General features: G+C 37.9%; 4 protein-coding genes and 2 long non-coding RNA genes across 8 annotated transcripts in view; 2 read left to right on the plus strand and 4 right to left on the minus strand.

Annotated features, from left to right (window-relative positions):
* Window positions 1-21,616: 21,616 nt before the first annotated feature.
* On the plus strand, window positions 21,617-25,105 carry LOC126626050 (uncharacterized). Its single transcript, XM_050295232.1, has 4 exons — window positions 21,617-21,771; window positions 22,023-22,726; window positions 24,224-24,720; window positions 24,799-25,105. Exons 2-3 carry the CDS (start codon window positions 22,380-22,382, stop codon window positions 24,690-24,692), a joined length of 816 nt encoding a protein of 271 aa, XP_050151189.1. The 5' UTR covers window positions 21,617-21,771; window positions 22,023-22,379; the 3' UTR covers window positions 24,693-24,720; window positions 24,799-25,105.
* A 402-nt stretch (window positions 25,106-25,507) lies between these two features.
* On the minus strand, window positions 25,508-32,119 carry LOC126626051 (MOB kinase activator-like 1B). Its single transcript, XM_050295233.1, has 7 exons — window positions 31,977-32,119; window positions 29,512-29,560; window positions 28,844-28,952; window positions 27,896-27,989; window positions 26,970-27,103; window positions 26,727-26,890; window positions 25,508-25,957 (listed from the first exon to the last, which is right to left on the minus strand). The coding sequence occupies exons 1-7, from the start codon at window positions 31,997-31,999 to the stop codon at window positions 25,883-25,885; spliced, it is 648 nt and encodes a 215-aa protein (XP_050151190.1). The 5' UTR covers window positions 32,000-32,119; the 3' UTR covers window positions 25,508-25,882.
* A 377-nt stretch (window positions 32,120-32,496) lies between these two features.
* Window positions 32,497-35,769, plus strand: LOC126625037 (uncharacterized). The gene is made up of 2 exons (XR_007624310.1): window positions 32,497-32,932; window positions 33,847-35,769. It is a non-coding gene; the product is annotated as an uncharacterized LOC126625037 (long non-coding RNA).
* LOC126625036 (uncharacterized) lies at window positions 33,672-34,466 on the minus strand. The gene is made up of 2 exons (XR_007624309.1): window positions 34,200-34,466; window positions 33,672-33,982 (listed from the first exon to the last, which is right to left on the minus strand). It is a non-coding gene; the product is annotated as an uncharacterized LOC126625036 (long non-coding RNA).
* A 16,949-nt stretch (window positions 35,770-52,718) lies between the features above and the next one.
* On the minus strand, window positions 52,719-59,417 carry LOC126624941 (protein BREVIS RADIX). Of its 3 annotated transcripts, none has more exons than XM_050293994.1 (7): window positions 59,056-59,417; window positions 58,810-58,930; window positions 57,456-57,601; window positions 54,393-54,784; window positions 54,080-54,209; window positions 53,519-53,919; window positions 52,719-53,263 (listed from the first exon to the last, which is right to left on the minus strand). In XM_050293994.1, exons 3-7 carry the CDS (start codon window positions 57,567-57,569, stop codon window positions 53,185-53,187), a joined length of 1,116 nt encoding a protein of 371 aa, XP_050149951.1. In that variant the 5' UTR covers window positions 57,570-57,601; window positions 58,810-58,930; window positions 59,056-59,417; the 3' UTR covers window positions 52,719-53,184. The 3 variants fall into 3 exon arrangements, with proteins under 3 accessions (XP_050149951.1, XP_050149952.1, XP_050149950.1); XM_050293995.1 differs by having other exon boundaries at window positions 53,519-53,916; window positions 58,810-58,934; XM_050293993.1 differs by having other exon boundaries at window positions 58,810-58,934.
* A 5,184-nt stretch (window positions 59,418-64,601) lies between these two features.
* The window catches only part of LOC126627476 (protein PAM68, chloroplastic), a 1,350-nt gene continuing 1,062 nt past the window's right edge, over window positions 64,602-64,889 (minus strand). The window contains exon 2 of the mRNA XM_050297038.1: window positions 64,602-64,889. This exon is cut by the window's right edge and continues 407 nt beyond it. Within this exon, the coding sequence (XP_050152995.1) occupies window positions 64,715-64,889 (175 nt within the window). The 3' untranslated portion in view covers window positions 64,602-64,714.

A 64,889-nucleotide genomic window follows, 5' to 3' on the forward strand; every position in this document is an offset into this window, starting at 1 on the left:
ACTATCCAATGTGATTCGTGTGCTTATATGATTACCTTGAATGTGATTTGGAACGACTTCCTAAATCTCATTCATACTCTGGCCAGAGATTCTTAATCATATTATAGAGTATTCTCCCCCAAACGGTTTGAAGGTTAGAGATCCCTTGTTGCGCATTCACTTGCCTTCATGGCTATGTGGCTTAACCCCGACGATGCCGTGGACACCCGCGGATGGGGTGACTTTGACATAATCAAAGATCAAGGACTTAACCACAAGACAACTATGATGCTTCAGGTCAAATGACTACTTTGCATTATCCCAACCATGAGTTCTCATGTGACATGAGTATGAGAACTCTTCGTTGATCGTGTTCAATGAACTCATTCTCTATTGAGCACCTACGTACTTGTCTTGATGTCACACACACTAATGACTCGAGACTAGTCACTCTCCCTGAGAGAAGACACAGCACGTACTGATCTTAACGGATTGTCAATGCCCAATTGGCAATCCTATGATCAGGAATGTTTAGGATGTGTCTACGACAGAATGGTCTCATGAATCTAACTTCTTTAGATCGCATTCTCCCAATCACATATTCCTTGGACTTATCGTTTAAGCGTATAACATTTATATGAGACAGCTCAAACAATAATCTTTGCCCTTCATATTAAACTAGATTAGTTTAACATGTGAAATGTCCGTAAAGTATCATCATATGATTGGTTTTAGGGCACATTTCCATCAATCTCCCACTTGCACTAGAGCCAATCAGCTTGGACATCAGTGATGATACCTCTTCTGTAGTCATTTCATAAATGGCTGAGTAGTAGGCCTAGACAATGGATATCTATATGTTATCCATAGAAGCAACCTTGAGAATAACGACGTCACCATTATACATGATTCTTAATCATGTGGTTCAGTCTCTCATTTGGGTTCGGATCGTGATGAGACCTTGATTCCCTGGCTTGAGCTATCGCCCCATTAGTGTCATAGTGTCAGTACACTAGAGACACTTTCTAGTTGGAACCGAATAGAAAGTTCATAAATGAACTTTCCCATCCAAACAACATTGTTGTAAACTTCTATATGGCAATATATTTTGCATTCATAATGGAACACACTAAAGTCATTACTTTAATGTTTCCATCCAAATATCTCGTTAGTCATAATAAAGAGATATCTGTTTATCTCTTCATTCATAATGAAGAAACATCCAATGATGGATTAGATTCATAATCTAATACATTTATGCTTCCATTACGTTACTCTAATTCTTCCTCGATCTTTGAGGAATTTATCCTTTAGTATTTCTTAAATACTTAAGGACTCACTTGACAGTTGCCATGGTTCTGATCCTGGGCTTGCACTGATATCGTCTTGTACCGTTCTAGGTACAACTCATATCAATGTTTTTCATACAATATGAAATACATAAATCACCTTTCTGCGTATGCATAAAGGATTCTATTTACGCATTATTTCTTTGGGAGTCAAAGAGTATGTTCTCTTTGAGAAGAGCAACTTCTTAGTCTCACTAGAGTTGTCCTTTTTGATTGAAGTTCATCATCATATGAGAAACTTCCTATCATCTTTTGTCTATATTTAGGGCTTGATATAATCCAATTATATCCTAAAATCTATCAATATAGATTTTCATCCCATGTATATAGACTATATCTCCCATATACATTCTATCTTCATATAATGTTTTAAAGTCATAACTTTAACGAAGAAGTATTCTTGTCATTTCCAAAATTAATATATCATATATGTGTTTATATATATATATATATATATATATATATATATATTTAAATTTAGGAATATGATTAACTCCCACTAATCTTTTGTAAACCTAATAAACAAAAAATTCATTCACATCTTTATGAGAAATCAAATGATTTGATCTTTCTCTCATAAGACGCTTATAGCTCCCACTAGCTTGCTAAGATCCATGATGGATGGATCTTTACAACTTACATGTCTTGTGATTCATAGTTTTAGACATATATATTATCAAGACTATCTTAATAATGGTTTCGAAAACCCATATAATGTCCAAACATTGAATCACCATTTAGTTGTAGCTAGCAATCTTCGAATTAATTGAAACCAAGACTACGTTAAAGATGGTTTCTTCCAAGTCAACCAATCTCTTTAATTGTAGTCACCTTAAGCTACCAATTAGCTATAAAGGTTTCATTATTTCGGGTCAAATGATACTTTACCATTTCCTTGAGTATATGTCGTATATACACTCAATGTAGTCATAAGGATTTTCATTCTTATTTCTTTTGAATTAAGAGGTGTAACTCTATGACATAGTCATAAAGTTCAAACCATTCAACTGAGACGGTTTATAAATCATTCTCGACTACCTTGGAGCTTGTGATATAGGAACTAGGTTGTTATATTTGTTGATCACTATCTTGTTTCTCAAAGAACCCATTCTTTGAGTTCTATATCTTGTTCATTTGCACTATCTTAGGCAAATCCTAGTGTAGGATTACAATGAACTACCCAACAAACAACATTTGTTAGTTGGTTTATAGAAGTGATATCCAAATGTTAATTTAAGGATACCCACAAGATAATTCTCAAACAAATATTGCTTATTAGCACACAACCCCAAATCTTAACATGATTAAGATTTGTCTTTCTTTCCAACTACATCTTATGGAGTCATGAAAATTTTGGAAGATCTTCTAATTGACAATCATATTGTCTTAGAAGCATATATCCTATATATGGGTAATTGATAACATCCAACGAACTAAATCTTATTCAAGTTCGTTCTTCTCCTAATGGAGAAATCCATTATCTTTTGATGCTTCTTTCCTTGATATTATTCAACGAAACTGTTCTAAAGTGTTATCTTTCCTTTGATCAAATCTAAGGAGGCAAATACTTTAGACGTCTTACTCATCAACTTACATTTCTTGAATTCTTTGAAACCTTTTGCAAAGTATTCGGACTTGTGTTTATTCAAAATAAACTATAGTCCAACCGAGAGTGATCTTCGGTGAATGTCATACAACATGAGTAGTATTATGTTGTGGACAAGTGCCACTAACATCTAAGTGAATTAACCTCAACAACTTTGTGATTCTTTCTTCTTTCCAAAAGAATAAAGATTCGAACATTTCGCCTCTATACAATTTTAATAAGAAGGTATTGGATCCGGATCTAACGATCCAAAGCATCCATCTATGACCAACTCGTAATTTATGTTTTAGAGGTATCACAACTCAGTTGGGATTAGTCACTACCTTGCAACCTTTTGGGTTTTAAGCATCATTATATTCTAAACAGTTAACACTACCATATCATCTATACTATAGAGACAATCAATTAGATTACTATAATCCAATCATTGACTAATAAAGAACAATGTTTTGTCAAACAAAACATTCATCCATCTCTACTATAGTGATGGAATTAAGTTCCTTAAAATTGGAATGTAAAGACAATCTTTGGGTTTTTCCAATTTCTTTGGTAGTTCATATGAAGAAGTAAGTACTATCTGCTTTCGCAGAGATCTTTATTTATTCACGTTCCGAATGTGAAGCACCTTTTTCTTCTCTCATATTTCTTCTACTTCTTATTAGTCACACTTTTACAATGATTGTAAAACATAGTTACTAATACGGAATCAAGCATTCAAGTAGAAGAACCAACTGTTTTGAACTATTCAAGAACAATTTACATCACCTTCGAAAGGTGTGTTCTTGACACTGGCAAGACTTTTCTTGCAAATACCCCTTCCAATGTCCATCCTTTCATAAAGAAAGTTTGTTCCCTTGGAGTTATTTCGCTTTCTTCATTTGACTTCTCCTTTGACTACAATAGTCATGGTCCCTAAACTCCCACTATCTCTCTTGAAACTTATTTCAATTGTGTTATACACATCAAACGATTTGGAGAGTGTGTGGTTATTGTTCACTATATAGTTTACAATAAACTTAGTGAACCATTTGGATAGGGACTTAAAGGTGAAGTCCTAGCCTAGTTTCCGTCTCGTTAAGTGGTTTATCACTTCAACACTCAACGATTCAAAATCATCATAAGTCCACGTTAATGGACTATTTTTGTCAAACAACCATTATGTTCTAAACATAATTACAAACTTTCAAGAGTTGTTCAAGGCAACTCTCATTTCTTCATACAACAATTTGTAAGTGAAGAATCATGGCACATAAAGTGTCCATGCCCTTGTGCTTACTTCTAAAGTTCCTTGTTCATGTAACAAAGAAACAAGCATTAATGTTTGCATTTAACTAAGAGTTGTTCAAAGCAACTCTTATTTCTTCATACAACAAATTGTAATTGAAGAATTTATGACATTAAAAGTGTTGTCCTCTTTATGATAGACTTTTTCTAACATATTCTTCTAATGATACATTATCAATAGGAAGATTGTGAGAATGAGACTACTTAGGTACATTTACAAGCCATTAAAGACAATCTATGGTTTTGTAGTACCAAATCTGGAAACTAAAGCTTTCGGCTTTTATTTGTCAAGTGTTGGATAGCGTTTGCAAATATATTGGTAAATAAATACATAACGAATCTAAATTGATTGATTTTAAGCCATTTGATTCGGGTCTTTAAATCAAATAGCACCACCCACTATTTTTAGCAAATTCCATATCCCTCATTGGAATTCGAGAGTTTTGGAGGAAACTCTTAGTAGGGTATGGGAGACTCACTATTACCAAGCCCACCTCACAATGATATGATGTTGGCTAGCATTAATAATAATGAGAGAGTACGCTTACTCATTTGCATCTCTTGCAAGTACCCATCTTATTTGGCCTCTAGAGAATGTAGCCTCACAATGATATGATGTTGGCTCCATTGCACTTAGTTAAGTCATTCCCACCATGCAAGTTCGGGTAGGGGTTCAAGAACAACCTCACAATGATATGATGTTGGCTATTCTCGTTGCCTACCTTTCACAACATCAAGTATGCATATAGACTCCTCCTGAGTGTAAGCACGCACTTTGTACTCCCCCATGATAGGGTGAAGCTGGTGTACGAGTCATAAACGATCGGAGCCTACCACGGTGGAAGGCCACGAAAGAGTGTTCAAAGCACTTTCACGCTTCTCAACTTAATAATGGTTTGGTTGAGGGTTTTTAGGTCTCATCACATATAAATATTCATTTTAATCTTTATTAAAACAATTTTGGTCCTATTACAACTATTGGTCCATTTGATTGAATTTAGTTGTATATAATACTCCCACTATGCTTATAAAACGGTTTTTAAAGCAAGAGTATATGATACTACTAACATAAACTTTGCATTCATTTGATGGACTATATAGTTGCCTTAGGGCCTTAGGATGACTATGAACCTTTGTTTAGATTCAACACGAGCCTAGTGTTGAATCTCGGTCTAGGGATGGTGATTGATTTTAGTTACGCGTTTAATCACATTAAGGCGTGTTGTCTTAGGGGCGTTGGACCCTCTACTCCATTTTCATGCATATCAAATAATACAAGAAAGGAGTACTTCAAAGTAAAGATGAGCTTATGCTCTTTTACAACATTTGATCAAATCAAATTACAACCAAAATCTAATCTACACATTCCCATGGTTCAAACAAATTTGAAACGGCCTTTCACATAGCTCAATTATCGTAGGCTTAGGTTCATAATCACCCTTTAATTAATTAATACTTTAACTAATTAAACTGAATGCAACATTTTCATTTGGTTTTTGTATCCATAGAATTGATTTAAATGGAGCTAAATGAAATGAAAATCCAATTCTCATTTAAAGAGACAAAACTATTTTGTTCTCAACCTAATTTGGGCCAAAATGCAATAACCTCAACTTTTTGGACTATGTTGCAAAACTTAAACTTTTGAGCTCATTTTGTAAAAACACAAAAGTCCACTACTTCATTTAATTACAACTACAACCCAAAAATTTCAACAAATTCAAAAACTTCATTAAAGGAACAAAACAATTTGTCCTTTAATGATTTTGGGCCTTTACGTAAATACGTAAACTTTTGGGTCAAACTACAAATTACACAAAAGTACCAAAACTTTATGTAATTGCATAAAAGCCCCAAAAGCACCTCACTTGTAGGGTGGCCGGTTTTAGAGAGAGTGAGGAATGCAAAATTTTGAAATTTTTCAACAAAGTCATAAAGTCATGCAAGTGGTGTGTGTGACATAAATTCATGCAAGTGGTGTGTGTGTAAGAGAAGTACTTCTTACACACCCATCACCATTTCTATCACCTTTCAAAATTTTAATCACATTAAAACATTTGATAAAGCACAAAACAAAGACTTTATGAAATAAATCAAAACTTTGAATCAAAACACCAAACTTTTTGTTCTTGGCTAAAATGTCAAGAACAATGAAGAACATTCATGAAAAAACCCATAAAAGCTTCATGAACATTTTTCATCCAAAGACATCCCAAAAACACTCAAACTTAAGGAAAATAACATATAACCAAACTAGGGTACATAGGGGTTCCAAAAGTTACTTGAAAACATTTTTAACAAGTCAAACAAGAACCCAAAAATCCACCCTTTGGATTTGGCCGAAAATTCCCAAAAACATGGCACCAAATTTTAGCTCCAAAATTCATGCTCATATGAACTACATCTACAACATTTGAGATGGCAAATTTTCTAACAAAATTTACATTCAAAGAAGCAAGAATAAAGCTTGTAACATATTACAACATTTGAATCAAAGACTATGAACTACAAAACCCAAAAGGATTCACCAACTACTAGACCTAGGCTCTGATACCACTTGAAGGAAATTTTGTGAAAAACATGTTCATTTAAGCAACATCTATAGCATGCAATTAACAAATTAAAGGCGGAATCATGCTTGTATGCACTTAAAAACAAAACATTAACCATGAAATTCAAAGCCTAGTAGATTGGTGAACCTTGACTCAACTTAAAACAACATTTGTTAGTTGAGAAATTATACCTTTGTAGATTCCTCTTTGCATAAGCAAAGGCTAATCACCCAAAGAGAGGGCCTTCATTCCTTGCATCTTAGATCTATGGATTTGGATGGATGAAATGGTTCTCCAAGTTCCCAAAATTGAGAACCTCTAAGTCTCTTCACCAAGGTTAGATTGGAGAAGAAATGAGTGACCTTGGAGTAGTAGGATTGCTAGCTAAACCCTCCAAGGAAGCCGGCCACTTTAGAGAGAAATGAGAGCTTGTGTTCTCATCCTTTCCCCAAAAGAAAACCCTAAATGAATTTTGGCTATAAAGTCATATTTATACCTTAATTCATTGGAGTGGCAAACTTGTAAATAAGTCCAAAACTCACTCCATCTCTAAATGGCCGGCCTTAGGGTATTATTGGGCTAATTAGGCCTTTGTGAATCATTATTCATTAAGTTGTCATACAACTTAAGTCAATGGGCTTGACGTTCGAAGCCCATTGGGCCTTAAGGTCCAAAACTATCCCGAGGTCTTTAACGAACTTATTCGTTTGATTAATTAACATATTAATTAATCCTTGCCATAAATAATTAAACCATTTAATTATTCTTACTCATCTCCATTGTTTCTTCAATCTCCACCTTACACGGTGTACGATCCATTAGGTTCCTTTTAGCGAGGCAGTGGGCGATTAAAACCATTTCAAATCGATTGTGAATTGAAACTTACTTTTAATTCTCCCTTTAGTGATTATACACGTTTAGGGCTTCCACAAACCATGAGTGACACCTAGCAGCATATCATGGTTACCCAAGCTAATCAGAAGAGGTGGAGAACCTATTCAGTTTAGGATTACAAATGCAATACGGTCTTTCTCTAATACAATACTCTTGACCACATTGTTTGGTTTGATAGTTTATTCATGTCTATTATCTAATGTGATTCGTGTGCTTATATGATTACCTTGAATGTGATTTGGAACGACTTCCTAAATCTCATTCATACTCTGGCCAGAGATTCTTAATCATATCATAGAGTATTCTCCCCCAAACGGTTTGAAGGTTAGAGATCCCTTGTTGCGCATTCACTTGCCTCCATGGCTAAGTGGCTTAACCCCGACGATGCCGTGGACACCCGCGGATGGGGTGACTTTGACATAATCAAAGATCAAGGACCTAACCACAAGACAACTATGATGCCTTAGGTCAAATGACTACTTTGCATTATCCCAACCATGAGTTCTCATTTGACATGAGTATGAGAACTCTTCGTTGATCGTGTTCAGTGAACTCATTCTCTATTGAGTACCTACTTACTTGTCTTGATGTCACACACACCAATGACTCGAGACTAGTCACTCTCCCTGAGAGAAGACACAGCACGTACTGATCTTAACGGATTGTCAATGCCCAATTGGCAATCCTATGATCAGGAACGTTTAGGATGTGTCTACGAAAGAATGGTCTTATGAATCTAACTTCTTTAGATCGCATTCTTCCAATCACATATTCCTTGGACTTATCGTTTAAGCGTATAACATTTATATGAGACAGCTCAAACAATAATCTTTGCCCTTCATATTAAACTAGATTAGTTTAACATGTGAAATGTCCGTAAAGTATCATTATATGATTGGTTTTAGGGCACATTTCCAACATTCACCTCCACTAGATCATTAATAGTCATCACGGGCTTCACCCTGTATAATTGTTCATGAAAAGCCATCTCAATTTGCCCCTAGTAGGCAATAGAATTAGGGGGCAACAGAGAATACCATTAAGATGCCAGGTCAACTAAGAAGTTCCCAAACAATCTTAACTTATAGTTAGGATTGTCTTCAAATGCCACATAATGATTAGAGAACTTGAAAATGTTATCTCTAAAGGATACACCGCCATCTTCTCTGCTAAAAATGGGGAATGCGGGCATCTTGAAGTTAAGGGGAAAATGATTATGCTTATCGATATAGTCAGGATATGGCTATTAGTAGGTGATCCTAAACAAATGGGCAAGCTTGTGGTTGAGCATTCTGGAGCACCATTATTCTTAATTCAGCCAATTTCTTCCTGAGTTGCTGGTTAGCTATGTTATTAGGTGGAATATGAGGAGTTTCGCACTTCGGGCTACAATCATTACCCGCGAAGGCTTTCTTCCTTGGTTCAGACTTCCTCCATTTAGCCCCTTGTTCCTTATTAGCTAATGGTGTTGGCCTATAAAATGGAGGTTTATCCGCGGTTGTGAACTCACATTTCCTGCTGGATTCTTCTATTAACTGGGGCATCCCATACTTCTTTCTTTCTCGCCCGCTCTGCCCTCTACTATCTAGTGAGAATAATAGGGGGTCAGACAACTCTGCTTCCAGGATCTCCTCTAATACTGGCTTACTAACTCAATATTCTTCCTTGTTTTTCCCTATTTGTCCTTCTTCTCCTCAAGCAAAGGAAACAGGGGGATAACTGGTTCTTTCTCAGGGCTTTCTTCTCTCATCATTTCCCTAGTATAACCATTTTTTCGAGTAGAGTATTCTAGATCTAACCTTTTTTGCAAACTTCTTGTTAAGGAACAAGGTCTGCTTACTTCTTCTCTGTTTTCCAAAGTGATATTTTCCATAGTTTTCAATACTTGCATCATGGTGGCTTGCAAGTCTTCATTAGTCACTTTCCCTCCTTACTTCTCAGATGAAGTCTGGTTTCCCAAAATAGCTGGTCTTTATAGGGAGGGGAAGCCTTCTGGATGATCTGTCAGGCTTGATCTTGGTAGATACTATGGTGGCCCATATTCTGTGTTCCACCTGAAGGTTTTCTTCTTCATTCTTCTTTTTGGCATACAAGACTAAATGGGTCTCATCGGGCGTGCCAAAACTATGTTCGGGCAAAGATTTATCTGGAGAAGGTTCCTCGGACCTCAGCACAACTCCCCAAGGGATTGGCATTTTGGATGTGTAGTCGGGCTCTTACTTGTTGATGTGCTACAAGAAAAGAACAAAGTTAGTTCTGAAAAGTGCCTTTGTGGGGCCTTAGGTGTAGGCCTTGAGACTCGCAATCAAAGCTAACTAAGTGTTAGGCATGCCACTGTTATCTCATTATAACAGATGTAGAACAAGTGTGCTTTAAGTTGGTTACTTGCGCCCAAAGTTACTTCAAACTTCTTGTTATCAAAGAATTGTCGTGGATGGGTTAAGTCCACATTAAGTTATCTTTCTTGCCTTGTAAACAATGACTTTTAGTTCATAATCTTGTATGTTCAAATGGAGGGAGTCCAGAGCCCCTTAAGTCATTTGTTTGATCATAGATTGTTTTTAATGAAAAACATATTGATCAAACTAACCAGATCCAGATGCGAATGAGATTCTTGAACAAGTGGAAATGACTTGAATACATGTTGGATGATACATTAAGCGATAGATCTACTAATGTAAAAAACAAACAAAGAGCTATGGGCAAGATTTCACCTTGTCTGGCAAGGTTGAACTTCTTGCAGTCACTTCTCTTTGTATTTACAAGGTTTATATGCTAAAAAGGGATGGATAGTAAACAAGTTTACACAATGGAATCGATACTACACCATTGAGGGAGGTAGCAAAGCTTTTATACTAGACAAGAGATAGCTTTTTCAGAGAACTATCGCTAAAAATGACTGAATCTGGGTTGATTTCAGTTTTTAGATGCAAATCTAGCTTAAGAGCAGAGTTTCTATGTTTGTTTGTTTGATTGGTTGAGTGTCCTTGTCTCTGAAGCCTCTTCTTCCTTTTATAGACAAATTAGCCCGACTGCAGTAACTTTTGCTTTTGCCCAAATGCATTTAGAGGGTTGTGAGCCATCAGCTTTTTACTTGTAATGCCACTGGAAAGTGTTATTTGGCTGGTAGTAGGTTAGTCTCCATCACTTGTCATTTAAATGGTAAGCACATGGCTTGTATCTTGGCTGAAAAGGTTTCAATTTGCCTTATGGCTCGGTGGTGGGCTTCGGGCAAGTCCCCTTTTAATTGGCATCCTTGGGCTATCCTTCATTTAAGCCCAATGTTCAAATAATAACCCAAACAGGACTTATCCATGAAACAATTGTAATGTCTCAGGTCAAAAGATTACTTTGCACAATTTCAACTAAAGAGTCGTTTGCTTGACATTCTAAAATTTCACACAAGTACTTGAGTTGATCACGTTCTAGGGAATCAATCCCCATTAAGTATCTAAACACTTCTTTAATGTTTGAGACTAAATATGCACCTCTCTATATGAAAACATAATGTGTATCAATCATTCTGACTATCCCAAACACCACATGGCAAGGGCCTAACAATCATGGTTCCACAATTTCTCCTGACTTCGTCTCCAATAGACATTTTAATGAATTGTGACCTTCTCAGGTGCCATCGCGGAGCATTTGCAAACCACAAGTGTTTTTTTCTAGTAGAGGATTATGAAGAGGATAGAATCCATGTATGCAAACAAACCCATAGATCGATACAACTCTGGCCAAGCTGGGTAGCAATTCAATTATAAGGCAGCAGATGCACCTTTTAATTTACCATTCTGGCCAACCCATTTTACATTTTTCATGGATATGCCTAGTGAGCTAAGCATCAGCCACATCTGCCTCCCAGGAAGCTTTTTAATCTCCTTTTCATACTCCTTAATGATATTATTAGAAAGCTTGAAGAGTCATTCACTCTAGCCATCCTAAGCACCAGGTGGCGGAGGCCCAAAAATCATGGTCCTAAAATTGCCCCTATCTACTGTCTCTAAAGATGTTCCCTTACGCAAGGTGTAATTACCTTAGGACCATACCATGTCTATTTTTGAATGGCTTTTAAGAACTCTGAGTGTCCAGTGTAGAATATGTTGTATGCACTTATTTCAAATTTAACATTATGTTTTGTAGTCAAAGATTTTTTCGATTCGCGCATATGCGATGCCTAACTTTACATTATAATGCATATTTAATATGCAACCATTTCCATGAAAACCAAAAATCTCTTTTGTTATCGAGATTAAACAATTGAGTTTAAACCTGAATCGAGGCACACCATTTCGAATTCGGAAGCCTGTTGTCTAAAGGTCGCCTATAAACACCATTTCAAGTTCTTTTTTACATCCTGCAAGAATCCAAGGTTATCCTCGACTTTTTAAACCTCTAACTTCAACTTCACGCTCTTCAAATGATGTTTAAGGGATCGATTCCTACCTCTGAAAAGTTTTTGAACTCCCACTTCGTCACAGAGAGCTTGGCAACTTACATGGGAAGATAATGAAGATATATTTGTTGACCTACCCTCATGAGAATCTAATGGACCACAAACTTAACCAAAGAGTTTGACATCAAGGACCTTGGTCCTCTGCAATATTTTTTGGGGATACAAATGATCAAGTTTGCAACAAGATTGTTCTTATCTCAAGAAAAGTATATTAAGGATCTTCTACAGAAAGCTGAGATGACAGAGTCCAAACAGTGTGTTACTCCTTGTCTACCTAACAATAGACTTCTCAAAGATGGTGGGCAGCCTTACAATAATCCTAAGTTATATAAAAGTGTGGTTAATGCATTACAATACCTGGTGTTCACAAGATCCAATATTGCTTTCTTTGTGCATCAAGTTTACCCATTCATGAATGAACCAATGGCTTCCCATTTTCCTGCTGTGAAAAGAATACTCAAATACCTAGAAGGTATTGCATCATATGGTATTCAACAACTACTTAGCTTCTTCAACAACTACTCAATTTCTTACAAATGCCTAATCTTCATGTTTTGTTCTGTGACAATCTATTAGCTATAACATTTGTCCATTTAATCTTGTACAACATTAGAAGACTAAACACATTGAGATTGATTTGCAATTTGTTAGAGAAATAGTTGCTAACAAAAATCTCCTGGTTCAATTTGTGTCTTCTAGTGAACAGTTTGGTTGCATACATTCTTACAAAAGGCCTTAGTGCTCATCTTTTCAATTCATACTGTCATAGCCTCATGCTTGGATCTTCCAACCACAACTTTGATGGGGATGTTAGAGTATACAAATGCATGCACCATATTATGACAGGTATCAATTGATTAGGAAATGAGTTATAGTTAGTTTGTTAGAGAGTTGTTATATAAGTGAGTAATAGTAATGACTTGATTACCAAGGAAATATATTAGAATTTACAGTTCTCCTCTAAGCTCTCTCTTTAAACTCACGACTTCCTCTTCTCTCTCTAGCCTTCTATGATATGCTTTACATTGACATTGGGTAAGTTTTACCATTCAAACGTTTGGATTGCTGCAATATGAAAGAAATTCAGATTCCATGGATATTCGCTACTACTTTATAAATTTTTTACACTTCCCAACAAATACTCAATTATATCCTTAATCATATTATCAAGAAGCTAATATGACGACAGATAAATTTGCTTTTTTAGGTCACAATCACAATTATTCATGTATGTGGTTTTATACTTTTTCAAATGTAATTTGCTTACTTCAAACGTGTAAATTGTTTAAGAATTTAAGAGTTGTCGAATACTATCCGTAAAAAAATAAAAAAAAAGTAAAAGTAAACTCTTTGTAATACTTTTCACCTCTTGAAACATAACAAATTTTAACCATTGTATCTGTGTTTTAATTAAATAAATGTTCCCTTGAAATCTGGGAGATGTGAGATTTGTGTATACTTAAATTACACTATGAAATCTCTTAAATTTCCTCGAATTCCTCAACTTTTTCAAATTCTTTAAAATCAACTTCTAAGTGAATATAGGGGTGGGCACTTGGAATAGAAAACCGAAACCAAAACACAAATCGAATCGGAATGCACCGAACGGTTTGGTTTTGCGGTTTTGAAACCGAACCTTTACAAAGAAAACGGTTTGGTTTTGGTTTTGGTTTTGGGTTTTCAAAACCGCACCAAAACTAAAATCGAAACTGCACCATATTGAATGTTATGTTTTAATTAGTTCAACTACACTAGTCATGTCCAATTTTGCACCACTATTCGAGTCCATACATCTCTCTCTCTCTCTCTCAAAACTCATCGTCATCTGTCTTTCTCAAAAGATATCTGATGATATCATTTGTGTTTTCTAGAATTGCAGTTTGTAAGGACATCCAAAATGTTATTCGTTGGTCAAGTCCAAGTCCCATCTCCCTTTTCATAGTCCAGTTTGCTTGTTGGAACGTTACGGGTCCTATTTCTACCCTAAGCTGATGGTATGAGAAAGCTTATTGCTGCTCAAAATCCTGATTTAGTTTATATTGTTGAAACTGGAGTGAGATTGGTCATTGAAGATGTAAGTTCTAGAAGTTTTATTTGGATTACTCTATGAATAACTTGGGTAGTTAATATATGAGGAAAATAAGACCGTCTTATGCGTAAATAGGTGTATATTTTAAATTGTACATTTTTTTCTCAAAAACCGAACCGAAACCTTTTGAAACCGCACAAAACCAAACCAAACGGTTTGGTTTCATTTCCGTTTTGGCTTCAAAACCGCACCACAAAAAATTTCAGTTTCGGTTGTGGTTTCACTCGAAACCGCACCGCGCCCACCCCTAAGTGAATACACCCGGAATGTTATAAACTAATTTAAAATCCTAATTGAATACACCCGGATTTCCAATAATTTTAATTAATTATCTTAAAATTCTGATTGAATACACTTTTAAATTTCAGAGAATCACTTAAATCTATATTGAATACTCCTAAATTCATAAAAAATAAAAAATACAACAACAACAACAACAACAACAAAGCCTTTTCCCACTAAGTGGGGTCGGCTATATGAATCCTAGAACGCCATTGCGCTCGGTTTTGTGTCATGTCCTCCGTTAGATCCAAGTACTCCAGTCTTTTCTTAGGGTCTCTTCCAAAGTTTTCCTAGGTCTTCCTCTACCCCTTCGGCCCTGAACCTCTGTCCCGTAGTCACATTTTCGAACCGGAGCGTCAGTAGGCCTTCTTTGCACATGTCCAAACCACCGGAACCGATTTTCTCTCATATTTCCTTCAATTTTGGCTACTCCTACTTTACCTCGGATATCCTCATTCCCAATCTTATCCTTTCTCGTGTGCCCATACATCCCACGAAGCATCCTCATCTCCGCTACACCCATTTTGTGTACGTGTTGATGCTTCACCGCCCAACATTCTGTGCCATACAACATCGCTGGCCTTATTGCCGTCCTATAAAATTTTCCTTTGAGCTTCAGTGGCCTACGACGGTCACACAACACGCCGGATGCACTCTTACACTTCATCCATCCATCTTGTATTCTATGGTTGAGATCTCCATCTAATTCTCCGTTCTCTTGCAAGATAGATCCTAGGTAGCGAAAACGGTCACTTTTTGTGATCTTCGCTAGATTGCTCCGGTCATTAGTGTGGATAAGTATATAAATGGATAGAGATAGGAAAGCAAACACAAGATGTACGTGGTTCACCCAGATTGGCTACGTCCACGGAATAGAGGAGTTCTCATTAATTGTGAAGGGTTTACACAAGTACATAGGTTCAAGCTCTCCTTTAGTGAGTACAAGTGAATGATTTAGTACAAATGACATTAGGAAATATTGTGGGAGAATGATCTCGTAACCACGAAACTTCTAAGTACCAGAGTGTGGTATCGTCTTGACTTTCCTTATCTGTCTCATAGGTAGATGAGGCATCTTCTCTGGAAGTACTCTTCCTCCATCCAGGGGTGGTACCTGTAACTGGTGGAGATGCATAAGGTAATGTATCAATGTCACTTGAAGATTACTTGTAGTTTCAGGCTTGGTCAAGTGCGATACAAACCATGTAGTAGGAGTCCCCCAAGTCGCCGAGCTAGGGGATCTGCTGAAAGAGGTGACAAACAAGGTAAGCAATCAGAGCTCCGGCTGATTGTTCACATTCTCCCTATCTTGCAGGCAGCATGAAGGATAAAGAGAAGAAAAATGAGAATAGATGATATGGGATACTTTTGCTTTTGAAGAAGTAACTTTCCACAGGCTTATTCTTGAACTGGGCTGGAGGGTTTTCTGGTTTCCTCCAGAGTATAAGGTCGACTGAAGAATTTGAGGGTCAAAACAAGTCCATCAAATCTAGAGTACATTAGACCCTGCTGATATGAGATACTTTTGCTTTTGACAGAGTAGTGGATGTATCGGCACGTGTGCTGTTACGCTTGTCTCCACATGCTTCCTTGTATCCTTCTCACTTGCCCTATCTGTTCCTCAGACAAATGCGGTATCTTCCCTGGAAGCATAAGATGTTGAAGATAAGTACTCGAGAGCAATGCCAGGTAAGTAATCAGGTAAGGGGTTCTAGGCAGTCAGTTCCTGGCTGGAAGCTTGATTCCAAGTGCTGACTTATTGCTCTCTTTCTCCTTATCTTGCAGGTAAGAACAAGGCCAAAAGAAAAGACAGGGAAAAAGCATGATATGGGATACTCTTGCTTTTAACCCTGATGATATGAGATATTCTTGCTCTAGTATAGTTTGTTTACAGAGGTATTATCGGGGGGAAAGAAAGCTGAATATTTCGAAAGGCTTCGTTGGGAGTGCCCTCTCAGATAAGAGGAAGGGTTGAGCAGTTTTGCAGGTCTGCCTGTCCGTTGGGGATGGAGGTCGACATATATAGAAGTCTCCCTAACATCAAGTAATAATGCTATTCCTTTACCCTGCTTGGTCATAGCACGGTAGTGGGAGCTGCCAGCTTCACAAGTTTTAACTCTGTCAGAGCACTTTGAAAAAGTGGTCTGTGGTATCTGGAAAGCTGATGTTGCGTGTGAAGATTACAGACAAGCTTTATCCAAGGAGATCCAGCTCTTGAAGTTGGGAAAGTGGTGCCTCTTCGGTTTTCGAACAAGCAATCCTGTCGGGGATCTCGCTCTCGAGATTCGGAGAACGATGCCTCTTTGATTTTTGAGAAAGCAATCCTGCTGGGGGTCTGGCTCTCGAGATTCGGAGAGCGGTGTCTTCGATTTTTGAGAAAGTAATCATGTTGGAAGTCTGGCTCTCGAGATTCGGAGGGCGGTGCCTCTTCGATTTTGGAGCAAGCAATCTTGTTGGGAGTGTTTTCTCGAATGTGAGTAAAGGTTGGGCATGTTTGCTAGTCTACCTTGCCACGAAGCACAGAGGTTGACACACAGGGACTTTCCAATTATCCAGCAGTGGTACTGTTCCTTTACCCTCTCTTCGATTTTTGAGAAAGTAATCATGTTAGGAGTCTGGCTCTCGAGATTCAGAGGGCGGTGCCTCTTCGATTTTGGAGCAATCAATCTTGTTGGGAGTGTTTTCTCGAATGTGAGTAAAGGTTGGGCATGTTTGCTAGTCTACCTTGCCACGAAGCACAGAGGTTGACACATAGGGACTTTCCAATTATCCAGCAGTGGTACTGTTCATTTACCCTCATTTCGATTTTTGAGATAGTAATCATGTTGGGAGTCTGGCTCTCGAGATTCGGAGGACGGTGCCTCTTCGATTTTGGAGCAAGCAATCTTGTTGGGAGTGTTTTCTCGAATGTGAGTAAAGGTTGGGCATGTTTGCTAGTCTACCTTGCCACGAAGTACAGAGGTTGACACACCGGGACTTTCCAATTATCCAGCAGTGGTACTGTTCCTTTACCCTTGTGGGTAATAATATGGTAGTTAGACCTTCAAAATTTATGTGTCTAAACTTTGTTAGTGTTGTTTCTTTGCTATTCTTTTATCCTTCTTGGTCAGAGCGATGTAGTGGGAGCTGCAAGCTTCACGTGTCTCAACTTTGTCAGAGAACTTTGGCAAAGTTATATGTGGTACCCATGAGCTACTGTTGCGTGTGGGAAGTGGGTGATTGAACAGTACGATTCATGTGCTTTCTACTTCGCCAGAAATCTTCGACAGAATGCCCATAATTTCCGCAAAGCTGAGTGTGCGTGTGACAGGTGCTGACAAGGCTGGAAAAGTAGGTGCCTCTTCGATTTCTGAGATCAGCCCTCGTGGTCTCTGAGCAGCCCAGCTTTTGAGAAAGCAAGCCTTTTCGATTTCTGAGATCGGCCTTCGTGGTCTTTGAGCAGCCCAGCTTTTGAGAAAGCAAACGCCTCTTCGATTTCTGAGCAGGCGCCTCTTCGATTTCTGAAGCTTCGTCGAGTGCAGATTTTTATAGGGGCTGACATTAAGTTCCAAAGCACACTTGAATATCCACCAGTAGAAGCTCCATTCTTGCACTTCTAAGATCTTGATTTGTCCGACCTCTTCTCTCTTCAACACCTTTGAAAATGTCTGGCCCCTCCGACCGTCGTTTTGACTTGAACCTTGTTAAAGAGGCAGCCCCGCCTTCTCCAGACAACATATGGCGCCCATCCTTCGTCTCCCCTACTAGTCCTCTTACCGTTGGGGATTTCGTGATGAAGAATGATATGACCGCTGCGGTAGTGGCCAGGAACCTTCTCACTCCCAAAGATAACAGACTACTTTCCAAACGGTCTGACGAGTTGGCTGTTAAGGATTCTCTGGCTCTTAGTGTTCAGTGTGCAGGTTCTGTGTCTAATATGGCCCAACGCCTATTTGCTCGAACCCGCCAAGTTGAATCATTGGCGGCTGAAGTGATGAGTCTCAAACAGGAGATTAGAGGGCTCAAGCATGAGAATAAACAGTTGCACCGGCTCACACATGACTATGCTACAAACATGAAGAGGAAGCTTGACCAGATGAAGGAATCTGATGGTCAAGTTTTACTTAATCATCATAGATTTGTGGGTTTGTTCCAAAGGCATTTATTGCCTTCGTCTTCTGGGGCTGTACCGCGTAATGAAGCTCCAAATGATCAACCTCTGATGCCTCCTCCTTCTAGGGTTTTGTCCAGTACTGAGGCTCCGAATGATCCCCCTCCGGTGCCTTCTCTTTCTGGGGCTCTACCGACTGCTGAGACTTCTCCTAAGCAACCTTTGTGAAGGCTCCCTCTTGTTTGTTTATTTTGACTCAAGTATATGTACATATTTGTAACTTATCGGGGATATCAATAAATAAGCTTTCCTTCATTTCAACGTATTGTGTTAAATACACCGAAGCCTTCTTCGCTAAGTTCTTTGAATTTTCTTTTGTTGAAGCTTGTATGTTGAAGCTTTGTGAGTGGAGCATGTAGGTTGAGGTAGTGTTCCCTTAATTTCCCGAGTGAGGAAAACTTCTCGGTTGGAGACTTGGAAAATCCAAGTCACTGAGTGGGATCGGCTATATGAATCTTAGAACGCCATTGTGTTCTGTCCTGTGTCATGTCCTCCGTTAGGTCCAAGTACTCTAAGTCTTTTCTTAGGGTCTCTTCCAAAGTTTTCCTAGGTCTTCCTCCACCCCTTCGGCCCTGAACCTATGTCCCATAGTCGCATCTTCTAATCGGAGCGTCAGTAGGCCTTCTTTGCACATGTCCAAACCACCGTAACCGATTTTCTCTCATCTTTCCTTCAATTTCGGCTACTCCTACTTTACCCCGGATATCCTCATTCCTAATCTTATCCTTTCTCGTGTGCCCACACATCCAATGAAGCATCCTCATCTCCGCTACACCCATTTTATGTACGTGTTGATGCTTCACCGCCCAACATTCTGTGCCATACAACATCGCCGGCCTTATTGCCGTCCTATAGAATTTTCCCTTGAGCTTCAATGGCATACGGCGGTCACACAACACGCCGGATGCACTCTTCCACTTCATCCATCCAGCTTGTATTCTATGGTTGAGATCTCCATCTAATTCGCCGTTCTTTTGCAAGATAGATCCTAGGTAACGAAAACGATCGCTCTTTGGTATTTCTTGATCTTCGATCCTCACCCCTAACTCGTTTTGGCCTCCATTTGCACTGAACTTGCACTCCATATATTATGTCTTTGATCGGCTTAGGCGAAGACCTTTAGATTCCAACACTTCTTTCCAAAGGTTAAGCTTTGCATTTACCCCTTCCTGAGTTTCATCTATCAACACTATATCGTCTGCGAAAAGCATACACCAAGGAATATCATCTTGAATATGTCCTGTTAACTCATCCATTACCAAAGCAAAAAGGTAAGGACTTAAGGATGAGTCTTAATGTAATCCTACAGTTATGGGAAAGCTTTCGGTTTGTCCTTCATGAGTTCTTACGGCAGTCTTTGCTCCTTCATACATATCCTTTATAGCTTGGATATATGCTACTCGTACTCCTTTCTTCTCTAAAATCCTCCAAAGAATGTCTCTTGGGACCCTATCATACGCTTTTTCCAAATCTATAAAGACCATGTGTAAATCCTTTTTCCCATCTCTATATCTTTCCATCAGTCTTCGTAAGAGATAGATTGCCTCCATGGTTGAGCGCCCTGGCATGAACCCGAATTGGTTGTCCGAAACCCGTGTCTCTTGCCTCAATCTATGCTCAATGACTCTCTCCCAGAGCTTCATTGTATGACTCATTAGCTTAATACCCCTATAGTTCATGCAATTTTGTACATCGCCCTTATTCTTGTAGATAGGCACCAAAGTGCTCGTTCGCCACTCATTTAGCATCTTCTTCGTTTTCAAAATCCTATTGAAAAGGTCAGTGAGCCATGTTATACCTGTCTCTCCCAAAACTTTCCACACTTCGATTGGTATATCGTCTGGGCCTACTGCTTTTCTATGCTTCATCTTCTTCAAAGCTACAACCATTTCTTCCTTTCGGATTCTACGATAAAAAAAGTAGTTTCTACACTCTTCTGAGTTACTCAACTCCCCTAAAGAAGCACTTCTTTCATGTCCTTCATTGAAAAGATTATGAAAATAACCTTTCCATCTGTCTTTAACCGCGTTCTCTGTAGCAAGAACATTTCCATCCTCATCCTTGATGCACCTCACTTGGTTTAGGTCCCTTGTCTTCTTTTCCCTTGCTATAGCTAGTTTATAGATATCCAACTCTCCTTCTTTGGTATCTAGTCGCTTATACATATCGTCATAAGCCGCTAACTTAGCTTCTCTCACAGCTTTCTTCGCCTCTTGCTTCGCTTTTCTATACCTTTCACCATTTTCATTGGTCATATCCTTGTATAAGGCTTTACAACATTCCTTCTTAGCCTTCACCTTTGTTTGTACCTCCTCATTCCACCACCAAGATTCCTTTTGGTGTGGGGCAAAGCCCTTGGACTCTCCTAATACCTCTTTTGCTACTTTTCGGATACAACTAGCCATGGAATCCCACATTTGGTTAGCTTCCCCCTCTCTATCCCACACACACTGGGTGATTACTTTCTCTTTGAAAATAGCTTGTTTTTCTTCTTTTAGATTCCACCGTCTAGTCCTTGGGCACTTCCAAGTCTTTTTCTTTTTTCTTACTCTTTTGATATGTACATCCATCACCAACAAGCGATGTTGATTAGCCACGCTCTCTTCTGGTATAACTTTGCAATCCTTACAAGTTATACGATTCTTTTTCCTCATTAGAAGAAAATCTATTTGTGTTTTTTACGACCCACTCTTGTAGGTGATCACATGTTCTTCTCTCTTCTTAAAGAAGATGTTGGCTAAGAAGAGATCATATATCATTGCAAAATCCAAGATAGCTTCCCCATCCTCGTTTCTCTCCCCAAAGGATGGGGAAGCTATTTGAATACACGATCAGATATTTTAAATCAATATTCGTCGAAGCATCCAAGAGAGTACTTTGAAATAAAAGAAAGGGCTTTGACCGGACGGTGTAGATCTAAAGATGGACCCACCAGGAGTCGGCACGTGAAAACAGTTAATCGCATTAACAATTCCGTTCCCATCATCATCGTTCTCTTTTGGATCCCCACCACATTTACAGGAGACATTTTTACTCTCCGTCGCTCACTCTCTCTCTGCCTTTTGCCTTTTGGGTTTGCAAAAAGCATAATCCTTTGATGAATGAATCATACGCTTATCAGTATTCCCAAGTACGTCGATTTCGTTTTTTTTTTTACCCTTCCTTTTTGTCTTTTTCATTAATAATATCGTGATGATTTCCCTTTACGCGCCATTCAATTACCATTTTTTGAGCTAGTACTGTGAATTGTGATGCAGTTTTTCGTGTATAAAATGTTGGGTTGTGTGTAAATTTCAATTTTTTTACTGCCTCGATCTTGTTTTTATTTATTTTTTATGTTTTTATGTACTTGCAAATCGTAATAAGTGTTCTCATCGTCAGCTGTTGAAATTTGACTGCTGGTGAGGCTATTTCTTGTTTTCCTTGTTTCTTTACTAAAGAAAGACGACTTTCAACAATTTGCTTTGTGGGAAAGTTGGAAATCGGGAAATTGATCAAATCTTTCGCCTTCAAAATACTTCCAGAAGAAACCAAAAATCTCAGTCCAAGAACACAAAAGTCTGCCAGCGGAAAGGAAAAGAATTTCAAAGTGTTTTTCCTGGAAAAGGAAATTATTGGTTTTGTTGGACAAGAAAAAGATTGAAATCTCAGGGAGATATTGACCGAAAAAATAAAGGGAAATCTCAGAGAGGCGGACATTGATCCGTGCATATATAGACATATCCTCAACCAAGAAAGATGGGTTCTTTCAAAGGTCATATTCTGCCAGGGACTTTGTTTTTGGTTGTTGGGGTGTGGCACGTATGGTGCTCGCTGGTGAGATATGTGTCAAACCCCAAGTCCTTTCGGGTACATGTATGGAACCCAGTTCCCGGTGTTGATGGGAGGCTTAAGTATTTTGAGCTTTATCTTATAGCAGTTGGTGCTTTCATTGATATGTGTATCGAGCTTTTGTATTCGACCCATCTCAAGTTCTTTGTAGATGGAGTCTTGAACCCTCATCACATGAATGATTTCGAGCACTCGGGGATGCTTCTTATGTTCTTTATCTTTGGGGTTGTCACCCTGATCTCACAGGAGACAAGGTATGGTCATGCTCATTTGATTATATTGATTGCCATTTTCTTCGTTTTTATATCATGTTGTGTAACAATCCTGTTGATTCGTCGGAAAAAGATAGGATAGAAAAAGCAATAAAGCCACTGATTCTTAGATTTTAAATATATGAGATAAAGTAGCTGCTCCGATCAATTAAGAGTGTTGCATTTTTTTACCTGCTCAAGTGGATGTTTCTATAGCACCGGAAACAAATTAACAAAATGAGTGCACATCTAAAAGTTTATTCATTTTTTCAGCTTGGACTATGAGGCATTTGTATCCATGCTTCCTCTGTTTCTTTGCAATTTAAAGATTTTAATTTGGATGCTAGCAATCAAAATCGTTCAGATAATAGTACTTGCATAATTAGATGACTCTGGCAGCTGCTTATATGATGACTATCTGTTCTTGTGTACATATCAGGTGGGGATAGTAATTTGCAATTAGATACTCCATGGGAAGTGAATAAGGGATTTCATAATTATTTGTTGTGATATATTGCAACACTTTTATCCACTATTTATGATAGCTAAATAAGAATGGAAAGAAAAGAAAAAACACTATCTTAATACGATTGCTTAATTCGTATATGATTGTGTAAGCATCAGTTTTAACTCATGAAACTTAGATAAATGTCACCAGACAGCAAAAGTTTTGCAATCATTCCCCAGGAATTCAGAGTGATGTGAAAATGTTTACAATAAAGAGGCAGATGTCTGATGATAGCACTTATGTTTTTTGGAATTTCAGTTGACAAGAGAGAGGTGCTCCCTCTTTGATCTAGGTTCCAGTCTCCCGTCCCCTCTCTCTGACGTCTGACCTACTGGTCTTCCATCAATGTTGATGCCATCTTCAGGACCCACCTTGTAGCAACACAGCCTCTCCCCATCACCACTTAGCTTCCTCATCTAAAATGTTGAACCCCCAGTAGATGTCCTTCCTTTATCCTGATCCCTTCCCAGAAAAAGCTGCCACAGCTCTTGACCTACAGCTAACAAGACTAATTATTCCACTAGGCTTGTTAACATAGGGTTATCCTCAACTCTCATACATTTATTCCAGTTTTCTATTCGCTCATGTTAATCGAGGAGAGCTGAAGAAGCTCCAGTAGAGCCCCAAGTCCATGATGGTTTCCAGCAGCCTGCTTGTGCCTGCAGATTGACTCCTGTTCTGTGGGATCATTGTAGAATTACTTTTGAAACTATTTTTATAATGAAAGGATTCAAGTCGTCTTGCATAATATGATCATTGTAGAATTACTTTTGAAACTATTTTTATAGTTACGGATGCTTCAAATATCACAGTGCTACCCATCAGACATTAACCCCTATTTACGCAACTGTTTGTTAATTGTTAATTTTAACCGTCCAACACATCATCTATGCAATACCCTTGGTTTTTCTTTTCTGTTTTTCAGTCTCTTATGCGATGACTTTGTACTATGGCTAATTGTTTTTCTTTCTCCTTTAATGTCATGCAATTAGATTTCTTCCGATGCCTGAAGGAGCTCTTGCTCTGATTGCTGCTACAGCATTCTGTGCAGAGTATCTCCTTTTCTACTTTCACTCAACAACTCATAAAGGCCTCGAGGGGTATTACCACATCCTCCTTGTCCTCCTAATCGGGCTCTGCATAGTATCAACTGTAGCTGGAGCCCTCTTACCAACCAGCTTTCCAATTGATTTATGTAGCGGTATTGCCATAACTCTCCAAGGCCTCTGGTTTTATCAGACTGCGTTCACTCTCTACGGCCCCATGATGCCAGATGGTTGTCAGCTCAAGGATGATATGATCTCATGTCATTCTGTCGACAATGAGGTCCGAGGTGAGTTGCTTGCAAACTTCCAGTTCTTTACCATGGTTCTTAGTGTACTTGTTGCAGTTGTGGGAGGATATGGTTTTGTTGCCTCAAGATTTGGGCATTCTGATCAACGGAGCTTGCGTGCAGTATAGGATGTATTCGTTGATGATCGACATAGGGGTACGCTAGCTTATCCTTGTCCGCGTTTATTGCAATACAAGCTGTTCTTCTGACAACCTGATTTCTGTGATTTTACAGGTTTGACATGCGGATCTACGAAAATATAATGTTTAACGGAGGAAAGATCGAAACATAGATTTTTAGATTTAGAAGCAAACGGAGATACGAGTCGTGGAGTTAGTGGCATTCATAACATCATATAGATACAAGGGGAACTTTTTTTTGTCAATAATGAAGAGGCTTTTGTTCAAGGTCATGTTCTTCCCTATTTAAAATGAAAATGTGTTTTATATATGGATTGTTTTGTAAACTTATTTTTGCTTGGTGTCGAATTTTGTAACCTTATTGTGATCTATATAATATTTGACGTATTTATTCATTAAAATGACATCGAGTTGGGATTTAGCAATGGTTATAACATAGCTATCTTGACGTTGGAGAGAAATTTACGTGCAACCAAAACGCGAAGGTCACTATCATAGAGCGCCATTTGTTCCGAGTTGTGTGGAACAAATAGCAAGGCAGGAGATAAAGAATGCAAACCAAAACAGCAAGAACATCAAGATTTCTATAATTGTCGTCCATTATGTGTATGTTTTGTGCCATCGATCCGTTTAAATTGGGCTTAATCGCGCTTTGTGGCGGTTTAAACGAAAGGACGATAGGATTATTGTCGTAGAAATGCACATAATACTAAAGTTCCAGAGATACTCAAGGTGATTTAGCCTTCAACTGCTTGATAATGGTATTAATAATCAAACAAAAACTACTTAAAACTGCATATCGCTTCACACAATTCACAATTTATTGCCAAATCTGTTTGAAACTAAATTTAACGAGCCGCTAGTTTTGACATAAAACCAAGAAATACAAATACAACACTCACTTTTATGTTTCTATGATCTAAAACCAGCTAGGTAAACCTTCAGCTGATCGACTTCAGCTTTTCTGCTTCAGCCGCTTACAAAGAGCAACTGCTGCCCGTTCGCTTTCCACAGTATCATAGCTCGAAATAAATTAGAAGAGAATTGAACATTTCAATTCTAAGGCACACAGCATATGCACAAAAAAGTATTTATAACACGCAATGTAGGAGACTCTAAAGATCAGTAGAGTTTATTTCATTCAAGTATGCTTCCCTAATGGGATCTGCAAACCGGGTTCAATAAGGAACAATGATGGATTCTATAAGCTCTTGAAGTGGAGCTAGCTCCTTCTTGTCAATTAGCACAAATTCCTGCAAAAAGCGCAGTATAATGGAATCAGCCTACGAGTTTATCGAGTAGGAACTTTGTCCATGAAGTAAGATAAAACCATGACTATTATGCATTAGTAATTTCACTCTCCTAACTATTATGTTCTTACTCCTCGAATCTAATTTCTATTGGATAACGATAAGGCCATGACAGGTGTTCAAACAACTAGCAACCTATACCACTTTATGAATTGAATGTCTGTCTCCCAACTGATGTATTTTGTGCCAAAAAAGGAGACGGAATCTGGAACTTACTTGTTCTTACATTGAGCATATGCACTGGGGTCTGAGGTAGTAGTTGGTTGAGGTTGCACGGGTTAGTTTGGGTTTTTCCTCAGTTACAATTCAACGTTGTTTGCAAAAAGTCACAGATTCCTTACAGGCTCCATCCTCTCTACCCTGGAGAGATATTTATTTTCTATGATTTTATTAGATTGGGAAGCTGCTGTAGTTGAGAGTTTAGACTACAATGTCAGAGGTGTGTTTTGGTTTTGTTTCTATGAGTTGTAGCAAAACGTTGGTCAACCTCTTGTTCCCCGAGTCTTTGTACTCTATTTTATGACTATTATTATAAATTCAAGTTACCAACAGCTAGACCACAATCTATAAGGCGAATTAAGAATATAATCAATTTCAGAATGTTATCAACGTTATCAACAAGATACAATGATTAAATAAATAAACGTACAACTAGATATATTTCAAAAAGAAGAGAAAAGAAAACAGTTATTGCAATAGTAAGAGTACTTACGCAGGTAAATAGTATGAAATGCTTGAAGCAAGTATTTAAATGGGCCTCCTCCTTAAGGCTCACAATTTTCTGGAAATGAGAGTGATATATGTGGGCATATACACGGAACAGTCTTTTGAATATCGTCTTCACAACCTCCCTGAAATTGGGGGGAAATGGTGCACCTGAAAGACAAAGAAAGTGAACAGAGAATGAATTATATTAGTCAAATGAAAAACACAATATTGTCATAAATAGCATTACCAAGCTTTTGGGGAAATATGGATTCATCATCAAGTTGAGATTCAATCCAGTCCATTAGATATTCAACATATTTTGGAGCTGAAACCTCAATCGGTTTCTTAATCTGTACACCATCTGCCCACCTATACTCATACCTGTAGAGTTTTAACAAACAGAAGCTGGATTAGAATAAAAATTATAGAAGGCATAATTTGATCAGTCGTTAAAGTTGTCCAAGCCATCGAGTAAAAAGAGAAATTGGGAGTACATAACTTTTCAAAGGTTTTACACGAAAAAGATGTAGAAATTTGCTGGCAATATTTCAAAACTGAATTTATGCAACAGAAACTGAAAAGTAACTCTAGAGCTAGCAGGCAAAGGTTGGTTAGCAGACAAACCACATACTGAATGACCAGAATGATGTAGGAGATTATGCAAGTACTGGGTTGTGGGTGCTGAGAGAAAGGTATACAACCCAATAGAGAAAGGGGAAGTTGAGGCATGCAAAGGCCCACAAACTGTTTGAAAGAGGAGGTTGGTTTCCCACAAAGCAGAGAGATTGGGACAGGGTGGTTCAAGGCGTAGAGATAGGGAGGAGCTTCATTCATTTTCTCTTGTCTAAATAATATTGATATTGAATACTTGATCCTTTTCCTAGTAGTGTTGATGACCTGTGTTAAACATGTCAGTATTAAAGAGTCAAATTAATAGTTTATTTTAATATCTATCAATATGTGAACACCTAATCGCCAATGGAATCAATTGCTATTAATTTCAGAATTAATATACATCTAGCTTTCTGAAATATCTTGTACTTAGTGTGTTTCCATGTTCCCCTGGAGACTTTTGGTAGAAAGACAAGAAGCCAGTAACACAATGGTAAAAAACCCAGATTTAAGAAAAGAAAGAGCAAAACGGTTTAATAGAAGAAAGATGTACTCCCATACTTGGGGCCTGCAGTCATTGTAGGACAATTCTCTGGAGTACAGAACTCTGTGAGGGTACCGTATAACAAGTTGACCTGATTGAAGAAATCCACAGCTGAAATTTAAACACCGACGACAAGATTTTAGAACTCGAGTACACAAGAGGGATTGAATTAAATAATAAATTGCTGGAAAGGAGGTACTTGAATGTTGTAATGAAGATTATTTTTCCTAAAAGACCGGAGAAAATGAAATTCACATAATTGTTGCCGTTTTTTATTTTTTTGTGATTTTTATTCTTTCAGTCGGGTGTGGGGACATGAGGGAGGAGATCAGATGTGAAGGAAGGAGCAAAAATATGTAGAATGGTCTTTGTACTTAGTTTTAGTTTTATCTATTCCTACTTTTTTGTTCCTCGCCTCTCATTTTTCTTCAGTACCTTATTTCTCTCCTCTTTCTCTTCTTTAATTGGAAGAAACATAAAAGCATGCCCTACAGTTTTCTGGTTTTTGTCTGGAACACAGTAATATTAAAAAGTAAAGTCATTCCCTTTCAACTGCTTTTTAAAGTTATCTATTTTCTCATAATACTTTCTAAGAGAAACACATGAAAATATAAATATAATTTCGAATAATATCTCAAGTTGCATCCAAACAACAAAAATTCGGAGGAAAGAGTTCCATTTTCATGTAAATCCTTTTACATAGAAACTTTTACCGTCTAAAACATCACACAACAAGCTAAACAGAGCTTTATGCAACAACCATATGTTCTTTTGATAAGAAACAAAACTTTTAACCACGTATCAACCATATGATGGACTAGACAAACTAAAAATTGACAGGCACTAGTTTGTGATGTGTGAGTGTGTGTGTGTGTGTGTGTGTGTGTGTGTGTGTGTGTGTGTGTGTGTGTGTGTGTGTGTGTGTGTGTGAGAGAGAGAGAGAGAGAGAGAGAGAGAGAGAGAACTGTTAACAGCAAGCCATTCATTTAAATCTTCTCCAGTTGGAAGTTTTACTGCCTCTCTTAGGTTGCCACTACCAAGTGTAGCATCAATATGCTTTCTAAGCTGAGCACCCTGCATCAAGAGAAAAAAAATTAACGAACGAATTCAGTTACACCGTATGATTGTAGTATAAGATCCAAACAGCTCTTTCGTTGTTTTTCTTTTTGGATTTTTAGTCCCAGTGACTTTCACTTTGCATCTTTAAATTACAACTTTGTGAATGCTCATTTTCTGATTCAATTCAGGTTCTAAACACCGTTAACATGCTCCTTTTCTCATTCCAAGTTGTCCTTAATATCATTTAAGAGATTTAACTCTCACAGGTACAGGTTTAAACCATACAAATTTCAAGTTTTAAATCCCACATCATGAGAGTTAAACATTAGGAGAAAATATATGTAGTAGCTAAATGCAAGGACAGAAAAATTTCAGAGTACAATTCAATTTGTAGTAAGGAGAATCAGATGAGAAAAGAAGAAAGTTACATTAGAAATTATGCCCATATAATATGGGTATAAACGACCACAAAAACTCAATAAAAGTTTTCTATTTTGGAAGAACGATGTACCAATATAGAATTATAGATACATACATAGACTCAGGGAGAAAAAGTTGAGCAAAGGGGAACAACCTTACTCCCTGAAGGTGCGCTTTTTTTCGGGCGGAACGTCCTCTGGTTTCTGCATCATTAGCAAACTTCAGTTTTACAAAATTGATAGTGACTAAAATCATAATGTACTAAGCAGCCCAGAAGAAAATAAAAATGCATTTATGTACATGCACATACTAACACAGGAAAATAAGCAGAGAGGTAGAGGGAGTGCTTAGAAACTAGCAAGTTGGTGACATATTAAATTATGGGTTTCTGGTTCACACAGCCCATGATAATATATCTACTCTTTGAACTTTTTAATACATACGCATGTCTTGATTTTTCCATTCATTTATCTAAGAAGTAATAACTACCGAGAGATTAACTAAACAAGAACATGACCATTTTCATAAACCCTAAATTCTTTGATCTAGCCTCTTCTCACAGCAATGTACTCTTACAAACTGCCTTCTACTATTCTTTTATGACAAACACAATATTTAGTAAGAGGAAAGGCAAGGAATACAGGAAGCATGAACAAGTAATCTACACAGCACGTAAAACAACATAAGAAACGGAAAAACCATAAGAAATGGAAAAACCAACGAAAAAACCTAAACCAACCGACAGAAGAAAATCTCAGGTTGCCCTCGGTTCAAAACTCCCCCTCCAATCAAGAAAATCACGTTCATGAAATGTTTTGACAGAGAAGCCCAGACAGAAGCAAATAGTCTAACTCTGTCACAAATTGCACCCACTTCCTCTTCATTGTCAAATCCCAATAAACTAATCAGCTTTGTAAATTTTTATTTAAGAAACAATTTTTTAAATTCTAAAAACCAGTACAATCAAATATTACAGGAAACTGCCACCTACAAAAACAACAGTATACAGCAGAAAAAGGAATGTCCATAGACCGAACCCACCAGGAAAACCCAAACGGAACATTGTCCTGCAAACTTCCATGCCTTCCTCTCCAAAAATGTCAAAAATCCTACTTTCCTCTACAAGAAACACCACCAAAAATAAGACAAAACATCACACCTCCATAAGATAAGACTTCAACCTTTTTACATCCACGCAAAAACCTTAACCTTTCCAGTGGATGAGAACCCTCTCCAAAGGAAACCCACACAGCCATCACACAAGCAGCTCCCCATTTTTCTTCACCGAATCACCCACCCCCTAAACCACCCTCTGCTTTCCTTCTAGATATTACACCCAAACAAATCAATTCTTTCTCCCTTCCTCAATACTTTCCGCCAAGAAATTGCCATAAACTCTGCTAACTATTTTGCTACTTTACTAAATTTTTACAGAGAGACAGATAATAAACTGGCAAAGTGCACAATGAGATTGATGTAGAGGGGCGGGATCTCTCAGTCCCATTCCTGATCAAATAACATCTAAAAAGAATGAACAAAGAATGGGATCTAGATTTCTCTGCAGCTGATGATGATCTCCATTCCTGGCTCGAAGTGCCATAGACCCTTGACAAAAATGATTTCTCCCGCCCTCCCAACAGCCAATTTCCTTGCAGCACCACATGTTTCAGCCTCCCCTAAAACCATCCTTTTCTTTCATTCTATATATTATTACATCCCAACTAATCAAGTGCTCTCACTTTCTCAATAGCTTCCCACAGTAAATTCCTTACTCACTTTTCTAACCAGTTTCATACTTTAATTGGAACTGTAAAATGAAAAAAAAATAATAGATTGAAAACTACTCAATGAATTGAAACCCTTCTTCCTTTTGACCAAAAAGAGCTTTTTCCACCTGCCACAAAGCTTCTTTGCATGCGACATATCAATCCCATTTCAATACCAAGGAACGACAACATATTGAGTACACAGTTTACCATCCATCATGGTCCAAACACCAAATCATCATTATGAACAACTATGCAAAGAAACAACAGAACTTCCGAATAATGCAAAGACCACGCACAAATACAAACCATGTGATGCATCAACTATAATGCTGTCACTATCTATATATCTATCTATCCATCAAGTTATCCACCATCAATCCTCTTGCCATTATTATTTTCCTGAGCTACAACGCCCAGAAATAAGCGGGTTCTATCACCAAACTCCATCATCCATCACTATTACTAAAATTTAATAACTAACAGCAGCGGGTCGAATAGAAATCATCGACTTTCTTTAATAAGCTATCCACACCTTCCATATATTGCATTTACAGAACCCCAACAGTATCAGTGATTCAGTATGGTAGAATAACAAAAAAGATAAAACCCATTAATCAACACCAAAAAATCCAAAAGAATACATCAAAAATCACAAATTTCATAGATCAAGTAAAAGGATTTCAAGAATAACACATCAGGAATTACTGATCAGAAAAGAAAAATAAAGATATAGAAACATCCATCAAAAGATTCAAAACCAAAAAAAAACACCAGAAATGAAACAAGCATGGAAGAAAGATCCATTTTTGGGGACATAAAGGAGATATGCAGACCAAAAGTTTGTACTTGCCTGCCCAGACCGAAGAGACTCATGGCTCCAAAGCGAGAGAGGGAAGAGGGGTTTGTGTGTTGTCAGCTTCCTTCGTCCTTCTTAAAATACGATCGGGTCGGAAAAAGAACAGGCCGGCCCTTACTTTTTTTGTGAACCCCAAAACAAACAGAGGAAAAAACATTAATTTCACAATTGCCCACAGAACTTTGACAATGTTTTACTTTAGTCCTTTATTGCTACTTAGCATTAAGTGCTACAGGTGTTTAAAATTGTTTTCATTTTTGGTAGTGAAGGAGGGAAAGGGATCTCTCCTGATACCTTTCTCCTAATCCATCAAGTTTAGGAATCTGGATCATTGAAATTTGATTCAACGGCTACAAATTTAAGAGGAAGTGATCCGAAGAGGATCCCTTTCCGTGATGGAGGTCGATTTCACGAGTAAAAATTGTATATTTTAATGCCTCAGGTTGATTCCAGGTCATACAAAAGGCCAAAATTGAACAATCAAATAATAACGGTTGGAACCAAATTTCGAAGAGGCGTTTGCTTTCTCAAAAGTTGGGCTGCTTAGAGATCACGAGGGTTGATCTCAGAAATCGAAGAGCCGTTTGCTTTCTCAAAAGTTGGGCTGCTCAAAGACCACGAAGGCTGATCTCAGAAATCGAAGAGGCGCTCGCTTTCTCAAAAGCTGGGCTCCCTAGAGACCACGAGGGCCGATCTCAGAAATCGAAGAGGCACCTACTTTTCCAGCCTTGTCAGCACCTGTCACACGCACACTCAGCTTTGCGGAAATTATGGGCATTCTGTCAAAGACTTCTGGGGAAGTAGAAAACACATGAATCTTACTGTCCAATCACCCACTTCCCACACGCAACAATAGCTCATGGGTACCACAGATAACTTTGCCAAAGTTCTCTGCCAAAGTTGAGCACGTGAAGCTTGCAGCTCCCACTACATCGCTCTGACCAAGAAGGGTAAAAGAATAGCAAAGAAACAGCACTAACAAAGTTTAGACCCATAAATTTTGAAGGTCTAGCTACCATATTATTACCCACAAGGGTAAAGGAACAGTACCACTGCTGGATAATTGGAAAGTCCATGTATGTCAACCTCTGTGCTTCGTGGCAAGGTAGACTAGCAAACATGCCCAACCTTTACTCACATTCGAGAAAACACTCCCAATAAGATTGTTTGCTCCAAAATCGAAGAGGCACCGTCCTCCGAATCTAAAGAGCCAGACTCCTAACATGACTACTTTCTTAAAAATCGAAGAGCGGGTAAAGGAACAGTACCATTGCTGGATAATTGGAAAGTCCCTGTGTGTCAACCTCTGTGCTTCGTGGCAAGGTAGACTAGCAAACATGCCCAACCTTTACTCACATTCGAGAAAACACTCCCAACAAGATTGCTTGCTCCAAAATCGAAGAGGCACCACCCTCCGAATCTCGAGAGCCACTCTCCCAACATGATTACTTTCTCAAAAATCGAAGAGACACTGCTCCCCGAATCTCGAGAGCCAGACCCCCAGCATGATTGCTTTCTCAAAAATCGGTGAGGCACCGTTCTCCGAATCAATCGAAGAGGAGCTCGCTTTCTCAAAAGCTGGGCTGCTCAGAGACCACGAGGGCCGATCTCAGAAATCGAAGAGGCACCTACTTTTCTAGCCTTGTCAGCACCTGTCACACGCACACTCAGCTTTGCAGAAATTATGGGCATTTTGTCGAAGACTTCTGGTGAAGTAGAAAGCACATGAATCTTACTGTTCAATCACCCACTTCCCACACGCAACAATAACTCATGGGTACCACAGATCACTTTGCCAAAGTTCTCTGCCAAAGTTGAGCACGTGAAGCTTGCAGCTCCCACTACATCGCTCTGACCAAGAAAGGTAAAAGAATAGCAAAGAAACAGCACTAACAAAGTTTAGACACATAAATTTTGAAGGTCTAGCTACCATATTATTACCCACAAGGGTAAAGGAACAGTACCACTGCTGGATAATTGGAAAGTCCCTGTGTGTCAACCTCTGTGCTTCGTGGCAAGGTAGACTAGCAAACATGCCCAACCTTTACTCACATTCGAGAAAACAGTCCCAACAAGATTGCTTGCTCCAAAATCGAAGAGGCACCGTCTTCCGAATCTCGAGAGCCAGACTCCCAACATGACTACTTTCTCAAAATCGAAGAGAGGGTAAAGGAACAGTACCATTGCTGGATAATTGGAAAGTCCCTGTGTGTCAACCTTTGTGCTTCGTGGCAAGGTAGACTAGCAAACATGTCCAACCTTTACTCACATTCGAGACAACACTCCCAACAAGATTGCTTGCTCCAAAATCGAAGAGGCACCGCCTTCCGAATCTCGAGAGCCAGACTCCCAACATGATTACTTCCTCAAAAATCGAAGAGACACTGCTCTCCGAATCTCGAGAGTCAGACCCCCAGCATGATTGCTTTCTCAAAAATCGAAGAGGCATCGTTCTCCGAATCTCGAGAGCCAGATACCACAGACCACTTTTTCAAAGTGCTCTGACAGAGTTAAAACATGTGAAACTGGCAGCTCCCACTACCGTGCTATGACCAAGCAGGGTAAAGGAATAGCATTACTACTTGTTGTTAGGGAGACTCCTATATATGTCGACCTCCATCCCCAACGGACAGGCAGACCTGCAAAAATGCTCAACCCTTCATCATATCTGAGAGGGCACTCCCAACAAAGCCTTTCGAAATATTCAGCTTTCTTTCCCCCCGATAATACCTCTGCAAACAAGCTATACTAGAGCAAGAATATCTCATATCATCAGGGTTAAAAGCAAGAGTATCCCATATCATGCTTTTTCCCTGTTTTTTCTTTTGGCCTTGTTTTTACCTGCAAGACAAGGAGAAAGAGAGCAATCAGTCAGTACTTGGAATCAAGCTTCCAGCCAGGAACTGACTGCCTGGAACCCCTTACCTGATTACTTACCTGGCATTGCTCTCGAGTACTCATCTTCATCATCTTATGTTTCCAGGGAAGATTCCGCATCTGCTTGAGGAACAGATAGGGCAAGTGCGAAGGATACAAGGAAGCATGTGGAGACAAGCGTAACAGCACACGTGCCGATACATCCATTACTCTGTCAAAAGCAAAAGTATCCCATATCAGCAGGGTGGAACGTACTCTAGATTTGATGGACTTGTTTTGACCCTCAAATTCTCCAGTTGGCCTTATACTCTGGAGGAAACCAGAAAACCCTCCAGCTCAGTTCAAGAATAAGCCTGTGGAAAGTTACTTCTTCAAAAGCAAAAGTATCTCATATCATCTCTTCTCATTTTTCTTCTCTTTATCCTTCATGCTGCTGCAAGATGGGGAGAAGGTGAACAATCAGTCGGAGCTCTGATTGCTTACCTTGTCTGTCACCTCTTTCAGCAGACCCCCTAGCTCGGCGACTTGGGGGACTCCTACTACATGGTTTGTATCGCGCTTGACCAAGCCTGAAACTACAAGTAAGCTTCAAGTGAAATTGATACATTACCTTGTGCATCTCCACCAGTTAAAGATACCACCCCTGGATGGAGGAAGAGTACTTCCAGAGAAGATGCCACATCTACCTATGAGACAGATAAGGCAAGTCAAGACGACACCACACTCCGATACTTAGAAGTTTCGTGATTACGAGATCATTATCCCACAATATTTCCTAATGTCATTTGTACTAAATCATTCACTCGTACTCACTAAAGGAGAGCTTGAACCTATGTACTTGTGTAAACCCTTCACAATTAATGAGAACTCTTCTATTCCGTGGGCGTAGCCAATCTGGGTGAACCACGTACATCTTGTGTTTGCTTTCCTATCTCTATCCATTTATATACTTATCCACACTAATGACCGGAGCAATCTAGCGAAGATCACAAAAAGCGACCGTTTTCGTTACCTAGGATCTATCTTGCAAGAGAACGGAGAATTAGATGGAGATCTCAACCATAGAATACGAGCTGGATGGAAAGAGTGCATCCGGCGTGTTGTGTGACCGTCGTAGGCCACTGAAGCTCAAGGGAAAATTTTATAGGACGGCAATAAGGCCAGCGATGTTGTATGGCAGAGAATGTTGGGTGGTGAAGCATCAACACGTACACAAAATGGGTGTAGCAGAGATGAGGATGCTTCGTGGGATGTGTGGGCACACGAGAAAGGATAAGATTGGGAATGAGGATATCCGAGGTAAAGTAGGAGTAGCCGAAATTGTAGGAAAGATGAGAGAAAATCGGCTCTGGTGATTTGGACATGTGCAAAGAAGGCCGACTGACGCTCCGGTTCGAAGATGTGACTACGGGACAGAGGTTCAGGGCCGAAGGGGTAGAGGAAGACCTAGGAAAACTTTGGAAGAGACTCTAAGAAAAGACTTAGAGTACTTGGATCTAACGGAGGGCATGACACAAAACCGAGCGCAATGGCGTTCTAGGATTCATATAGCCGACCCCACTTAGTGGGAAAAGGCTTTGTTGTTGTTGTTGTTGTTGTTGGTATATGAATAATTGTCAGAATCCCATGAACTTTAGAGAATAGGGGGACTGTTTAGGGGGCGTGTGTGTTGTAAGAAGATGATCCTTATAAGAACTCTGACTTGGGTATTTATAGAGATTTCGAGAGTCCTTGTAGAGAAAGTAATTACTCTTAGGGCCAGTTTGGGATTGTTGTGCTTATTTTTAAAACTATTTCTGCTGTGCTTTAAGAATAATCAGTTGTAAAATAAAGCAGCTGAATGCTTGGTAAACTGTATTTTTAAAAATGTTGTGAGTATGAAAAGTAGTATAAAAGTGTTGATGCACAAAACCGGAAGTCTTGGAACAACGTAAATCTGACCATGAATCTGCAAGAAATGTAAATAACACAAGATGTATCGTGGTTCACCCCAAGGTTTGAGCTACGCCCACACTGATTATGTATTTATCTAAGGGAGAGAAAGCTCTGAGAGTGAGAGCTTTGAGAGGGGGTGAGAGGGCCTAGGAATTGGCCTCCCTCAATTGTGAGGGTGAGGGGTCCTTTTATAGAATAAGGACTCCTCACTTATTACATAGTTGTCCCTTCCTTTATCACATAATTACATTTAATCTCCCAAGTATTTGTACGAGATCTAAATACGAGGCCCTAAATATAGTATAAACAGTAGTCCCCCAAGTCTTCAGTCAAGAGAGTCTTTTAGCTGGAGACTTGAAATTCAGTCCATGTGTGGGTCGAAGTAACTAGATGTTGTCTTAAACTGATGTTCGATATGAGGCGGTGCTTAATCTGAAATGATGCTCAACTAGAAGTAGCACATGCTGCGAGGCTGCTCGGCTCATGGCATGTGTTGCCTTGGTTGGCTCGGCTTGTGGCGTTGAAGGTGAGAGAGTCCCTTTTATAGAATAAGGGCTCACTCCTCAATACATGGATAATGGGCTAGAGTTAATGCTCTTTAATGATGGTGAGGGAGTCCCTTTTATAGAATAAGGGTTCGCTTCTCAATACATAAATGATGAGTTAGGAGTGATGCTCGCGGCGAAGCGGTTGCTCAGCTGACGGCTTTGCTCTCTAATGAAGGTGAGGGAGTCTCTTTTATAGAATAAGGGCTCGCTCCTCAATACATAAGTGATGGGCTAGAGTTGATGCTCGCGGCGAGGCGGTTGCTCAGCTGGCGGCATTGCTCTGTAATGAAGGTGAGGGAATCCCTTTTATAAAATACGGGATTGCTCCTCAATACATGAATAATGGGTGCTCTCTAATGAAAGTGAATGAGTCTTTTTTATAGAATAAGGGTTCGCTCCTTAATACATAAATGATGGGGTTAAGTCCCATAAGTATTTTTCATGAGGCCCAGTTGAGGCCCAATATATGGTACATAATGTAGTCCCCCAAATCTTCGGTCAATAGAGTCTGTTGGCTAGAGACTTCAAATTGAATCCACGTATGGGCCGAAGTGGCAGTTGTTCGGATGCGGTATTTGTATACCCTGCATTGAAGCTTTGTAGGTGAAGTTTTGCAAGTGAAACTTTGAAGCTAGAGCTCTGTAAATGAAGCTTTTGAAGCCGATTGACATGGGTGATGCTCATGAATGTTTATGTTGATTGACATGAGTGATGTCATGGATGTTGTCATGAGTGATGCTCATGAATGTTAACATGAGTGATGCTCATGAATGTTAACATGAATGTTTATGTATGATTGTCATAAGTGATGCTCATGAATGTATGAATGACATGAGTAATGCTCATGTATAATTTAGAGTACTGGGCGTACTTTTGATCACCTGGTTGGTGGTAATAGCGGCGGGTTGCCGAATAATTGTGGAGTACGCCTATTGGTGGTAATAGCGGCTGGTTGCCAAATAATTATGGAGTACTGGGCGTACTTTTGATGACCTGGTTGGTGCTATTTCGGGATTATGGGCCTTCGCCCTCCACCACATGCCAGCCCATTTATTTTGGGCTTTTCCGTTTTTTTTTTTTTTTTTTTTTTTTTTTTTACCCTCTGATGGGGTTTATACATATTAGCCTCTGATGGAGTTTATACATATGTTTCCGAAAGATAAGGAAAATTACATCATTCAAAAAATAAGGAAAGTAAACCACATCATTCTAGTGGGGTGTTTATTCCTTGCTTTTGCTTTCTCTTTTCCACCGCACTCTCTCTGTCTCTTCACCTGGCAGACAGAAGGAATCAAAATAATAGGAAGATTTTTTGCTTTTCCTCTTTTCTCTTTTCCTTTTGCAAATGGCAGACAAGGCCTGGCAACGTGAAAGTGTCACGAAGTTGCTTTTATGTTTTCCACGTTATGCTGTCAATTCTTTTTCTCTTTTTTGCTTTTGCTTTCTCTCTGTTCACTACACCTTTCTCTCTGTCTCTCCACCTCTTCTACTTTGTTGTATGATGATGTGTACTGATTAGGAGCCGGTGCCTCATGATGATTGGAGACTACATGACTACTCCTCTTTCCTGGGTGGTTGGATCTGATGGTGACGGTGTGATCCTCCTCCGTTGCGGGCACCTGATCTCTCAAAAAAGACGGAGAAGAGAATGAGATGTCTGGTCATGCGCTTCCATTTTAGCGAGGACAGTGGCTTCCTCTTTCGAAATGTATTGAAACTTCTTCTTTCTGTTCTTCGGCCATTCCTCATCACCATCACTCCTTTTTTGATTCGGTGCTTCGACAGCCGATTGGATCAAACCTAATATTTTCCGGTCCCTCACGGCCTGCTCTAAGCACCCCATTACGTAATTCCTTTCCACATTAAAAAAAATCTCACTGATACCTCCTTCAAAAAACCACAAGTACCTGGCGAAGTTGTTCCGGATGGTCCGAATAACCGTGTGGGCATTCCTTCCGGGTCGAAAAGCGTGGTACTTTGGTGAAAACCGGGCCTCGAAAACAGGCACTAATATCATCAAAAGGACCTCCTGAACGACCCGATCTTGGAAGCAGGGCTCGTCGGCCTTGAGCATAGCCTGGAGTTTACGCTTAGATACCATCTCTTTGCTGGGTTTGTCATTGGGGCTTCGAATGTACTGCTAGGTCTTCTTGTTCCAGGAGAAACTCCCCCGAACAATAGCGTTTCGGAGGGAGAGAAGGTCATGGAGGATGTGGGAGTGGATGGCGCTGCGGGGTAGGAACGTGCCGATCACGTAGGCGTAGGAGCACTGGTAGGCTAATACCCAAAAGACGAATTTGGAGAGGAAACGGGTGAGGTTAGGGAAGGCGACGGTGGGTGGGGAAGAGAATGCCTTGACCCACAGAGAAGAGCAGATTTCGATTGGGTCTTGCTTAAGGAGCGAGTACGGTTTTGCTTTGACGGTGGTGGCTTGGGCGATGGCGGCGGGGTGGAAAGCAACCATGAGAGAGAGCGAGTGAGGACTCGAATTGGCGACTGGTGGCACTGCAGGTGTTTGATGGAAGTTCTCACTGACATATTTTTGTTGGTTTTTCTGCAGATTTTGCAGATTCACGGTGTAGGTGAAAAAAATGAAAGAGAACCGACATAACTTTTTGTGTCATTTCCCACAAACGACGCCAAATGTTGATGCACAAAACCAGAAGTCTTGGAACAACGTAAATCCGACCGTGAATCTGCAAGAAATGTAAATAACACAAGATGTATCATTCACCCCAAGATTTGGGCTACGTCCACACTGATTATGTATTTATCTGAATGAGAGAGAGCTCTGAGAGTGAGAGCTTTGAGAGGGGGTGAGAGGGCCTAGGAATTGGCCTCCCTCAATTGTGAGGGTGAGAGGTCCTTTTATAGAATAAGGACTCCTCACTTATTACATATTTGCCCCTTCCTTTATCACATAATTACATTTAAGTCCCCCGAGTATTTGTACGAGATCTAAATACGAGGCCCTAAATATGGTATAAACAAAAAGCGTTTGGTAAATACTAATGTAAAATTTTGGAAATTCTGTATAATGACAAAAATAGACATAATGAGAAAAATAGTTTTCTATTAACTTTTTGGTTAAAAAGATGACTCCCAAATATATCTAATTTTTTTCCTTCAAATTATTTTGACATTTGTAGTTGCATTGCCAAAAGTTAAAAAAAAAAACAACAAATATTAAATAAATAAAACTTTCTTCAATGTCTTCAAACAATAATAAAATAAAATAAGCATACATTAAAAAAATTACGAACGCATCAAACTTGCAGCAATGTTGTTCCTCAATGTCTCTATTTCCTGTGCTCCGGGTCCTTCGGTAATATGATATTCTTCTTGTTCTTCATCCGAGTCTGTGTCATCATCCAAGTCATCCTTCATGTTGTCAAAATGATTATCACGTCGGGCATGCCTTCTTGTCACAGCCCGTCCCGAAAATTCTATATCGGGAGCGTAAAATGACGAGATTACCCTTAGCGGGTACTAAGGTATGTGTGTGTGACATATATTTTTGGTCTAAATACATACACCCCTAAGTTCTTGGAAAATAATTTAAGTTTGGATAAAAAAAATGGTTTTGTAAATTTGTGTGGTTAGGGATTGACGTTGGATTTGTTTGGAGACCACACACACCCTCGGGACATTTTCCCTTTCCTTCCCCGTGTCTCTCTCTCTCCTCTCCATTCAGTCTCTCTCTCTCATTCTCGAACTGTACGGACCAACACCAAAACCCCTGAAACTTCATGGATCGAAGTGGAGATTAGCACCATCGTGCTCGTGAGGACTCTACGAACTCAACCACACCCATTTCAGGTAAGAAATCTTTCAATTTCACGTCGAAACCATAAGCACCGATTTTGGCACTGTTCATGAACTTGGTGTTGGTTGATTTTTAGGACAATCCAAGCTTATAGTGAGCTTAGTGAGGTTCTAAGGAAGCTCGGGGACGTTCGTTTGGAAGTTTTGGACGTCGGGATCACCACGTTCAAAGTTGGCCGGTTTTCGTGGGATTTCTCCGGTGAGATTTCGTGATTTTTAGAGCCTTAAAGTAGTATAGCGTGAAACTACATGTTTAGGGCTTCATTTTGATATAAAATTCGAAGAAAACGGTTGAGAAACGAAGGAGAACAAGCAATTACAAGTTTCGCCGGAATCCGGCAACCGGAAAAACCAGTTCGGCGACTGGCTGAGGAAGATGACGCGCATGGGGGCGCGTAGGTCCGTGCCACCCACGGCGCGTGAGGGCGCGTGGCAAGCCTAAAATTTAATCTAAAAATTTCTCGACGTCCGTGACGTCGAGTAGGTCGATGTGGTATATTCATATACCCAAATTGAGCATCGTATGAGAAGTTATTTCGAATTATTGGTTATGTGTTTAAATTAACGTTTTTATAGTTGTTTCGCATATAGGTGACACATATCCCGAGGACGAGCGCATCCAGGGACGTCACGGGGGTTACGACCCATCGACTTACCAGTGAGTGGGCAGTTTTGTTTTCGTATTACCTATTACTGCTGTTTTTCCCAGAAAATGCATTTATATGAAAATATGTTTTTAAATGCCATGCATGCAATTGATGAGATATTTGAATTGATAATTGATGCATATATATGTGAATTGACGTTGTGGACGCACAGGTGAGTTTTTACATTATTCATACGATTTATTTTATGTGAATTGCATTGAAAACTCATAACCTGCACCCTAGGTGTTAGTGCTTATATTATTCACCACACCGCACGCTCGCCTTGGATCCAAGTAGGTGGATGTCGTACAGACCATGTGAGGGTTCCGACATGCTAGTCGTATAGATCACTAGATGTGATTCCAACTAGTGGGTGACCTTAGTTATGCACGCCAATGATTGATGAGAGAAGCACTAGAGCGTATTCTTACACCTTTCATCGTACAGACTACCATACGTAGTTCCGAGTGACGTGCAGAGTTGGGTCGTATAGGTCACTGTGGTGACTCCGGCTGCGTGGGATATTGAGCTATAGAATCAGCCGTACATGACCACGGTAGGGTCTCCGATTGATTTATTATTTCACCTAATTTATATCGATGCATTCATATTACATTTTGGCATGGCATGGCATATTCTTTCTGAAATGTTATGTTGATAGATGGTGAGCTGAGTTTTGATGATTTATATATTTATGTTTTTATAATAAATTTCTGGGAAAGTATACAGGTTTTACAGTGAGTGGTTAGAAGTGTTTTAAATGAAATGTTTTGGAAAATCTTTGGTTTTACTGACTCACTTATCTTTGTTTTGCGCCCCTCCAGGTTCTAGTTAGCAGTTGGTGGCTCACGAGGTCTTTTTCGGCATTCTGACAGACATACTGCATGTAGGACTCACCTGCGGGTGTTGTACTTTTAATTATAGTCCTACTTGACTGCACTTATACCTACGCTCTGAATTCGTGTGTTTTACTTTATAACTCACTCTTTTATGCTAGTAGGTTATTACTGCTAGTGATTGGTTTAAATTCCTTCATATTTATGTTATATCTTGCTTCCGTGTCGCACTTTTGGCTACGTCACGCTCACGTGACGGCCATCACACCTTGATTCTAGGATCGGGGTGTGTCACTTCTTATATGATTGTGAAGCATCATAGTTGCAATTATTATCTTTACTTGCTTCTTAAATGGGTAACTAGGCCTATCTCTTAAAATGTTCCACCTCTTTTTCCATACACCAAAAGTGCGTTCAATGACACTCTTAAGGGAAGAGTGTATGTGGTTAAATACCTCTCTAGATCCTGTTGGTTCTCTACCCATACGAAAATCAGGAAGATGTTACCTTTCACCTTTATAGGGCCTTAAATAGCCACTCATATGTGGGTACCCAGCATCCACAAGATAATATTTTCCTGTAATGTTCAAAACATGCTACTATGATATAAAAAGAAACTGTAAAAAGTGCCTAATCAAATGCAAAATTTCAGACATATGCACAAGTTTGAGACATTACCATTAGGAGGCTTAGGAAAATTTAAAGCACTATTTCGTAAAACAGATAAAAATATCCTTGTATCATGTGCAGTTCCTTCCCAACCTGCACATGCAAAGATGAATTGCATGTCAAAATTACATGTGGCCATTACATTTTGAGTTGGTGTCCCTTTCCTGCCAATATATGGTACTTGATCTCCAGGAGGTATTGTGGCTTGAACATGTACACCATCAATAGCACCAATACAGTTCTGCAAATAATATTATAACACAATTTTCAATAAATATAACTTAATTCATAAGACAAAGCAAGAAGTATCATATCTAGTTTTTTTTTTTTTTACCTTAAAGTGGGGCATATATCTAGAGTCGCTTAATATCTCTGCAGAGACACCATTAAACTCAGGATCCAGTGGTTTGATAACATCAACGGCCATAAGGCATACAATATCAAGTAACTGACTAAAGTATCTGCTCACAGTCTCGTCGGAGTGTTGAAATCGTTCTTGTGCTAACCTATTCCCTTCACCTTGTCCTAGAATAAACAAAAAACATTCCTAACATTTCACGAGGACACATTCTCCTTGAACCCCTCAATCCATACTTGTTTTGCAGGTCACTACACAATCTCATAAATACCTTTTTATCCATTCTGAACATCCTATGACAACGCCTCTCATTTCCCCGTAATATTTCCATTAACCACTTATATCCTGTTTGAGATGAATCCATACAAGGTGTTTTGTGGATATATGTTTGATAATAATGTTCTATAGTATGAACACAAAGGCATACAGTTTGGTTGAACTCTTCCTCATCTTGCAAGATGTCCATATCTTGAAAGAGATCTGCAATTTTGAAAAAAAAGAAAAAATCTCATCATTATTCCTACAAATAGGAGTACATGCATGAAAAAAAAAATTCTTAAATAAAGAATCTAGAACCATCCAATTATAATCCCAAGTAAAACACAAAGAAATCCAAGTAACCATCCCAAATGACAAATCAAAATAATAAACTCAAGTTCGAAGATATCTTAGACTATACTGTCTACCACGAAATATAAAACTTTGCAAACTAAATGCATCACATGGCAATTATTTTTAGCTTGGGATTCCATCCTAGACCAGTTTCTTTTCCCTTTAGTTCTTTCCATAATTTCCATTGCTCCTTAAGTGCATCCCACTTATTTTTCAGTTGTTGTTTACTATACCCAGCTCCAGTCTCTTTATTTAGGTTAATACTCACATTTTCCCATCCCTATTTTTTAAAGTGGGTACCAGGACGATTTCCTGCCTCCACTTCCTTGATACACACATCACAAAATAGTGATGTATTGTAAGCATTCCATACAGCCGACGGTTGTGATCCACTTGCCCCATTACTTTCCTTCTTAACCACCTGTGTATACAATTATATATATATATATATATATATATATATATATATATATATGTATTGATACACACTTAAGAATTTTAGCACATATTTTTTATATATAGAGAAAGAACAGATCAATTGATCAAGTGAATTTGTTACTATAAACAACTAAAGTGCAAAAAAAAAAAGAAAAAAAAAAACCAAGTCCAATTCATTGTCAAGAAATCACATGATTGTTGCTCTGGATGCATAAATAAAAAAATGACCAGGTTTGCATCAAGAAAATATAAGATAAACATGCCAATTCAAACATGACTAAGAACAACTCTAACAAAAATTCGACTACTCTAGTAAAAATTTGATCGAATTCAATTTACATCAGCATTTAGGTGATAATAGCATAACAATTCCCAAGCCATGAGCCCTTAAATAGAAGTAATCATATGGAAAAAGATTACTTGAAAGTTTAAACAAGAGCAATGTAATCCAAAACTAATAAATTAAGATGAAGAACTCCGTCAAAATCAATCGATCAAGATTATCAAATACATCAGTCAGTTATAGAACACATCACCACAAAAAAGAAAAAAAAAATCATACACCAAAGATAAAGAAGAATAAATACTTTAGTATGAAAACAATATAATTGAAAGCTTAATTTTGTACCTTTGAGCAATCAATAGTTAGTGGAGCGACAAGGAGAAGTTATGAGAAAGATGGAAGTATAAATGTGAGGCTGTGCAGAGACGTGCATAAATATATAGCTAGGGTATCAATTAGATTAGGGTATAATTTTAGCGCTTAAAATTCAGGGATAGATTAGGTCATTTAGAAAAATAAAAGGGGGTATTCTAGGCCTAGAAAATTTTCATTAAACCTCCGTGTTTTTTGATTATTTGCTTAAAAAATAAGTGACTTTAAAATGCAACCTAATTGGTGCTTTTAGACCATCTCCAACCCTGGGCTAAAAGCCAAATTACCCCCCAAATTACCCCCCCAAACACTCTCCAACCCATGCTAAAATTTTAGGCTAAATGCCAAATGCTATTTCTGGGCCAAATACCCCCCAGCTTTCCCCCCGGGCTAAATGCGAAGTGTTTATCGGAATTTAAATTTTTTTAGATTAAAATGTTCATAAAATTAATTTACAATAATCTACATATTTATTTTTTTTTTAAATTGATTTAAGAAAAAAATTTAGGCTAATTTCATTCTTTAATAATTCCGGGCTAAAATTGTAGGGTAGAAGGGTTGGAGCAGAAAAGATGTTTCTGGGCTAAAAGCTAAACTTTCCGGGCTAAAAAATTTGGCTTTTAGCCCAAGGGTTGGAGATGGTCTTAAAAGCTGGTCTTAAAAGCTGATCTTTTTAGGCCCAGACTTTAAAAATAAGTAGGTCTCAAAATACTTACCAAACAGGTTTTGGGTGCTTCACTTTAAAATGAAGCTGTTTTTTGGTAAAAAAAGCAATCCCAAACGGAGCCTTAATCCGATAGAGAATCTAGAAAGATAATTAGTGTAAAAGAAAGCTTGATTGCTACTATAACAATGTCGAACATGCTGTGAAGATAATGGATCATTGCAACGACGTCCAAGCTATCGTATTAACGCTAGACATGTTATGGTATCTTCGTATCTGTTGTTGCAGCAGTGGGGTTTTTCACAATTGGATTGAGATAGTTGATTCCAAATTGCGGAGTGACTAGATCTAATCGGAGTGATTGATTTGAGTCTTAGTAGATCGAATGTCCAGCGAAGTTGCCCTTCAAAGTGCGTTGTTGCTCCAATCGGATCTTCGAATTTCTGAAGTCGAAATTGTTGTTTCTTGTGCACCGTCTGCGGGCTAAGTGAGCATTGCGACCCCAACTTGTCATGTCAATTTTGGAGAATCAGAATGTTGTGCTGAACGAGTTAACATCTTGACGGATCTCATGGTAATTTTGTTATAACACAATGTATTGGTAGAATCATGTTGTTCCGCTTAACGGAGCAGATTCAATAAATGTTACGATTGTGGTTACTCAAGAGGACCTCTCTTGGCACGGAAATTGATATGTTTACCCCTAGGAATCCCTTAGGACATTTAGGCAGCGTGATCCATTGCATATGAGTTAAGAGCAATGTTTGTTGAGTACAGTTTTGTGAGATTTTCTTAGATAAACTTTTGGATATCATTTCTCTAAACCAATTAACAAAGTTGTTTGTTGGATAGTTCATTATAATCGTCTAAATGTGATTTGCCTACAATAGAGGAAATGAACAAGATATAGAACTAAAGAATTAAGTTTTTTGAGACACAAGCTAACACTCGACAAACTTGACAACCCTGTTCCTACACCAAAAGAGAGCTAGGTTTTCTCCTTAAGTCACTTATAAGAAGGGACTATACAAAGGGAGTTATAAGCTTACCCTCATTAAGGGTTATGTAATTTGGAGAAATTGGAGAAGCATCACTCTCCATTTTCTCTTTATAAGGTTGGCCACATAGGGTGGTGTTGCTAGCACCACTCTCAACCCTATATCACTCATCTCATCTTCACATCTCTCCTTGGTGAAGAGACTAAAAGACCATCAACTTCGGTGGCTTATGGAGATTCTATTCTGTCATCCAAATCCAAGGATTCAAGGGGCAAGGTAACGAAGGCCGTCTCATGAGTAAATAGCATTTGCTTATGCAAAGAGATATCTATAAAGGTAAAATGAATTCTCAACTCTTTTTTGTAATTTAAGTTTAGTTTGGTTCACCATTAATTAAGCTTTAAATGTCTTGGTTAAAGATTGATTTTTTAGTGCATATGAACAAGCTTTCGCCTTTTTAACTGTTAAATGCTTTATGTATGTTGCTCAAATAATCTTTGATAAAAAAAAATTCACAAAATTGTAATATAAAGGTTAGGTCACCAATTAAGAATTAGGGACTCAGTTGCGTCGTTGGGTGAGGGAATCATCATTCAGCATCGTTGTTACAAAAATATCCAAATAGGAATGTAGGAAGATATTCCATCTCTGACATAAAAAAAAAATTAATGAAAAATGTTTGAAAAACTTTGAGTTTTAACTAAAAACCATGTAATAACTTTATTTAATGGTTAGGACAAAACCCAATACTAAATCAGACTAATTAAAATAGCCCAAATATTGAGTTTACGATTTTATCCCTAACGGCAAGCTTTTGTCCGTTAGTCTCTTCATTATGTTTCTCTCTCATATTCTCTCCCCCATTTTTTCCTGACATTCAAAACCTCATTTTTCTTTCTAATCTCGCATAGCAACTCCATTTCTATCACTATGTAAAAACCACTGCTTCAACCCCAAACCTAATTTTGAGTAGTCTCAATCTCTGTAAAAATCGAAAACGATCTCTTATAAGCAAAACGGTATGATTTTGTCACACACACACTCTCTCTCTCTCCCCCTCTCTCTTCTCTGTAAAGATGAGCAAGGGATCTACACTTTCACTAACATCGGCAAAAAAGCCAAAGGTGAATTTCTGCCCTTCCCTCCTCATTCATCTGATTATTAACCTTTGAATTTTTCATAATGTATTCGAGATATTGTTTTTCAATTTTTCTTCTTCAGTGGAGTTCATCGTTTATTTTTCAAGAAAATAAATTTGAGATATGTTAGCTTTTTGTTCAATTTTTTTTATACAACATTTTTTTTTTCCAGATATAGTTTTGCCAACATTTTTTTTTTCCAAAAACAGTGTTATTTTTTTTGTTTTCCAGAAACAGTATTATATTTTGGTTTTTTTCTTCAGATACAGTGTTTGTTTATACACAAACAAAACAAACATTGTATCAAATTATTTTTCCAGAAACAGTGTTATGTTTTGGTTTTTCCAGAGACAGTGTTATTTTTTTGTTTTTCTAGAAACAGTTTTATATTTTGGTTTTTTTTTTTCCAAAGACAGTGTTAGTTTTTTTTTTCCAGAAACAGTGTTAGTTTTTCGCCTATTTGTTATGACGATGGTTCTAATTTTTTTTCCATAAACAGTTTTAGTTTTTCAGAAACAGTGTTAGTTTTTACACAAACATTGTATCTTATTTTTTTCCAGAAACAGTGTTATTTTTTTGTTTCCATAAACAATGTTATGTTTTGATCTTTCCAGAAACAGTGTTATATTTTTCCAAAAATAGTTTTATATTTTGGTTTTTTTTTTCCAAGGACTGCTAGTTTTTTTTTCTTCCAGAAACAGTGTTAGTTTTTCTTTGATTTGCTTCAACGGTAGTTCTGGTGCGTTTTACACTTTTTTTCTCTAGTTTGTTCACACAGAGGTTCTAGTACGTTTTCCACATCTTTTTCGCCGGTTTGTTCCAACAGAGGTTATGGTATGTTTTGCACTGCTTTTTCGTCGATTTGTTTCAACGGAGTTTCTGCCATTGAACTTCTTTTGAACTTGTTTCGGCGGCTTTGATCCAATGAATGCTTCATTTTTTTACTTTGATTTGAACTTTGATTTGGTGATTTTTGAAATGGGGGAATTCGATTTGATAGGAAGACAAGGAGTTATTATGACGGTTTCGTGCTGGTTTGAGGTTGGTGAAGAGTCAGGAAATATTGAATCATTTAGGGCTATTTACGGAAGTATAGATTTGTAGTGAGTTGGGCTTGTAAGTTTGGCACGTGGACAATAGTTTTTGATAGTTTTTTATTAAACTTTGAGCCATTTTGTTTAAATAACATTTTGAGATGATTTTTTATTAAATATTTGTTAGTCCATACCCTTTTCATTAAAGCTCTAAAAAAACAAAAAACAAAAGGAAGATACTCCATCTTATCAAACAAACCAAAACTAGATTCCGATGTGTAGTCTTATATTCAAACGTACTCTCTGTATTTTTCCTGGTTTGAGGGGTCAGAGTCAGTAGTCAGGAGTGCAACTGCAACCCAAACCCCCCAGGGTCTCCAAAAGGAGCCATACCCTTTCCTGGTTTGAGTAAGAGGGAAAAATAGTACGGATAGGAGACAGTCCAGCACTGCAAACCAGCTAGGGCAAGTGACTAATCGGGTTTTCTCCTGTCTGTCGTGGGCAGTGAGCAAGTTTCACCCACAGGATATAGATATATATACATATAATATATGTATATATATTATATGTATACATATAATATATGTATATATATTATATGTATATGTAACTGGTTGTTGTCGATTGTCAGCTAGCTAGCATGGGATTTTTTGTTGGACTTGGATTGTCTGTCCTTTCCCATTCCATCTCCTTCTTATGTCCTTTTATTTATATGGTCACGGTTAAGTCACGTCAACATTTTATATTGATTTTTTTTATAGAAATAATAAGACAAAAAGCAATGGGAATATAAAATGTTGGCTTAACCGTGACCACATAAATAAGAGGGGATGAGAAGGGTATGAGATGGGGAGGGCAGACAATCCCTGTCCTTTTTGGTTTTAGGGTTGATATATTTGGTGTTTTGGCAATATTGTCACTTGGTCGCTATATTCTTGGGAGATATCTTCCATCACTTCCTATTTGAACAGTTACGATTAAGTTACATCAATATTTTATATTGATTTTTTTTATAGAAACAAAAATACAAAAAGTAAAGTGTGAGATGAGAGAATAGAAGGGAATGAAAATAGGAAGAGAGATAATCCTACCCTATATTCCTAGCGCTAATGGGGATAAAAACAAAACCCTAGCCTCTCTCTGTCTGACTTGGTTGTATTCATTATAAATGGAAAAAATGGATAACCCGAACATGACTCTTTAGTTTTGTAAATATACAAACAGATGAATCAAATGCTGAAAGTAAGAATTAATCAGTTGTTGCGCAGAGTTGACGTGGTAAGCAGGTTAACAAGTTTTTCAGAACTCCCCACCTTTCTTCCTCAAGAAAAAGAAAATAAAAAAGATAACAAAAGTGAAAAAAAAGAAGTAGAAAAGTATATGAATTATGAAACATGAGGCATGGTCGATCGTGGACTATGACCACCTTTTAACGTTATAGGAATGTCTGCTTTCAAGTTAACAATGGATACTTGGAAAACCAGATTATAAAGCCATTCAGCGACCACCACTAAAGCAGATTTCTGTATAATGTGTCTTTTGAAATTTTATTTCACATGTAAAACGCTACTTATTAACAGGCCCCATGTTAACTAGACGAAATAACATGAAACAATAATATTTTCATTCATAATTTAGGATAAACTTAAGGGATTTTTTGGGTATTCCAAATTACCAAGTAGTCTGACTTTGAAATAATCTTCACTGTTCAATTTCTTAAAATCAACATTTTAATTTGGTAAAGTCGAACTTCACCGTTCATTATCCAAACTATCGAAGAATAATTAAAAAAAAAACAAAATAACAAGCTAACATTGTCCACGACAAGTTAACTAGCTAAGACACAAACCTGATACTAAGTAACCAAAAGAAAGCACAACCAATCAATCAAAACAGAAAACTCACAAGAATTAACTAAAATAAAACCCCATATAAATATAATCAACTATGATCGTTGAGTTAATCAAATAATAGATTATTATTTTAACGTCATAATATACTTCTTTGAGAGAAATGTGTGTCACTTATATTTGATAAACACCATGTCCTTGAAGTGCCACATTCCACAACCACCTCCCTTTTAATGTAGAGATTTTTCAGTGTGATCGGAACACGGGATGGTTCACCACGTGTCATTATACAAATAATGGAATATGTGTGTTAAAAAGTTAATAACTTAAACATTAAAATTTCTCACCACTTATAAAAACGGGTAGTGTATCATCCGTATTCTGATCACAATACAAAGTTTTTTTCTTTCGATGAATACTAAATTATTGGGTTTATCATATGGCATGCACAGCATCTAGCATGCATGCAGGAGACACTAGCCAACTCGAAAGAGATAGCACACTGTATATTTTGTCGAACATGAGGGCAAGTTTAGGGGACTCCAAGGAGTCAATATATAGCTTCAACGGGAGATATTCCAAGTCTCAACTCTCAAGGGGTCCCTTGTACCTATTGCATCCGCCAGTGCTTCGCTCTCTAGTCAAACGATCAATCTAGCAGATCCTGCGTGGATCGAAATTGTTGTCTCGTACGTTTACCTTCAATATACTTTTTTTTTTAAAGAAAAAATGCGATATTTCATTTCATTTTCAAAGTTTGACAAACTAAGAACATAAAAAAGCAATATTTCATTTCATTTCCAAAAATGCGATACTTCAATATTTGAACACAATCATCATCCCCACCCCCCCTCAAAAAAAAAAAAAAAAAAAAAAAACCAAAATCGGGAGCATTAGAAAGAATGAGTTTTTCAGTATAGTTCCATTCTAATACCCTCAAAATGAATACAACGTTTACCTTCAATATACTTTGAGCACAACGAGTCATCCATTCTAATTCTACTTAAAAGACCAAACGAAACCATATTTCATATGTCATATAAACAAAAGAGATATCTTATACATAATACATTTACTAATAGACTATAAATAACACTTGATAATACAATTCGTGCACACAAAATGGAGCCGAACATATACTGGCTACCAAACTCTCTAAGTGCAACGGGTACTAAATTGTACGCGGGGCATTCGTTATTAGTTTTATTGCATTCAAGAAATTGCTTAATTGTCAAAAATTGTTTATGAGAACTTACACGTCTAGTTACTCTAATTAACTTCACAGGTGAACACAACATGGAGGGATCTTCTCCTTTTATGTAAGGGTTCAACAAGTTTTCCCCTCTCTAATTTTAGTCATCGATGAATAAATCAAATGAAAACAATAGAAAAAAAATATGAGCATATGAGAAAATTAAAAAAAGTATGTTTATCATTTTTCTTAAAAAAACAAAAAGCAACGTGTAGAAGCCAAATTATATGAAAAAAATAAAGGTAAAACGGTCAAAATAATAAAATTATAAACTTCTAAATTATCAGCTTTTCAATATGTTGTCTTTGTTGATAATCTTTAGTCGTTAATTGTCGATATTTGATCGACATGTTCTAAAAATTTAACGTCGATCAGATTAGTACAAGACATCCATAGATATAACCGCAAATCAATGAAATTCCATTTCTCAAACTATATGTGTTACAAAGAACAAACTCAAATGTGAGCCGCGTAATCCCAAAATTCCAAATATAACAAGGAGGAATGGTAAAGGGCAAAAAAGAAGACCCAAAGAGGGTCTTCCATCCCATGTGAATGAACTACCACCCTCATGAGCCATCACTATATATGATAGGAAAGGTAATAAAAAAATTGTAATTTAAAGTGTTAGACATATAAGGCTGTGTACGATACACGTTCCCCCCAACCCTCGCAAAGCGGGGAGCCTTGTTGGCTTGGGGTCGCCCTTGTAGACCATATAAGGTCAATTCAATTTCCAACCATCATTAGTTCCACTGGAGACTCCATTGAAGTCTTCTATTTTCCAGCTTTCTTGAGACATCCAGATGCATCTTCAAATCTTTCATGCCTTCCACCAGAAATGTTGGTCATGCAGTGTTAGAATTTAAAGGTATTGTGCTTGTATTCTCTCTCTGTTTTCTTCCCACCATGTCTTCGCATTCATCTCCCCAAACCTTTCGCGGCTGTGCAAATAACAGAAATAAGGTCATGAGCTGCCTCTCCGCCAACAAAATGAGAAATTACGAAATATGTATTCATGAAAACAGAATCGAGAACTGGTTGTATGGAATAAGGAAGTAAATGTTGAGCAAGAAAAAACTAGGTTTCTAAGCAAGATAAAGAACTAAATGAATGGAAGTAAATGCAGTGAAAACTTGTAAGTACCATATGAATGACTCAAATTAGAAAGTGAATGAACATGGTAGTCGATCCATTACCTGAATCTGACACGCCTGAGCTCCCGAGTGCCATCCGCTAGCTGCCTAATGGTTATATACACCCCAGGCTCATCTTCCTCAACCCATTCCGACTCCACTTCACTAGCATTGCTAATTGAGACTGAAGCTTCATCTCGAGAGGACGTTGTTGTCCGTGATGCATCAAAAGATGATGCCTCTCCCTTGTGGCCACCTGCTCCATAAGCACTTGACCCACCAGCATTATAGTAGTGACCACCACTGCCACCACCATGATCCAAACCATCAGAGGGAAAATACCCTCTACTTCCAGTTCCAGACGGTTTATAGTTGTGCCTCGGTGTCCAATCTTTGTTCACTGATGGAGCCATAGGGCTTTCCATAGCAGATCCCATCCTTGAGTAAGAAGAATCTCTCTGCTGCTGAGTACAAGCGGTTAGTATAACATTTTGGTCTACTCGAACTTCATAAACCACCACGAACCCTTTTCATTTCTAGTGTCTAGAGCAGAGAACTCTATCACAAAAACATGAAAACATGATAAAAGAAACAAGGGGATGGTTGCAACATTATTTTCATTACCTCATCTTCGGACCTTGGGGGAGTGTGAAGAGCTTGCCGGTTGAATCTCTGGACATTGTAGAGCTCCATGATGCGGTCATAATTCTCACCCCACCATCGCTGCGCTTGCCATTTGTTGAACATCTCTCGGCTTCAAATTTCAAATCATATATAATCAATTTATGGCGCATAGGTAATCAACATTCAACAACTAGAGTTTACGACATTTTCAGAATCACAGCCACATCAAATTAAAGTCCCAAAACATTATAAATGTTCCGCATATGCTTCGAAGAGATATGCTTGTCTGTAGAAATGAAGGTCATTGGCATACCTGAAACGAATTCGTTTGAGATCATTTCCCCCATTAGGAAGAGATACAAAAGTAATGTGTACGCCGGGTTCCACCTGTGCCATCCACTCCTTAGGCTCATCCTCATCCTCTAGCACAACATCACAAGACTGTGCTGATATTGATGCACGCTCACCGCCACCATATGGTCTAGTAAATCGAGAGTCCGATCTTGCACCCAACTGATGATTAGAGGTGAAGTCCCAAGCAGGTGTAGAACTTGTGCTTGCACCTCCCATATATGGGTACGGCATCCCTTCAGAAGCAGTATCAAAATCCGGGTATCTCGGCCGTCCTTTCTTATAATTGCTTGACCCTGTGCATGGTTTGCATTGCTTGTACGCACCAGAGAATTTCAGTGCCATATCCTTAATCTACAAAATGTTAATAAATGGGGTTGGTCAAGCATCCAAGAAAGCTATACAATGATTAATTGAAACATACATTTTATCCCAATTTTTTTTTTCAATAGTTTGGGACTACTGGGTAGTCCAAAATATTAACGGTGAAGATTGACTCTAAGAAATCAAACGGTGAAGATTGACTCTAAGAAATCAAACGGTGAAGATTGTTAAAACAGTCGGGCTACTTGGTAGGTTGGACGCCCGAAAACAAACTCCATTCTATCACTATGAATTTTCCATGTCAATAATGTAAAGTAGGTTTTGAATATTTAGCAGAAAAATAGAAAAAATTCCTCCAAAAACATAACATAGAAATGGAAGAAAACAGTTTATATGTGATAGTTCCATGTGAAGAAGCAAAACATTTTACTTTCTTTACATGTAGTTTATCAAAGTGTAGAAATGTGATGCACAGTTCATAAGCAAAACAACAATTACTGTGGAATAATGGAAAGTAAGTATTTAATTGGAACCAAATTTTTGTGATTGGTCTTGCTGAAACATCCATACACAAAGAGATTCTCTCATGTCACGTATTTATTATCTGTCAATCGTTTATTGAACATATAATGCACTTTATAAATACACGGCAAGCATTTACAAGTTGATGACTCCACTAAAACTAAATTTCATTTTCATGAGAGGAACTCTGTCGTGTGGATAGGGAAAATGTAGGTTCTTGATGAGGGAATAACATACAGCCGGTAACACAAAAGAATCTTTGGTGCAGGTGGTTAACGAACTGTAGCATTCCTTGTGTTAGAAAAGTGAGTCGTGCTAGCAACTAGAAAAGCCCCAAAGTGAAGGCAGATGATCAAACGAAATCTTGGATGATTTTATGTACTTTATTTTACTCTGCTATAACATGACCCGTCTGGGTCGGGCTGTCATCTACTGGATTTGTATTTTCTATGTATTACTTTAGAAATGCAGTGATTAGACAAGAATTCAAAGGTGGGTCACCACCAAAGGACATCAATTAGCAGTCTCCCTTTTTCCAAATTTAAGTAACCATTTGTCTTTTCTCGACACCCCAACCAATACCAACCCATCCATTTACTTATTGCGGAAACTCGTACTAATTGACATTTTAAATGTAATTGCAATTTTTTACTATACATTTCCTACATATTTGTTGATAAAAAAAAATAAAAAAAAAAGAGCTTAAATTAATCATTTTCACAACAATTCAGACTAAATAAATGAAAAGTAAAAAATTAGGCCATGATTAATATCAAATGGGAAGTGATTTAGATTGAAAATGAGAATCAAGATGAGCAAAACAAGTCGGTGTTATGATGTTTTAATCGTTAATATATGTTTAAAATATAACAAAATAAAGATTTAACAGTGTAAACACCCGGCTACCGGGTACTATAGAGCACCCAAGAATTTTTGAATCAAGTCAGATAAAAACATTATAAATCAGACAAAAAAAAATTCCGAAATGAATATAAAAGTCACGTGTGTAGACATCGTATGATAAATTAATACGATATTACATATATTATATATTCTAATGACATGATAGTTAAAGTATACGTGTCCCACCATTCCTCACTTAGAGGCCAGTGTCTACCTGGTTCTTTTTTTTTTGGACTTAGTCTACCTGGTTCTTTATTCAAACAAAATAAATAACATATGGTACTTTGTTTTTCATAAAAAAAATTTAGGTGCATTCCTCCGAATTGTTCTATAAAAAATTAATAACTGGATGCATAGATAGATACCCTACCAAAAAAAAAATATTATAAACCCACTACTGCATTTAACAGCGATTGTAAAACTCCTACAAATGAGATTATTGTCATTTCATTATCTGTGAATATCGCTTATACAAATAAATATATATTTTGTGAACTATAAAAATAGGAAAGCAATTTTCACATGTTTGTGTTTATTTATTCGTCGTGTTTATAATTGGAGGTTTGTAACTAAACAAGTGGTTAAAATGATTGATTGTATGATATATATACTCAAAGTTGACATGTGACATACTGAGAGTTGTCTCTCTCTCTTCTCCTTTTTTGTCACAATACAGAATCTAGACTCTGCTCACTGCCAATTTGAGACCCCGTGCTTATTGATAATTAGGTTATAGCCATGCAGGCGTAGGATGGGAGCAGAAGTATCAAAAGCTATTCTTACTTCATAAATTCAAAATTAGGTTTCACAGAAATACGCTCTAGTAATCGATAACATTACATGTTAAATATCTAACGAATAGTTCAAGTAAGATTTAAACACATAAAGATGACGCCACCGAAACGACACATTTGATTTTCCCAACAACACAAGTGATTACTCCATCAAGACTATCCCAACTACACGAATTATTATTCATCCATTTGAAAGAAAACAGCAAGCCAAAGCAGTAGTGGAGGATGTTCATGTATACGGGGGAAAGATGCCAAAAGTGGACCCCACGATATCAGACCCCCCCCCTCTTCAATGCACTTATGATTTTATTTAATTTTTATTATTTTAGTGTTTTCAAAGGAAAAAGAAACTGGAAAAAGCAAAGGCTGTGTAGGTGAACTGGTGAAGCAAGCAAACGACACACATCCAGAGACAGATAGAGATAGATAGAGAGAGAAAGACACAGTCACACAGAAGAGAGAGAGAGAGATTGATTAGGAACCTGCGCCGTCAGGCTTTTGACGGCTTCTTTTGTATTTGGGGTGCCGCTGCCACGCGCTGCTCCTTCTTCTCCTCCATCGTCCGTTTGCTTCGTACATGCTATGCACGTAAACATCCTTCCTGCTTCTCTCTTTTACTTTTTTACCCCTGAACAAACCACGTAATTTCAGTTTAGTACATGAAATAATTCACAAATTACACTCCCATGAAAACAAAACTTACAAATTTATCTCGCTTTTTTTTTACGGATGGAGAAAGGGGATGGAATGTCCAAGCTCTATCTTTTGCAAGAAAAAAGACAAGGTGTGGCTAATTACAGTAATACCCTAGAAGTAAGGAATTTAAACGGGGGCAATCTGGACAATTTACTGGGAAATAGAACAGTCCGAGTGTGCCGCTGAGTGTTTTTTTTTTTTTTTTTTTTTGCGTGGAACGTCCTTGGAATTGGATGGACCGCAATCCTCAGAGAGTTTTAAATAAAATAATAGTTGCAAAAACCAAAACGGGAGAATACTGCCCGCCAAAAGCCCAAAACTTGTTTGGTTGCCGAGAAAATGTAAGAAAATACAAAGGAAGAATAAAAACAAAAAGAGGGTGAAATATGAGAGCAAGTGTGAAATGCAAGGATTCGAGTTGTTTATTCCCTGGTCCTTGAATTCTCCCCAGGAAACAAATGGGACCAAAGAAAGAGAAAGAAGAACAAAAAAAAGTGAAAAAGGAAAAGAGCTCGGGATCAGAGAACAAGACCGAGAAAATCCCTTAAATATAATGAGTCAATAATTGAAAAGAAGCAAAAAAAAAGGGGAAAAATGGAGTAAAAATCGCAATTCAAAACTTCAAGGTGGTCTCAAAATTCAATTTTCCTTCCGGGTTAGGGAACACCGAGTGATACGAAATTGGATGGATAAGATTGAATTTAGAGGCTCTAACGATTGAGAAAATGAAATCTAACAGTTAAAACAGTCGTAGCAATGCGTGAAACCGCATTCTTAATATTTTTTTATTAATAAAAAAATCCAAATAAATTACAAAGAAAGAAAGTAATGACAACATTTGTATTAGGCAGCAAATCAAATCAATTTCTTCCATTTATCTCTCTTTTCCAAATTTCCTACCTTTTATGTAAAATATCGTCGACAATTTTGTAACTTTGTTCCTCCAAAACTCCAAAGGCAACTAGAGAGAGAAAGAGGAGAGAGAGGGAGCAGCACACTGACTTATTTATTTTATTTTTTGGAGGGGAAGGGACAGGTGTTGGGGTATGAAAGCGGTGGTTGCATGGACAAAGGGACAGAGAAAATAAATTGAAATTAAAAAAAAAACTTGAATGTCATTATTATTCGACAGCGACTTACCGAAGCAAAACCCGGCTCTGCTTTTTGATCTTGTCCCCTCTTCCTTCTTCCAAGTCCCCCTTCAACCTCCAGCTTCACTACCGAACAGATAAATAAAAACAACTGTCGAAATCTCACTCCCCTGTCTGAATGGACCGGAAACACAATTAGAAAAATGTGGTGTGGGGAATTCAAATATCTCAAAAACAAAATAAACTTTGAATACAATTCCAGCAGCGTCCCGGAGTTGCATGGTTCGTCAATTACCTTTCCGACGCGGGATCTGGATCGCACCACCGAGGGTAAACGGGTGGACCGGCTGCCGCTGTGGCCGATTGGATTTTCAATCAGTCTGAATTCGTTTGGCGGCTCTCAGTCTCAGCCCATCCTCATCCCCGTGTCAATGGAATGGGCATTGCTCATGCTCCTCATAGTATGACTCGAGCAAGTTGCAGCAGGCAGACTGGTCGGTTGTGTTAGACTGGTGGCCGGTTACGGTGGCTGGCCTTCAGCTTCACAGCGAGAGAGAGAGAGAGAGAGGGAGAGAGACCCTGTTTTCTCTCTGTTTGGAGGCGTACGGGAAATGAGAAACGGGAAACGAAGAACGAAAGAGAACAACAAAGGCTCTTGTAATTTTTTGAAGGGTGTCTTTTATAGACATCACCAATGTAATGAATTCACACCCTCCTAACTTTTTGATCTTGAATTTCCAATTATACCCTCAATTGGTAAATTTAAATCAAATACTAAGTTGGACTTGGGTTGTATTAGGAACCAAAATGATCTAATATAAGGAAAAATATTAAGCCCAACTAAATAGGTCACAAACTTTATTAGAGTATCTTTAACAGCGTAGCTAAATGAGATTTATTTGCTACTTTAAAAAAAATGTAGAAAAAATTAAGCTCCAACTGGCTTGCTAAATGACTAGCTAACTTAACTCTATGAACAGTAACTAGCTAGATTTAGCTAAGACGATAAAGAAAGTTAATTTTAGCTAACTATTAGAAATTATAAAATTGCATTGTTTGTGGACTTCAAGAGAAGAAAAAGGACTTGGATTGTTAAGTTTAGGGAAAAATGATATTAAAATAGTTTAATTTAAGCTAAAATAGCTAGTATGGTTGAAAGTGGTGGCTCACCAAATAGCTTGTGATTGCAAAAGGTGTAACTAGTCTCATCATTGAAATAGACTCTCTATCTACTATTATTTTGCTCAAGCAAAATTTATCTGATAAATTTCGTCATCTTTATACAATTGTGACCAGATGTAAGATGATGATGGATGGTTCGGTCAGATGTCATTGAACCGTATTTTCAAGGCACGAAAATACGTTGTTGATTAGATGGCGAAGTGGAGTTTCAATATTGATTTGGGCAGCCTTGTTTTCCATGATCCTTTGCTTGGATTGCGTTTACTCGTATGAATAAAGTGCTTGGTATTTATAAAACGAGATATGTTTGTTTTGATACTTTGAGTTAGTTAGACCATCTCCAACTGAAGGGTCCAAATGATTGAAAATAGTCCAAAAATCATCTCTAACCAAGAACCAGGCCAAAGGGCTTGTGGGCTCCACTGGACAAAAAAAGGCCCAAAGGGCCAACTAGCCGGCCCAAATGAACCAGCCAGTCGGCCCTGGGTTGGGCCATATGTTGACGTCATATTTGATTTTTTTTGTTTAACATTTTGTTTTTTATTTTTATTTTTACATTAAGTAACATGAAACAACATTACACAGTATTAAACAACATTAAGTAACATTAAACAACATAAAAAAAATTTTAACAACATGAAAATTATTGACAATCCATAACATAAAATTATTAAGGTAATTTAATTTAAGTAACCATAGTAATTCAATTAAAATAATAAATTATGTTTGGCCCTCGGTTGGAGATGGCTTTTTGTGACAAAGCTATGCTTGGCCTAGCTCTCGGCTAGAGACAGTAAGAAATATGGCTCTGCACTGTTCATTAAAATATTAATTTTTTGGAGGACCAGAGGGCCCTCCTTCGGTTGGAGATGGTCTTAGCTTATCTGGGTTTTTTCCCCTTGTTTTTTTTCTTTAAAAACAAAGTGCTATTTCATTTCTTCAAATATCGTCTTCGATTTTCGCAAATAACATGTTCAAATGATTTCCGTTATGTTAGAGATAAGGTTATTCAACAGATTTTAATGGTTGCATATGTTCCTACTAAACATCAGTTACCCGATATATACACAAAGGGTTTGTCCTCCCAACCATTCACCAACATGGTGTCTAATTTCCTTTGCGTTCTTGTCCTAAGAAATGTTCTCTTGGTCACCCTATAATCAAGGATTGCATGATCACTCACCATTGAATTTGATATCAAAGGTAGAGAGACTATATGAAAGTATTTTTAGTGTTTTAATTTGAATCATAGATATCAAATCCGAGGGTAGTTAACTATGAGAATTAGACTCTTCTTGCCCATTAGACTTCATCAGTGTAAATAAAGGCTTATTCTTCTGTCAGTGGAAATCAAGGCTCCTACCTAATCCACAAGATCATTGTGTATTTATCTTTTGTATTCATGTATTGTCTTGTAATCGCTTCATATCCCCAGCTCGAGTGGGAGTTTTGTACACGTTCCATAGAGTAGAAACTCATAACCTCACTTACATTTGAGTTTTATCGAATCTCTTTACAAGGACCACGACGATGAAGAAGCAAGTAGAGAATTATAATTCGAAGCTAGCTGAGGTCACAAGCACAAAATAATCCGTAGAGAGACAGTATGGTCCAATCAGAATGCACGAGTGAGTAAGTTATCAGTGAGATGCGCCGCTGAGTGAAAGGGATCATTCAGCACTGTGGTCTGTTTGGTTACGAACATATCCAAATTGGAATGTTGGAAGATCTTACAATCTTGTCAAATAAACCAACCAACCAACCAACCAAAGATTCTGTCACGTATTTGTCTCATTCAAACGATCTTCTTCTTAAAATTTCCTAATCACTGAGTTTTCTCTATTTTATTTTTCTCTGGGTCTGACTGAAACGGCATTGTATATACATTTTCATGCTGCAGCTGCTGCATTTCAGTCAGAAGGAAAATAGTACGGACATGAGACAATGAAGCACTGTAAACCGGCTGGGACCGGTGACTAATCGGTATTGGGAAGAGAGTAAGTTTTCCCCTGAGAAGAGAGAGATAATATATTACTGGCTGTTGTCGGTTGTCAGCTGGCATTCATGGATGTTGGTCTTGGGTTCCTTTGGTTTTAGGGTTTCTATATATTTGGTGCTTTGGCAATATGGCCAAGGAAGCCATATGCTTTAACTTTAACCAGCTTCTGCATGCTGTATATTGTCACTCGGTTGCTTTATTCCTGGGGCTAACCTCTCTTTAAGCAAAGAATGCTTGCTTGGAACATACATAGGGACAATCAAAATCCAACTCTCTCTCTCTCTCTCTCTCTCTCTCTCTCTCTCTCTAGATAGCGATGAACTTACAGAGCACGAATACACCGTCACACTAACATTCTGTATCAATAAATAAGGAATGTGACAGTATATATATGTCATATAAGTTATTGAATACATGTCTTTATTTCATTGACACAAGACGTCACGTGATAGTATATATGTGCATATAAGTTACTCTATATAAATTATGAGTTTTTGTATTGCATTACATGCCCATGTGTCATGATTTAGAGATCAAAGCTTTTTAGTTAGTGAGTAAAGAGAAAGAGGTTGCCTCCTTCCAAGATCTTGTTGAGAAATAAAAGCATAGTCAAGGTCCACTGACGGACCACACAGCTGAGCTAGCCATTCCTCTCTGGCCTCATCTTGTCCATCCTTCTTGTACTTGTACTGTGAGTCTGTGGCTTGGTCGTCTGGGAAGCAAATTCAAAACTATGTCTCAAACTTTAATTACAACTTTGTTATTTTGTCACAACTCTTTGTCTACTCTCTGTGTGGGAGCAAAAGAGAGCTATTTTGTCACATATGATGATATTCCATTTGTTTCATGGTAGTATTCCTTAATCTACATGAAATGTACAAATGATCATCATGAGTTAATTATCGAGGCGCCGAATGTGTGCAAATTTAATACCGTGCAACTAATATTAGTAAATGATTTTTTTTTTCACTTAATAAATAAGGTTTTTTTTATAGTCAAAATGGTCTCTAAAATTGTCATAATTCCTCACTTTGGTATCTGAGATTTAATCTGATAGGAGTGGTCCCTGAGATTGTCTACTGTCAATCATTTTGATCCGTTAGTAAAAACTCTCATTTAAATTGAAGAAACCACCAATTCAAGGGAAGGGGTTGATTTAACAAAAATACACTCAATTTAACGAGTGTTTTCACGAAGAACTAAAATGATTGACGGTGGACAATCTCAAGAACCACTTCTATCGATTTTAAATCTCAAAAATCATTTTGAATGAAAAGCCCAAATAATATGATATTCTGTATTATTATATTTGTATTTTTCATATCGTTTTGCTTGTTAATCAAATGTGAATTGAAATGACTAAAAACCAAATTAAAAAGGGTAAAGCAAAACACGCCACATTTACCACTCATCATTGTCCAAATCATGGGAGATCTCTTGTTACATAGTACAACTACAAAAAAATTCATCAAATCATACAAACGAGGCAACCATTCTTGACTTCCTAGATAGTTTCTCCACCATACCGCTTTTCTCTTGAACAAAGATTCTTGGTATTATTAGCAGTGAAATCAATTCCACATAATTCATTCAAATTAAAAAACAAGTTGATGAAGTAAATTCAGTAATTCAGATTTGACAAGGAACCAATTAGTTGTCTAATACATACAGTTGACGTGGTAAGTAGGTTAATGAGTTTTTCAAAACCCCCGCTCTCTCTCTTTGTGTCAAAAAATTAAAGAAAACAAAGGGAGAAAAAACAATAAGGAGAAAAGTATATGATGAGAGACATGAGAAGCATGGTCGTGGACAAGACCACCTTTAACGTTAGGAATGTTCTGTTTTCAAGTTAATAATAATGTACTTGGAAAAGGGGATTATAAAGCCATTCAGCGATCCTCCCCAAAGTAGATCTCTATCGCAATCCCCAACCCTTTTCCTATTTCCAATGTTTGATTACATTGATTAACTCTACATTTCTTTTGAATTTGAACATTACTTACTCCAATGTATATATCATCACTCTCCAATATGCTTGGATCGTTTCGTTGATCCTTTTTTCTTAGCGGGTCTTGGTATAGTTTCCCGTTTGTATTTTAGCTATTTAGTTTCATTAGTCAATAAATGTGGTGGGAGAGGAACGGACGGGGGGTTTACAGGTGTAATGGTCCTCTCCACTTTGAGGGAGGGTAGGTGCCTTCGCATGCGACTGTTGCCGAAAAGTTAATCTCGCATAATCTTTTTTAATTTGAAAAAAAATATGGGGTATGTAGATAAATATGATGTTAATACATTAGATGTCAGATGTCTTTGAGACGAGAGATTTTCTCATGCAATCTCTGACCACACCTGACAACTACCAAACGGACGAATGATGTATTATTTGAATACATGACAATCATCTATGTCATATGAGGTGCCAGTGAACCAATATATTAGTTTCAAGAAAATTTCTCTCATTTGTGACACCAAATATGTGTATATTAGCATATTTTTGTCTCGAGTTTTGTTTGTGAACATGTAATCACATTAATTTATGTTCGATTGATCTAACATGTTTTGTTAATTCCAACAATTTTTTTTTCAATCCCGTACGAAATCCCAACTCCGTCCCTGTAGATCTCTTAATCTTATGAAGCAAGGGCCAAAAGAAACAATAGTTTGTAATAAGAAAAGATTAAAAATATTTCAAAATTGACTGTACGAGTAAGAAGACGATGCTACAACGATGACTGTAAATTTAGTTGTAAGTTGTAACTCGTACTTGTGGTGCTTAGTCCTTTTTCGATCCACCACCACGAAGGGACTGCCAAAAGACAGGCCAATTTTTTTGAGCTTCAGTCCAACCCAAGAGGGAGCCTTCCCTCATAGGATCCCAGCTGGAGGACACAATCCCATAGCTGACCCCCAATAGGGCTGTCCCAAAGAAGACAAATGACACAATGAAG

Source organism: Malus sylvestris, chromosome 6 (assembly GCF_916048215.2).
Source record: "Malus sylvestris chromosome 6, drMalSylv7.2, whole genome shotgun sequence".
NCBI classification, from domain to species: domain Eukaryota; kingdom Viridiplantae; phylum Streptophyta; class Magnoliopsida; order Rosales; family Rosaceae; genus Malus; species Malus sylvestris.

Coding starts and splice junctions, on each gene's coding strand:
- LOC126626051 (XM_050295233.1), bottom strand. CDS start 31,999: ATGAGTCTCTTCGGTCTGGGCAG. Junction 29,561..31,976: donor AGTCTCTTCGGTCTGGGCAG/GCAAGTACAAAC, acceptor CTAATGATGCAG/AAACCAGAGGACGTTCCGCC. Junction 27,990..28,843: donor TGAATGGCTTGCTGTTAACA/GTTCTCTCTCTC, acceptor TTTAAATTTCAG/CTGTGGATTTCTTCAATCAG.
- LOC126626050 (XM_050295232.1), top strand. CDS start 22,380: ATGGGTTCTTTCAAAGGTCATATTCTGCCAGGGACTTTGTTTTTGGTT. Junction 22,727..24,223: donor CTGATCTCACAGGAGACAAG/GTATGGTCATGC, acceptor TCATGCAATTAG/ATTTCTTCCGATGCCTGAAG.
- LOC126624941 (XM_050293994.1), bottom strand. CDS start 57,569: ATGTTTACGTGCATAGCATGTACGAAGCAAACGGACGATGGAGGAGAA. Junction 54,210..54,392: donor CTCAAACGAATTCGTTTCAG/GTATGCCAATGA, acceptor TGAAATTTGAAG/CCGAGAGATGTTCAACAAAT. Junction 53,264..53,518: donor CTCAGGCGTGTCAGATTCAG/GTAATGGATCGA, acceptor TTATTTGCACAG/CCGCGAAAGGTTTGGGGAGA.